Genomic DNA, 72,089 nt, shown 5'->3' on the forward strand with positions numbered 1-72,089 from the left:
TTCTCTGAGGCAATGGTGATATGCGTGGCCTGTTTGCTTCTTAAATACCATTACATTACAAAATTTTAAATGGGACTTGGTGTGGGGGGGATAAATTGGAAGACTGGGAATGACATATACACACTGCTGCTGCTGCTGCTGCTGCTGCTAAGTCACTCCAGTCGTGTCCGACTCTGTGCAACCCCAGAGACGGCACCCCACCAGGTCCCCCGTCCCTGGAATTCTCCAGGGACAAGAACACTGGAGTGGGCTACCATTTCCTTCTCCAGTGCATGACAGTGAAAAGTGAAAGTGAAGTCGCTCAGTCCTGTCCGACTCAGCAACCCCATGGACTGCAGCCTACCAGGCTCCTCCGTCCATAGGATTTTCCAGGCAAGAGTACTGGAGTGGGGTGCCATTGCCTTCTCCATATACATACTACTATATATAAAAAATATAACTATTAAAGACATACTGTATGGCAGAGGTAACTCTAGTCAATACTCTGTAACGGCCTATACAGGAAAAGAATCAAGAGTGGATATATGTATAACAGACTCACTTGGCTATACACCTAAAACTAACATAAAATTGAAAACCAAGTATACGCCAATAAAATTACAAAGAAAAATGGGAATCAATCCATCCTTCAAGGGAAAAAAAAAAAAGAATTCTGGGAGTCCCTGCTCCAGGGAAGTCTCAAGCTGTATCCAGCATCAGCCTCAGAGAAGACTGAGAAAAAAGCAGAAAGACTTGAGCTGAGAACCTGGCTACTGAGGTCACTCTTCTCAAAGGGGCAGCACATTCTATTGACAGCCAATCCACAGTCATACAGAGACAGAGGCGCTGTCTTCAGTATATTCCCCAAGCCGCAGCCGAGGCGTCCATCTCAACCAAGAGGTGGAGGGACCGCCCTGAGGGAGAGGAGCAGAGAGGGGCCGGCCAGCGCTGAGCTGCCCTGGAGAGCTCAAGCCGCAACCCGGGCCGCCTTCCGCGCTTGCCAACCCGACCCGAGCCCACCCCGCTCACCGGGGTCTCCCGCGGCGGCTCCGGCCTTGGGGACCACTACCTTGGCGCCGGGACGCCAGGAGATGACACGAAAACTGGACGCGACGGCACCTGAAGCCCAGAATAATGGCTGACCCGAGGGTATCGAGACATCCGGTGGCTCACCCCACCTCCCAGTTTCGGCTCTCTAGGAAACCACATCTCTATGGTTCCTAGCTTTCCCAGTGGAGGCAGAAAAGGCGGAGCTCCTGGGCTCACTCCTCTCAACCAAAGAACAGGTGTGGCTGTATTCCAGAACCCAAGGATGCAGAGGTGAATCACGTGGCCCAGACCCCCAGGACTCGTGTCGCCTCCTGAAAGAACTGGACCTTTCTGTTTTAATTTGAATTGCAGCTGAGCTTTATAGAGTAATTTCTCGAACGTTTGAATGTCTTCGTGAGTGAGATATCCAGTCTATTTGTGAACCAGAGCAGTTCTCACCATAAATAACATACATTACAAATGACTTCCTTGTGAATTGCCTTGATGTTGTTCAGTCGCTAAGTCGCGTCCAACTCTTTGTGACAGCATGAACGACCCTCTGTTAGGGGAAGCACACTGATTGAAACCGCCCACCCTGGCCAGGCACCATAGTAACCATTTGCATGAGTTGTTTTGTGGCAGGAGATCCTGATAAGGAATAGGGAACTAACAAGCCACCACCAACCAGAAGAGTTCAGGAAAGGTCGAAAGGAGACACCGCATGTCCGCCCACTTCCCAGAATCCCTCTCACTAGCATCCATCTTGGCTGAGCAATGCGTTTCGCCACCAGGAAAGACTCTTAATTAGAATGATTGGTCAAAGACCACCTGGAAACTAACTCCAACACCAGAAAACCTGACATTGCGAGCCACGTGGCAGAGAAGTTCTGGGTTTCCTTACCTAACTGCTCTCCACCCGGGTGCCCTTTCCCAATAAAATCTCTTTCTTTGTCAGCAGATGTGTCTCCTCGGACAATTCATTTCGGAGTGTTAACAAGAGCCCAGTTTCAGGCCCCGGAAGGGGTTCGCCTTCCTGCAACACCTGTCCCTCACTATCTCCAGGATTTATTGAGTCCGTGATGCCATCCAAGTATCTCATCCTTTGTTTTCCCATCTTCTCATGCAATCAATCTTTCCCAGCATTAGAGTCTTTTCCAATGAGTTGGCTCTTCACAACCAGTGGCCAAAATATTGGAGCTCTTGCCCAAATGATGAGATAATGGAGCTCTGGTGTTAAACATAAATCAAGCTGAAATGAGGAGGAAGGGACACTGCCTCCCTGGAATGAGAACGTCTTTGCAGTTGTCCACCATCCTGAGTAAATTCAGTTCAGTTCAGTAGCTCAGTCGGTGTTCGACTCTTTGCGACCCCATGAATCGCAGCACGCCAGGCCTCCCTGACCATCACCAACTCCCGCAGTTCACTCAGACTCACGTCCATCAAGTCAGCGATGCCATCCAGCCATCTCATCCTCTGTCGTCCCCTCCTCCTCCTGCCCCCAATCCCTCTCAGCATCAAAGTCTTTTCCAGTGAGTCAACTCTGCGCATGAGGTGGCCAAAGTACTGGACTTTCAGCTTTAGCATCATTCCCTCCAAAGAAATCCCAGGGCTGATCTCCTTCAGAATGGACTGGTTGGATCTCCTTTGGTATCTCTAATTTTCTTGAAGAGATTTCTAGTCTTTCCCATTCTGTTGTTTTCCATGAACAGTATGAGAAGGCAAAATGATAGGATACTGAAAGAGGAACTCCCCAGGTCAGTAGGTGCCCAATATGCTACTGGAGATCAGTTGACAAGGAACTCAAGAAAGAATGAAGGGATGGAGCCAAAGCAAAAACAATACCCAGCTGTGGATGTGACTGGTGATAGAAGCAAGGTCTAATGCTGTAAAGAGCAATATTGCATAGGAACCTGGAATGTCAGGTCCATGAATCAAGGCAAATTGGAAGTGGTCAAACAAGAGATGGCAAGAGTGAACATCAACATTCTAGGAATCAGCGAACTAAAATGGACTGGAATGGGTGAATTTAACTCAGATGACCATTATATCTACTACTGTGGGCAGGAATCCCTCAGAAGAAATGGAGTAGCCATCATGGTCAACAAAAGAATCCAAAATGCAATACTTGGATGCAGTCTCAAAAACGACAGAATGATCTCTGTTCGTCTCCAAGGCAAACCATTCAATATCATGGTAATCCAAGTCTATGCCCCAACCAGTAACGCTGAAGAAGCTGAAGTCGAACGGTTCTATGAAGACCAAGGGAACATTTCATGCAAAAATGGGCTCAATAAAGGACAGAAATCGTATGGACCTAACAGAAGCAGAAGATATTAAGAAGAGGTGGCAAGAATACACAGAAGAACTGTACAAAAAAGATCTTCACAACCCAAATAATCACGATGGTGTGATCGCTCGTCTAGAGCCAGACATCCTGGAATGTGAAGTCAAGTGGGCCTTAGAAAGCATCGCTACGAACAAAGCTAGTGGAGGTGATGGAAGTCTAGTTGAGCTGTTTCAAATCCTGAAAGATGATGCTGTGAAAGTGCTGCGTGCAATATGCCAGCAAATTTGGAACACTCAGCAGTGGCCACAGGACTGGAAAAGGTCAGTTTTCATTCCAATCCCAAAGAAAGGCAATGTCAAAGAATGCTCAAACTACCACACAATTGCACTCATCTCACATGCTAGTAAAGTAATGCTCAAAATTCTCCAAGCCAGGCTTCAGCAATATGTGAACTGTGAACTTCCTGATGTTCAAGCTGGTTTTAGAAAAGGCAGAGGAACCAGAGATCAAATTGCCAACATCCGCTGGATCATCAAAAAAGCAAGAGAGTTCCAGAAAAACATCTATTTCTGCTTTATTGACTATGCCAAAGCCCTTGACTGTGTGGATCACAATAAACTGTGGAAAATTCTTCCAGAGATGGGAATACCAGACCACCTGACCTGCCTCTTGAGAAATCTGTATGCAGCTCAGGAAGCAACAGTTAGAACTGGACATGGAACAACAGACTGGTTCCAAATAGGAAAAGGAGTACATCAAGGCTGTATGTTGTCAGCCTGCTTATTTAACTTATATGCAGAGTACATCATGAGAAACGCTAGGCTGGAAGAAACACAAGCTGGAATCAAGATTGCTGGGAGATATATCAATAATCTCAGATATGCCGATGACACCACCCTTACAGCAGAAAGTGAAGAGGAACTAAAAAGCCTCTTGATGAAAGTGAAAGTGGAGAGTGAAAAAGTTGGCTTAAAGCTCAACATTCAGAAAACGAAGATCATGGCATCCGGTCCCATCACTTCATGGGAAATAGATGGGGAAACAGTGGAAACAGTGTCAGACTTCATTTTGGGGGGCTCCAAAATCACTGCAGATGGTGATTGCAGCCATGAAATTAAGACGCTTACTCCTTCCAAGAAAAGTTATGACCAACCTAGATAGCATATTCAAAAGCTGAGACATTACTTTGCCAACTAAGGTCTGTCTAGTCAAGGCTATGGTTTTTCCTGTGGTCATGTATGGATGTGAGAGTTGCACTGGAAGAAGGCTGAGCGCCGAAGAATTGATGCTTTTGGACTGTGGTGTTGGAGAAGACTCTTGAGAGTCCTTTGGACTGCAAGGAGATCCAACCAGTCCATTCTGAAGGAGATCAGCCCTGGGATTTCTTTGGAGGGAATGATGCTAAAGCTGAAAGTCCAGTACTTTGGCCACCTCATGCGAAGAGCTGACTCATTGGAAAAGACTTTGATGCTGAGAGGGATTGGGGGCAGGAGGAGGAGGGGACGACAGAGGATGAGATGGCTGGATGGCATCGCTGACTTGATGGACGTGAGTCTGAGTGAACTGCGGGAGTTGGTGATGGTCAGGGAGGCCTGGCGTGCTGCGATTCATGGGGTTGCCAACAGTTGGACACGACTGAGTGACTGAACTGAACTGAACTGAACTGATGAAGACCTACAAGACCTTTTAGAACTAACACCCAAAAAAGATGTCTTTTTCATTATAGGGGACTGGAATGTAAAAGTAGGAAGTCAAGAAACACCTGGAGTAACAGGCAAATTTGGCCTTGGAATGTGGAATGAAGCGGGGCAAAGACTAATAGAGTTTTGCCAAGAAAATGCATTGGTCATAGCAAACACCCTCTTCCAACAACACAAGAGAAGACTCTACACATGGAGATCACCAGATGGTCAACACCGAAATCAGATTGATTATATTCTTTGCAGCCAAAGATGGAGAAGCTCTAAAGAGTCAGCAAAAACAAGACCAGGAGCTGACTGTGGCTCAGATCATGAATTCCTTATTAGCAAATTCAGACTTAAATTGAAGAAAGTAGGGAAAACCGGTAGACCATTCAGGTATAGCCTAAATCAAATCCCTTAAGACTATACAGTGGAAGTGAGAAATAGATTTAAGGGCCTAGATCTGATAGATAGAGTGCCTGATGAACTATGGAATGAGCTTTGTGACACTGTACAGGAGACAGGGATCAAGACCATCCCCATGGAAAAGAAATGCAAAAAAGCAAAATGGCTGTCTGGAGAGGCCTTACAAATAGCTGTGAAAAGAAGAGAAGCGAAATGAGTAAAGATAGGTCTGTGTAAATGGTACTGGAACTCTGCTTCTCTCTTGGATACCTAAATCTTTTTAAGTTTGGACTCCTGGAATTGTCACCCTCTATATAAGATGACAGAAAGAGGCTACAAAAGGGTATTGCAAAACAGGGAAATGTCACATCCTTGGACCCACAGGAGTGTTTGGCATTAATCACCAAGTGAGGGTCCTTACCTTTGTGTAGCAAAGAATTCAATAGCAAGTCAGAGAAAAGTGAAAGTGTTTTTAGAGGAATTCACACTCCACAGGCCCAATGTGAACTATCTCAGAAAGTGAGAGCAGAACCAGAGCATGAGGTTGTAGTTTCCATGGACTAAGTAATTTAATATGCTAACATATGGGAGGAATATTACTAGTTCCAGGAATATTGCTATTTCAGGACGAGGGGGTATTTCCCAGGAGTTGGACCACTGTCCACTTTCTGGCCTTTGATGGTCCGTCATGGCCAAGGAGTGATTTTTGGTATTACAAAGAAGATATAATGAACTATAGGTCCATGACCAGACTTCTCAAAACAACCTTGGTTTCAGCTGGTTCCAGTCAGTCTTTATCAAATTCCAGCAACTGCACCCCCATCTTCATTTATCCAGCATTTGTTTCCTGCCTCTTTGTCTCCTGTCTCAAGGGCAAAAGCCATGACTGTGTTGCAGGAAGGTGGACCCCTTCCAGGGCCTGAAACTAGGCTCGTCTAACACTCCGAAATGAATTGTCCGAGGAGACACATCTGCTGACAAAGCAAGAGATTTTATTGGGAAAGGGCACCCAGGTGGAGAGCAGTAGGGTAAGGGAACCCAGGAGAACTGCTCTGCCGTATGGCTCGCAGTCTTGGGTTTTCTGGTGATGGGATTAGTTTCAGGTGGTCTTTGGCCAATCATTCTAATTCAGAGTCTTTCCTGGTGGCGCACACATTGCTCAGCCAAGATGGATGCTAGTGAGAGGGATTCCGGGAAGTGGACGGACATGCAGTGTCTCCTTTTGACCTTTCCCAATCTCTTCTGGTTGGTGATGGCTTATTAGTTCCATATCCCTTATCAGGATCTCCTGTCATAAAACAACTCATGCAAATGGTTACTATGGTGCCTGGCCAGGGTGGGCGGTTTCAATCAGTGTGCTTCTCCTAACAACTATATGGATCCCACATACAATTAGCACCTAGCACAAAGCCACAGTAGGTGCTAGACGAGTGCTTGTTGAATGAGCAAGGTGTTATTCTATTGATATGTTTTCTTCTAGCTTTCACAGAACACTTGCTTAAACATCTCATTCTCTACTCCTTTGTTCATTCAACAATTCACTGAGTACTAATCATATGTTAGACACTGTTCTAGGCAGTAGGGACATAAATAAAGAGGTGAAGTCCCTAGGATAGACAGAAAACAAATACAAAATGTACCAGAGTGAGTGAAAAATACTAAGCAGAAAGAGGGTAAGGACCCAACACCCAACCAAGTAGGAAGAGAACCAGGAGATAGTACTTTATAGGTCTCAAAGCATGAGTGGGAGGACCTCCCTGGTGGCCCAGGGCTTAAGACTCCATGCTTCCATGGCAGGGGGCACATATTCAGCCCTGGTCAGGTAGCTAAGATCCCACAGGCTGTGAGGCGCAGAGACTCAAATCCCTGCCCTTGTGGTTGATAAAATCTATGTCCTTTGATGACCAGGATCAGCAAACTGCCACATGGCACACAAGCACTCACTTATCTGACTTCCACTTCTTTATCCTAGGCTCTGAGGATTATTTTACTCTCTGAAAACACCTTTAAAAGGATGTTTAAGTTTTATCCAACATTTCTATGCTGTCATAGCCAAGCCAAAGGACTTTATTTTTATCTTGTTCACCACTTTATTCTACTATTTTTTATTTTTAAAAAACTTAATTTTTGGCTGTGCTGGGTCTTCATTGCAGTGTGCAGACTTTTCTCTAGTTGCAGCGAGCTGGGGCTACTCTCTAGTTGTGGTACACAGGCTTCTCATTGTAGTGGCTTCCCCTTGTGAATCACAGGCTCTAGGGCCTAACGGGCTTCAAGAGTTGTGGCACAAGGGCTTAGCTGCTCCATGGCATGTTGGATCTTACTGGACAAGGGGATCAAATCCATGTTTCCTGCATTGGCAGGCAGATTCTTAACCACTGGGCCACCATGTAAGTCCTATAATTTTTTAAAACATGAATCTGCTCAACTCTGTGGTTAAACCAACATTGCAAATGTGACAGCATTTTCTTCCACTCAGTAAACTGGTTGCTAATTTGTTATGATTACACAAACTCTGGTATATGTCTCAGTAATTTTGTGATTTGTAGATTTTTCTGAGGTAAAATGGATGATTATGACAAAAATAGCCATGTAAAGAGTCAACGTTCCTCATGGAGATCTTCCTTAAACCCCTGCTTTAAAAGTTTTGTTTTACATAGATTTCCAGTGAATGTGTGCTTAGTCGCTCAGTTGGTCCAACTCCTGGGGACCCTCTGGACTGTAGCCTGCAAGCTCCTCTATCCATGGATTTTTCATGCAAGAATACTAGAGTAGGTTGCCATTTCCTTCTTCAATAGATTCCTATACCCTGACCCAAATATGCTAATTTTGTGGCCTTGGGAAATATACCTGTATATGTGAAATTACTTCTTGTGATTCCTCGATTTGGGAACCACTGAACTTAAAAGAATGGTTACAGCTTTGTCACGGCTACAGTCCTTATACATTAAATTGTGCTGTGTGGATTTAAAATGGTCAGTGGAAGGAGTGAGAACTAGTGAAGTCCTGTATCTATATTGCCCAGAAAGTAATTAGCCATGTCCTTTGGACTCCTCACAAATCTGCCTTCTGGAGTAGAAATGGACCTCAGGGAACATGCTGGTTTTATACACCCGAAGGATGTATATATAATAGTATAGGTTTGAATAGAGATCAGAGAGGGGATGGGACAATAACTTGCTATACAAGTTCTCCAGCGAAATAACAGAAGAGGACATTTTCTTTTTTTGGCCACACAGCATGTGGAATTTTAGTTCCCCCACTGGGGACTGAATCTGCATCCCTCGCATTGGAAGTGTGGAGTCTTAACCATTGGACTTCCAGGGAAATCCCAGAACAATTTCTAACGGCTAGAGTTCTACTTTTGTAGAGTTGGCCCTCTATATCTGTGGGTTCTGCATCATGTATTTAACCCAATACAGGTAAAAAATATTAAAAATGAAAACACTTCAGAAAGTTCCAAAAAGCAAATCCTGAATTTGCCATACTGGCAACTATTTATATGCATTATTTTCATTGCATTTACAACTATATACAAACCATTTACATTGTATTCAGTTTTATAAGTAATCTAAAGATGATTTAAAGTATACTGGAGGATGTGCATAGGTTATATGTAATAGTTGGCCATTTTATAGAAGGCACTTGAGCACCCTTTGATTTGGTATGGTGGAGGGGGTCCTGGACCCAATCCCCTGCAGTTACTGAGGAACAACTCTATTAAGAGTATGAAAATAATAGGCTTCATGTTGTGTTTGAATCTGAAACGAGCCAGAATCACATCTTCATTCCAAAAGCATCTGCTTAAAGAAAAGCAAATTGAACAGTTTTCTTCCCAATCTGAATAAAGGAAGGAAGCAAAAGAAAAAAAAAAATTAGTGATATTTATAATAGGGAAATAACAGATATTTATTGGAGGAATTATAACCATTTTTAGCAAAAGTTTTATGACTTGAGTTTTATAACATCAGAGGTGAAGACAGACAGTCTAGTTTCTAAAAACAACCTAACAATATGAACATACTATTTTGTTTAAATTGAATGGAAAAAAAATTTAAAAAGTAATTCTCTCACTCAGGACACAGAGCTGAAAATGAAATATAGTCTTATGGGATTCATGGTCATGAAAATGCTGTTACTATTTAAAGCTCTTTTTGGTTTAAATTTTCTTCCGAGTTCCTAATAACATCTAATATAGTACACACCATCAATGAAAAATATCTCTAAATCTAGGGAGACTTTCACCAATCTATGCAAGATTCTTTGTCTTTCAGATTTCCCTTTAATCAAGGCTACATAACATTTTAATTTCACACTTTTTCTCATAACTTAAAAGAGATGTATATATTTCTAGTCCACACCAAAGCAATTCTACATACAGGGTATCTGTGGTCAAAAAATACTGACTTTTCATATTCCTTGGGAATATTGAGAGCACTAAAAACAAGTGAGTAAATGTGAGTGCACAGGAAACCAGCAGATGACAGAAACAGAGATGGACAATACACAGAAGTTTAGTGACACATTTTGAGTTGGGGTTTTGACAGAATAGAGAAGAAATGGTGTACAGAGGTAAATGGGTTGGGGGAGACAAAAACTAGCAATTGAGGAACTGCAGAGGAAGCACTGCTGTTAGGGAACAACCAGGCTTCCATTAGAACAGGAAGTTGGAAAAAAACACATTCAAACAGACAGAACTTGAATTTCAGAGTGTATCACGAAAGGGCTTGAAAGAATGGTAAGAACTGCAAAATTAAATGCTGACTGAAACAGGCAGCTGGTAGTCTTAAAAAACTTCTGCAGAAAGGTGAGTGCTAAGTTCAAACTACATTGTACAATGGGTATATGAGCGTAGAGCGCACTTATTAACATTTACTCCTGCAGCTTAAGACAGGTATCAGCCTAGATTAGAAGCTACTGAGGGCCTCCTCCCGGATCCATTATCTTGGCTTGCCTGGGTAAGAAATGTCAATTTATTCAGACCTCTGGCTTCCTTCCTGCTGCTGCTGCTGCTGTCGCTTCAGTTGAGTCCAACTCTATGTGATCGCATAGATGGAAGCCAACCAGTCTCCCCCATCCCTGGGATTCTCCAAGCAAGAGTACTGGAGTGGGTTGCCATTTCCTTCTCCAATGCATGAAAGTGAAAAGTGAAAGTGAAGTTGCTCAGCCGTGTCCAACTCTTAGTGACCCCATGGACTGCAGCCTACCAGATTCAGCCACCCATGGGATTTTCCAGGCAAGAGTACTGGAGTGGGGTGCCATTGCCTTCTCCAGCTTCCTCCCTAGAAGATACTTACTCTTGGAGACCAGAGTTTTCTAAGATGAAAAAGAAAGGCTATTTAAAGAAAGAATTTCAGACACTATGACACAGTGGTGGAAAAATGTTTTGCTCAGCAGTATCAGAAGCATCAAAAACTCTGCTCAGCAATAATAAATGCTTAAAAAATACCAACAGGCACACAGGAAGTTAGTTGCCTGTTTTCTCATAAAGCAGTTTTAGCAGGGCTAGGAGACATTAGTCATGGGAGTTTCCATATAGGTAATCAGCAGCTGAGAATGAATGGCATGACAAAAGGCATAAAATATTAATTATAACCTCCCTGTAGAATTTTGAAAAGCACACATGACTAGGGAAAAATGATGCAAGTTCCTTCCTGCTACAGTTCTGTCTAGCCACAGTCACAAGTGAGTGACCTTCCCTTGTGTCCACCCAGACTCTTGGGGAAGTGCCTACCCAAGGGTGACCAATGATACAACAGTCCCACTCCCTGAACACAGCAACAGAGCCTAGAAACCATGCTTTGAATAACTATGCAAAGAGGGACTATTATACCACAAAATTATATATAAGCCATCATCCTATCAAACAAAATAGGACAAAAACTAAACAAAATAGGACAAAAACTAAACAATCTCTTTCCACCCAAATATATGCTTCATACCATCCACTTATTTTTAGCATCTTCCTTATGAAACCATGATCAACCTATAATTGTCCACATATCATCAACCACCTTTCACAGAAGTGGCTACTCAGGAGAATCCCAACTTCTCGGTCTCCCACTCACAGAACCGTCATGAAGGGCAGAGGCACTTTGGTAAAACACAGAAAGCATGGACTTGAAAGTCTGATCTGAGTTCAAATTCTGGCTTAAACCACTTATTAGCCAGTCACCTAACCTCACTTGAGACTCCATTTTCTTGAACAAATGGGCTATCAAATCCTCAGTAGTTCCTGAAACAATGTATCACTACATGCAGAAGACAAATGGTGTCAGGCTTAGGCATTCATTGTATACAAAGGAGGAGGAACCACTGAGTAAGAATGGGGCAATTCTAAGGTTTCCCAGATTCTGAGCTGTCTTAAAAGTTTAAAATATTTATTGAAAACAGATTAAGGCTTTCTCAGAGGGCTGGACATAAAGGCTGGTCACACATTTATAGACATTATCTCATTTAATCCTCACAACAATCCGGTGAGGTAGGTAGTTACTCCCATTTTACAGATGAACCTACAGCTCAGAGCAGTTAAGGGACTTGTCCAAAACTGGCAAGCTAGTGCATAGTAGATCTGGAATTAGAACTTATATATCTTTGACCCAAAAGTCTGCAATTTTAGCTAGTAAAGTCTATGAAACATGTGAAGGTAGTATTCCCCTTGTGTTAGATTATGCTCTCTTTAAAGTTTATGAAACTGCAATTGTTCCAATTTCACAAGGGGGTATTTTTTTCTGGTTCTGTAGACATATATTGAAAAGATGGAGCCTAGGTGGTTCTTTATCCTCTCTGGATCCTTCTACAGCAGTGGGAGAGAATATAGTATATTTTTACTGTTTTCTTTTAACCTAAAAGTGATTAAGAAAGTGGACTAGATATTTTGTTGACTGTAAAGTCAGTTTATCTTAAAACCGAAAAAGCCAACAACTGGTATTTATGATGTAATACACAGGAAACAGGCTCTAAAAGGAAGTGACGTGCTGAGGGTTCCCCTTCTACTAAGGTCAGTATTAGGGTGCAATCCTAGGACTTTAGTGTTTGTAACTTTCATAACACTGTTGAATGAAAATGAGTATGTGCTCATTGCATTTAAAAAATACTCTATACTTTTTTCCTGAATATAAAAGTGGTACATTCTCACTGCAGAAAATCTAAAAAGCATAGAAAAGTATAAAGAAGAAAATAGAAATTACCTATAATCCTATTACCCAAAGATAATCATTGTTAATATTTTGGTTTGGTATTATTTCATTTCCACTTTTTACTTTGCATAAAAATTTTTAAAATTTGGATATTTCATTGTTTTTCTCTTTATCTTTCATTTAATTCAAATCATTTCTTCCATGGCACTAAATATTTTTAAAAATGTTTACAATGGATGCAAAGCCATCATATGGATAGGCCATCATTCATTTAAACCCAATTCTGTCGAAAATCTAGTTTTCTTCCTTCAGTTTTACATGATGCTGGCATGAATACCCCCTTCTGCTAATCTTTGTCTACTTCTGATTATTTTCCCTGTGTGGATTCTTAAAGAATTAAGGTTGATGATACTGAAAAACTGCTTTTCCCAAAAGCAGCAATTAGCTCCACTTTGTAACAATATACGTTATTTATGACATTTCTTTCTCCTCATTATGCTTTCTCTGATGTTGAATAAGCTGTGAGCTGTAACGATAGGCCTTCCCACACTCACTGCACTTATAAGGTTTCTCTTTCGTGTGGGTTCTCAAATGTAGAATCACTTGAGAAGTCTGCCTGAAGGTTTTTCCACACTCATTACATTTATAGGGTTTCTCTCCAGTGTGAACTCTCTGATGATCAATAAGATTTCGATTAGAAGTAAAAGCTTTCCCACACTCATTACATTTGTAAGGTTTCTCTCTACGATGAAGTCGCTGATGTTCATTAAGGGTCTTCTTTAAGATGAAAGCTTTTCCACACTCATCACATTCATAAGGCTTCTCGCCAGTGTGAATTCTCTGATGGTCCATAATCTTTGTATTAGAAACACATGTTTTCCCGCACTCCTTACACTTGTAAACTTTTTTTCCTTTGTGCATTCTCTGATGTTGAGTAAGGTTTGAACTACGGCTAAAGGCTTTCCCACATTCAATACAGGTGTAGGGCTTCTCACCAGTGTGAACTCTGTGATGTGAAATCAGGCCAGAACTCCGACTAAAGGATTTCCCACACTCCTTACATTCATAGGTTTTCTCCCCACTGTGGATTCCCTGGTGCCGAATAAGGTGGGACTTACCACTAAAAGATTTCCCACATTCGCTGCATGTGTAAGGCTTCAATCCTGTGTGGATTCTCCGATGAACAACCAGGTTGGAGCTATGACTGAAGGCTTTTCCACACTCCTTACATTTATAGGGTTTCTCTCCTGTGTGGATTCGTTCATGTACTGTGAGGTTTGCACTCTGACTAAAGGCTTTCCCACACTCAGTACACACATACTGTCTCTTTACAGCCTGAATTCTGTCATTTATTGTAGGGCCATCTTTTTCAGATTCTAGGTCACTCACTTCTGTGAATGTTTTATTGTCTTGAACTGTTTTCTGTTTCAAGTTTCTTGTCTTTCTCCTCATTTCTTCTTGCTTGGAGCATACCAGTGGCCCCTCGAGTCTTTTCTTTCCCTTCAAAGGTGCTTTCAAAATTTTGACTTCCTTGGCAATACCTCTGTGGTATTCTCTTGAAAGTTGAGACTGATTTTTCAGGAATGATATTTTGGAATCAATACTTTCTCAGTCCTTGTTTCACCATCTGGAAGAAGAAACAGAATTTGCACATGTCACCTGCTCTCTATACTAAAGGAAGGAGAACGATCCAAGGATAACAAGATGTGGTAGACTACAGGATCTCACATGGAAAAGTAAGGCTGGGAAGACTGATCAAAAAAATGAGAAAAATGAGGTTAGACATACAGGCTAAGATAAAGGCAAGGAAACTTATGGAAAGAGGAAGCTTATGGAAAGCGAGGGACTGAAAGGAGCCCAACAGCTGCAGTTTCAGAATGAACAATAAGTAATATATAATCCACCCTGGCTTCTTCCTGTTTTATGCTCTGCTCCCAGAACTGGAGCCATCTAACTCAATACGATGTGATCATTCACCTAAAGCCTGACATCCTGGAATGTGAACTCAAGTGGGCCTTAGAAAGCATCACTATGAACAAAGCTAGTGGAGGTGATGGAATTCCAGTTGAGCTGTTTCGAATTCTGAAAGATGATGCTGTGAAAGTGCTGCACACAATATGCCAGCAAATGTGGAACACTCAGCAGTGGCCACAGGACTGGAAAAGGTCAGTTTTCATTCCAATCCCAAAGAAAGGAAATGTCAAAGAATGCTCAAACTACTGCACAATTGCACTCATCTCACATGCTAGTAAAGTAATGCTCAAAATTCTCCAAGCCAGGCTTCAGCAATATGTGAACTGAGAACTTCCAGATGTTTAAGCTGGTTTTAGAAAAGGCAGAGGAACCAGAGATCAAACTGCCAACATCCGCTGGATCATCAAAAAAGCAAGAGAGTTCCAGAAAAACATCTATTTCTGCTTTATTGACTATGCCAAAGCCCTTGACTGTGTGGATCACAATAAATTGTGGAAAATTCTGAAAGAGATGGGAATACCAGACCACCTGACCTGCCTCTTGAGAAACCTATATGCTGGTCAGGAAGCAACAGTTAGAAGTGGACATGGAACAACAGACTGGTTCCAAACAGGAAAAGGAGTACATCAAGGCCGTATATTGTCACCCTGCTTATTTAACTTCTATGCAGAGTACATCATGAGAAATGCTGGGCTGGAAGAAGCACAAGCTGAAATCAAGATTGCCAGGAGAAATATCAATAACCTCAGATATGCAGATGATACCACCCTTATGGCAGAAAGTGAAGAGGAACTAAAAAGCCTCTTGATCAAAGTGAAAGAGGAGAGTGAAAAAGTTGGCTTAAAGCTCAACGGTCAGAAAACTAAGACCATGGCATCTTGTCCCATCACTTCATGGGAAATAGATGGGGAAACAGTGGAAACAGTGTCAGACTTTATTTTTGGGGGTTCCAAAATCACTGCAGATGGTGATTGCAGCCATGAAATAAGAATTGAAGCTTTTGAACTGTGGTGTTAGAGAAGACTCTTGAGAGTCCCTTGGACTGCAAGGAGATCCAACCAGTCCATCCTAAAGGAGATCAGTCCTGGGTGTTCATTGGAAGGACTGATGTTGAAGCTGAAACTCCAATACTTTGCCCACCTCATGCAAAGAGTTGACTCACTGGAAAAGACCCTGATGCCGGGAGGGATTGGAGGCAGGAGGAGAAGGGGATGACAGAGGATGAGATGGCTGGATGGCATCACTGACTCGATGGACATGAGTTTGAGTGAACTCCGGGAGTTGGTGATGGACAGGGAGGCCTGGCGTGCTGTGATTCAGGAGGTCACAAAGAGTCAGACACGACTGAGCGCCTGAACTGAACTAAACTGAACTCATAATATGGTCCCTAGAGAAAAATGCACTGAAAGATATTTAGTTCAGTAGGTCAAATGTCTAATCTTCAGATCAGTTTGTCATTTAGTTCATGCTGACCTATTCCCCTAGCACCAGTGATATAGTGGCTGGAACAAAATAGGTGCTCAAAAATTGTTTCATAAAATAGTAATGAGGATTCCGTCTTAGAGTGTGACTAAGATTTCATTTTTTGCTCTAGTATAGGTACTAGGTCCCTGTCTATATTCCTCTTCTTAAGCTCTGTTGTGATAGGGGTAACACTTTTCTTCCAATATTGAAGTCTAGTCACATCATAGCCTACTGTGCAGGTGCTGGTCTGTAACTGGATCCAGGTACATTGTGCAAGTTCAGTCTGTCTGCTTTTTACCAGTCAGAGTCTATGTGGTGAACCTGAGAGGCTGAACTGAGGAACAGGGTTAATTAAAGCATAGTGGGGGAAACTCTGATAGGACCTTGCATGGCAGAATGGTAACCAATCTAAAGATGGCAAGAGAGGGACTTCTCTGGCAGTCCAGTGGTTAAAGATTCCACAGTTCCAACACAGGGGGCATGGGTTTGATCCCTAGTCAGGGAACTAAGATCCCACACACAAGCCTCCCCCAACAACCAGCAAAAAAAAAAAAAAGTAGCAAGGGGGTGAAAGCGGAGGGCAGCACAACTGAGAGGAGCAGGAATTTCCCAATTGGTTTGACCTCAAACTCTGAACATATAGGTAACTCTGTGTGTGTGTATGTATGTGTGTGTTAGTCTCTCAGTCGTGTCCAACTCTTTGCAACCCCACGGACTGTAACCCGTCAGGCTCCTCTATCCATGGAATCTCCCAACAAGAATACTGGAGTCGGTTGCCATTTCCTTCTCTGGGGAATCTTCCCAACACAGGGATCGAACCCAGGTCTCTGGCATTGCAGGCAGATGCTTTACTGTCTGAGTTACTAGGGAAACCAATGTATAGATAACTCTAGCAGACCTCAAATCTAGAGAAGGTTGAGTCGTAAGAGAAAATTGAAAGATGACTCCATGATACTAACACATCACTAATTCTCCTTTTACTATATTCCTTCTCAGACTTGTCCATGTTCATAATGATAGTTGTAAATAAACAGTAAGTACAATTTTGCATTCTACTTCTTCTACTTAGGTTTTTAAAAGTATTTTTCATATTGCTATTAACTGCCTGGTCGCTCAGATGATAAAGATCTGCCCGCAATGCAGGACCCAGGTTTGATCCCTGGGTTGGGAAGATCCCCTGGAGAAGTGAATGGCTACCCACTTAACCATTGTTGCCTGGAGAATTCCATGGACAGAGGAGTCTAGCAGGCTACAATCCATGGGGTCACAAAGAATTGGACACGACTGAGTGACTAACACTTTCACTTCCACTTCATTTTCATTTTTTGACTACATAATGCACCAGCAATTAAACTCATTACAATTTACCTATAATTTTGCTAGTATCAGACATTTCTGTTGTTCCCTGAGGTTTAAGTACTATCAATAATGCTATCATGATCACTCTAGACACATAAAGTCTTCTTCTCATTGAAATATATTCCTAGGATAAAAGTTTCTTAAGTGAGTTACTGGGATGGAACAATGACATTGTTTTGCAGTACTGCCTACTGATTAAAAAAAAATCTGACCAGGTCCTTCACTGGCAGGTCAGTGCTTAAAACTTTGCCTTCCACTGAAGGGGGTGCAGGTTCGATCCTCTGTCGGGCAGTTAAGATCCCACATGCCTTGCAGACAAAAAACCAAAACATAAACCAGAAGCAATATTGTAACAAATTCAATAAAGACTTAAAAGTATGACTAATTTTTATTATCTCATAGCTTTGTGATAAACAGAGCCAGGCTCTTTGCAGGAGGGACATATCCAATGGTGAGTGCTCAAGGCCAGCAAGAAAATAACTGTGAAGGTTGGAGTTCACATCTCAGAAGTGTATTGGTGCCACTGATATGATACACAGGCACATGTACACAGATTTGTGCCCAAGACAAGAAGGGCAGGCACAGAAAATGGTAGGAGATGAGGATACTTGGCAGGAGCCTGAGCACACTCACACCCAGCTGCTTACACCCTTCTAATCAAACAGGAGTCGGCAGGTGGAGGAAGCCAATAAGAAGTAATCAGGGGACTGCAGAGCCGAATAGGACAGCTAGTGAAGCTACCTCCAGAGTTCTGAGCAAGTTGATGGCTTTTTCTCAGCTTCTTTTCCATTTTTAATCTTCTACGAAACTTTCTCTTTTCTTCATACATTTCTTAAAGTAATTACTGAACACTCTACCATGTACATATCTCTGTTCTGGATCTCACACAGAGCAATTTTTGTAAAGCACCATTGAAAAGTGAAACTGTATGAATCAATGGATGGATGACTAGGTGGATACGTTTATGTATTTGCTCTTATGAAGGCCTCCCATTTTGCTGGCAAATTGTGCTCTGCTAAACTGTATTACTGTTTAATTATTTTCCTTTCTACAATATTATTTATGAAAAGTTAGGAAATGACTTTAAAGGAATGGAGCTTCCCTGATAGCTCAGTTGGTAAAGAACCCGCCTGCAATGCAGGAGATCCTGGTTCGACTCCTGGGTCAAGAAGATCCACTGGAGAAGGGATAGGCTACCCACTCCACTATTCTTGGGCTTCCCTTGTGGCTCAGCTGGTAAGGAACCCACCTGCAATGCGGGAGACCTGGATTCAGTCCCTGGGTTGTGAAGATCGCCTGGAGAAGGAAAAGGCTACCGACTCCAGTATTCTGGCCTGGAGAATTCCATAGACTGTATAGTAGATGGGGTTGCAAAGAGTTGGACACAACTAAGTGACTTTCACTTAAGAGGAACAGATTTTCATAATTACTAGAATAAAGTAATTTAGAAATTCAGAATAAGACAGTGCCTTGAAGCCAGCCCCTGGGCACCCCACTTCTAGGCACGGCTGATCTAATTAGCTAGTGCAGTATTTATTTTATCCTTAAAGGTTATTATGCAAATATGTCTTGCAGCCTTCAAGAAAGGTGTGGACAGGAAAAACATTAATAGCTAGGTATTTACACAACTCCATATTGAATGCAAAAAAAAAAAGGACTGGTACACACTGACTGTATCCCTCCAAAATTCATATGTATAATCCAAAGCCCTCAATGTGACTATATTTGGAGATGTGACTTCTAAGGGGGTAATTAAGACTAAAGCAGGTTATAAGGGTGGAGCCCTGATCCAATAGGATTAATGTGTCCATACAAGAAGACCTACCACTTGCACTTGCACCCCTGTCCACTCCCTACCACATGCATAAACTGAGGGAAGCCATGTGAGCACACAACAAGAAGGTACCATCTACAAGCCAGGAAAAGAGTCCTCGTCAGAAACCAAAAACAGTCAGTCACCTTGATCTTGGACTTCTATCCTCCAGAACTGTGAGAAGACAAATGTCTATTGCTTAAGCCACCGTCTGTGGAATTTTGTTATGGCTGTCCAAGAAGACTAATATAAGCACACAATATCATACCTACATTTAAGGAATTTACAATGGTATAATGATAATACACTAATAGAACAAGTTACAAATTTACAATGTACCCACTCAGGAGATGAAGGGGGCTAAGAGATGGACTCAATACTGGGGCTTGGGATGCTTGGGGAAGGGTGCTTTAAAAAGGCAGAAATGGCACGTCGCTGGTGGTACAGTGATTAAGAATCTGCACTTCCATTGCAGAGGGTATAGGTTTGATCCCTGGTCAGGGAACTAAGATCCCATATGCCACACAGCACAGCCTAAATAAATAAATAAATAATAAAGTTTAAAAAGAAAGGCAGAACTTTGGCTGAACCTGAGGATAAGCAAGAACTGTTTTCTCAAAAGGAATCTGGCACAGGGTTGATGTACTGAAAAATAATTGGGTAGTTACACTATCCCATAACTTCAGGAAGGCAGGGATTTTTGTCTACTTTGTTCTTTATCATATTCCAACCACAGTCCCAGGAGAAATTTGTTGTTCTTGAATGAACAAATGAAGGCATGAAACAATCAAGCTGCTTGAAGTGATACCAGCCAGAACATTGAAATTACAGGGCAAAATATATGGATACAATCTGACAATCAATGGGAAAAAAGTTCTAAACAGAAGAGTGAAATCTACCCTTAGCTTCCTCTGTATTTTCTACGTTCCTTTTTCTACCTTGCTATTCTCCTCTCTTGTTACTTTCCTTCTCATTCTCACTTATTAAGAATATAGTTTTTCAAGCAATGCCATTCATTTTCCCTAGTCCCAGACCTCCCTCCACCCCCAGCACATTCATGTTTCTCTGTTTCATGAAGTGAAAAACAGAAGAAAGAAGCAGTGGGGTATCCCATGAGAAGTAAATTGAGGAAATTAAAAAGACAGCCTCCAAAACTTGCCACCTAGAAGTAGGGTAATCATACACCCTAGTTTTCCCAGAACAGTCCTGGTTTATACCTTGTATTCCAGCATCATTATTATTTTTTATATTAAAAATTTTTACACCATCATTATTAATAGTTCCCCCATTCATTTACAAAAGTATCCCAATTTAGACAATAAATTTTATATCACCCTATCCAAAAGTGAAATTAGGAAAGAAATGCTTTAGAAAGATTAGCCCAGATGGATTAGAGTAGAAACAAATAATGGAGGAAGGGAAATGAGTTGGGAATTTAGGGATGCAGTATGGGTGACTATGACAGGACCTGCCACTTTCTCGGTGCTGAATGAATGTTTGCTAAATGGATACACAGATGTCTGAGATAGCAAGACCCTGGTCCAGAATAATGACAGGAGAGAAAATAAGTCCAGCTATTTCCAGAAAAGCATATGCATATATCAGACTGGATACACAGGATGACTAAAGGAAAGAATTCTAGATCATCAGATCCAGATCTGAATATTGAGAATGATAATATCACTAAGAAAGATGGGAAGGACTTTCCTGTCAGTCCACTGGTGAAGATTTCACCTTTCAATGTAGGAGGTGTGGATTATAATTCTGGTCCGGGAGCTAAGATCCCAAATGTTTTGGGGCTAAAAACCAGAACATAAACAACAGAAGCAAAATGTAACAAATTCAATAAAGACTTTAAAAATGGTCCAAGTCAAAAAAAAGAAAAAAAAAGAAAAATGAGAATGTGGGGAAACACTTTAGGCAACAGGAAGAATATGTTAGGAATACAAACTTAAGAATAAGATACAGAGGACAGAGGAAGTCGTGAGAATATATAAACTTGCTAAAATACAGGTTTTGGTTAAAGGGCAGGGAGAGAGAAAGAAATGTACAAGGACATGCAGTAAGGAAGCTCAGGGTGGTTCTGGAGAAGGCAAGACTTATCAGTAGAGCAGGGAGCACTAGTTCAAGGAGAGTTTGATCAAAAGAAAACCTATTTTTCCTCTGCCCAAATAGATGGGAAATTCGCTCAGAAATTCTGGAAGAATTCCCTGATAGTTATGGAGATGAGGTGTTGGCTAAAGGAGGACAAGGGACAGATAAGACGGTAAGGACAGTACATCACTAGGGGTATCCAGGCAACTGGGCACAAAACTACAACCTCAGGCAACCAGCAAGTGGAACAAGACCAAAGAGGCCCCATAGGTCTCTGACCCACAATGCCTGAGTCTGACGGATGAGTGTCTTAATCTCAGCAGTACCATTCATTTTCGGCTGTGAGGAACTCACAAAGACCAGAGTTCTATTCCGAGACAGAGATTTTACCTAGGGAGATTACATTCCTCTAATTCACCAGGATCATCAGCCTTTCAGGTCCTTTTGAGTCACATGGTCTTTGGTTACTGATTAGCTTCAGAGTGATGAATAAGAGGCAATATCTGAAAATAAATAAATTCAAGAGAAACAGATAAGTGAAATGTAAAAATTTCAAGGAAAAAAAAAGAACTAGAAGGAAATACCTTGATCTCAGGGAGAGAAAGGCCTAGGCCTTATGCATAAAACAAAGGCTGAAAAAAAGCTAATAGATTTGACCATATAAAAATTTCTGCACTTAAAAAAATGCCATAATAAATCTGTAATATCAAGTTGCCTTGTACTGTAATTCCTTGTGTGTATGTCTGCATCCCTCCTCTTCACATGTACACTTTAAGCTCTAAGCCTCCAGAGAACAGGGCCCATGATATTCGTATGTGTATCCCACACAGTGCCTGGCACAGAGGGCTCAATAAATGTTTGATTCAAAATATTCAATAAGTTCAGGATGCTAGCCAATTTAAACTGAGTATACAATGGTGAGAAGTGCACCCTCTACACATGACCACCTCCATCCCTCCTCCACCAGTTCATCCCTTTGGTACTTTATACTGTCTAAATACCATGACAATATTGACATTCTTGGCAGTTCTGACTCAACAGGGCCATCCACGGGCTTAAATTCCCTAACTTAGTCTAAAATTCCCTGACTGAGTCTAACTGTTCAGAGATTCTCAGAATGTCAGAGTTGGGGGGAACCTTGCAGACCACCTAGTCTCATAAAAATTTTGAGATGGGGAAATTGGAACTTAGAGGAGAGCTAAGGCTCGAGTTAGTCTCCTGACACCCAAACTGGAATTCCACTACATCACTACATTTGGGATGGGAGTTCCTCCCATCCCCAAATTCTACTCCTCAGGATCTAGAGGGCCTCCTCTCACTTCTGTTTTTCTTCAGAAATGCTCGCTTTCAGCCCTGGTCCCCACATTCTCTGGCAGGTAGGATTCCCACCCCCAAACTAATTAATATCACAATAAAGATCTCACCTGCCAAAGAGAAGAAAATGGCTCACTTTCACGCCTGTGTACAGTAGCCTCATTCCAAAGGATTTCTGCCCAGCACAGATCTTGCCTCATCTCCTTTGGGTTTGGTGAAAAAGTTCCTAGTGGGGTCTTGGATCACTGTAAACACATAGAAATGACTGAGTATTCTAAGATCTCAATTGCAAGCAGACACTCAGGGCAATGTCCCATCCCTGGGTCACTTTCCTTCCTACTGAACTGTGAGCAGTAAGGATGATCATTCCCATTTTAAAGATGAGGAAATGAAGTTCCCAGAGATTGAATGACTTGCTGAAGGCTATAAGTATAGTAAGAGATAAGCTTCCTGTGTCCGAAGGAAATCCTCATTCCATCATACCACAGTTGCTCCTTTTCAACTGTTCTGTGGATATCATAAGTCTCCATATTCTCCTCTGAAAAATGCATTCGAACAGAGAAATTCTCTGAAATCCAACTTTCAACAAAAGTTTGCAGTAAAGAGATGAGGGAAACTTTGCTCAGTCAAGTGTCTTTAAAGACTGGAAGAAATAAGGCTAAAGCTAGATGGGATGCTAGAAGAATTTTTTATGATTACCTATCTCTCAGGATTGATAGGACTCAAAGATGGTTTTGTCTTTCCCCCTTCAGATTCCCAGACCGTGCGTCTAACCCTTAAAGCTTGTTCCATTTCTTCCATACCACAATATAGTTCTGCCTTGTACACAACTGTAATCCCCGGATCTAATACACTACTAGCTGGTGCTAAGTATTTGTTGAATGAATAAATGAATAAGTAACCTTGGGCAAGACTCTGCCCTCCTCTCTGGGTCCGTTTTCTCCCAAGGAACACATCAGGGATTATACTGGTGATCTGAATCAAATACGTAGTGTTGGGGAGGCCTTTGGAGCCTGGGCGGGACTCAGACCGCTTTTACCAGGTTGGTCCCATGGCTAGCAGCGGGGATGATACAGTTCAGTCACTACTGTCAGCCCAGTCCGAAGTGAGCACAGTGGGAGAAGACTCAAGACAAAGGGCCAGCGCCGAACAAGGGGAGGGGGCCCCACAACGACCCCTTGAACTGCCGCGCCTCCGTCTCCGCCGCTGGCAGCGGTGAAGGAGGCCTGGCCCCGGGTCTGTGTGCTTCTCCCGCTCCCAGAACCGGCCCAAACCCCACACCGGGCTGCCACATACCCCTCACCAAGAGCGCCCGACCCACGTCTCGGAACAAAGCGGAGAAGGAACTACGTCACTGACTCCCCATTAACTCCCACCCTAAACCTCCGGTCTTTCTAGGCATCGGGAGGTTTCTGTACCTCTGTGCCCCGGAGGCTGGAGTCCTCCAGACCCCTGGCCAGCCCGCTGATCTGTGGGAGCTCTGGCCCCGCCTCTCGCCCAGTTTTGTCCTATCATTGGCTGGCAGGGCGAAAGGGCGGAGAGATCAGCCAATATGCGGAGAGCACTAGAAGAGATGGAGCCTGAGGAAGGGACTTGGTTAGGGCGGGAAGAGGGACCAATCAACTGGGCGGTCAGGCTGCCTTTCTCGAAATGAGTCTCTCTTAAGTCACAGCCCGAGCTCCGGCTGCTGAACAGAAGTCATCTTTTCCACACATCCCTCTCCTTTCAGCCTCAAAGCTACCGTGTACCCGCAGCATGTAATAGTGTTGAGTGCCTATTATGTCTTTGTTCTAGTCTCCGCAGATACTGTAGTGAAGAAAATGAACTTGCTGCCCCATGAAGCTTAACTTCAAGTCAGAGGAGACAATAAATACATAGAACATAGTAGTGAGTCAGGAGAAAGAAAAGGAGAGAGAGAAGGGCATAGGTGGCAGTGGGACTATGAAAGGGAAGGCAGAGACAGGAAGTGATCAGTTAAGGCATGTGGCTACCCTGATAGATGAAACATCAGGAAACAAAGGCCTTACAAAAGGAGGGGGTGCACATTTTGGGCCATAAGGGCTTTGGATATCATAAATAACACAGGAGGGTTTAGGGACTGAAAAGTGACATGATCTTACCTTTTCTTCCCTCTTGCCACATGTTCAAAGGTTTATTAGCTATTAGTTATGAAAGCAACCAAGAAACCTGTTTCTGTAAGTTCTATGTTTCACTCCATAACACGCTGCTTTAAAAGTTTGCTCTGGCTGCTCTGTTGAGAACAGTCGAAGAGTGGACAAGAGTAGAAGTAGAGAGATGAAGAAGCTACTGAAGTATTCCAGATAAGAAATGATGGTGGCTTAGACTAGTTTAGAAGTGATGGAGGTGATGAGAAGATATATATATTTTGAAGACATGGCCAACATGATTTGCTAATGAATTGGATGTTGGTTAAGGATGACTCCATGGTCATTGATCTAAGCAACTAAAATAAGATTGTTTTCTAGGAATAGACTGTAAGAGGAACAGGTTTAGGGAGAGGGATAAAATTATAGTATGGCCTAAATTGTGTTCCCTGCAAATCTCTGTGTTGAAGTTCTCCTAAATCCCAGGACTTCACAATGAGATTTTATTTAGAGACAGAGCCTTTAAACTGGTAATAAGGGTTAAAATAGGTCATTGGGGGCACATCCTACTTCAATGCCACTCTGTAAGAAGAGGAAATTAGGACATGAACTAAATGTAAAGATAGGAGGAGATGCCTATCTATAAGGCCAGGAGAGAGGCTTGAGAAGAAATCAACTCTGCTGACACCTTGATCTCAAACTTTCTACTCCTTAACTGAAAAATCACTTTTCTGTTGGTTAAGCTACCCAGTCTGTGGTACTTTGCTATGGCAGTCCAAGCAGACTAATACACCTGACTTCCTTGAGAAGCAACATACTTAGTGATGACCCACTCATGATTCAAGAGGGAAAAGGGTATTCCAGAATCTGGAGATTAAGACCAGGTGGCTTGTCGAAGATGGTTCTGCCATCTTTAATTATGGGCCAGGGCATGATAACTTCTTGTATGGGGTAAGGAAGTGGAACATATCTTTAGCTCTGCCCCAGTATAAGATATTTCTAACTCTTATTTTATACAGAGTATTGCTCAGAGGCCCCCAACAAGATGTGCAACTTCTCTTATTCTTGTAGATTTTGTGGAAATTGTCCAGCTGTTGCTGATTCTACAGTTCAGATATCCCATATACACACTCTCAATGGAAACTTCAGGGAACCCCAAGAAGAGGTGAATTTAGAGTTCCTCTAATGGTTTTCTTTTGGCCTTCTAAATGATTCCATCTCATTATTTCCGTGCTCCTTGCTAGGATAAATGTTGACAATGGCTAGCATACACAGCTTAGAGAATACATGTCAGTGGCTTTAATTTTAGCACTACAGCAGCTGCCATAATCATCTTCTTTATAAATGGCCCCTGTACTAGGGTGCACCTCCCTTGAATCCTAGGGGCAGCAGCAATGTGGCTCCCCACTGAGAGCTTGGATGTCATCAATTTTTGCTCATTGCAAAGGCAGCCTGAATACTAACTAGAGGTTTCACTAGTATCTTTTTTGAAATTATACTGACTTGCCAGGGTCACTACAGGTATAGTGTAATTGCATTGTTCTGTCTCCTCCTTCCCTGGGCAGCCACACAGTCTAAGATGGGATATAGCATTTTTCAACCTTACCTAACTGGGAATCAAAGTATAATGCACACATCCTGGTGGATGAGTATTTACCTATGCAACCTGTAGCCCTGAACATGCAGCCACTCCTTATTTAGTCTTAGGAGAATGCATGTTGTTCTGTGGTTACTCTATCCATTCATCTCATTGTACTGAACCTTGTGTGACTGTTGGCTCTGTGCCTCTCCACCCACAATCCATATGCCACAAAGCTGGAAAACTGAATATCTTGTAAATACATCATCTATTTACAAGACAATGCAACTGGGACTTGGGGGAGAAGCCTGATTATCATAAAATGCCAACTGTACGTAAATCTTGAGAAATAATTAAGTCACTGAACTCAGTGACCTGAAAAACATTACATTTTCAGCTAGAAATTTCTAACCAAGAGTCACTGATCCGAAAAGCATTAAGGACGCCAAATATTTCTTATTGTTTTCATGTAAGATGTTCATATGTCTTAAAAGGGAAAGTGAACCCATCCTACAGGGCATCCAGCTGGGCAAAGTACAGCCCATTAGGCTTATGCATATATTAGTGGGAAGACTGTTCTGGTGCAGCAAGGAGTAAATCAGTCTACACTATCTGGGTCAGATACTTGTACCATTAGGTACTTGGAAAAAGCTGATGTCATAACACTTTCCCATTATCCCCTTTGGACAAGTGTTATATAAGGGCACATCAGGATAGAACACATCCTAATGTTAGGGGTAGTGGGGTTGGTTTTAATTTTCTATAAAGAGCTGCCCTGCGGTGTTCACAACTTGTCCTTAACACCTAGAGTATCCTTTGTAGCACTTGAAGAGGTCGACTTAAGAGAAATGTCTTCCAACATGCGACAATACTCAACAACTTGTCAGCACCCAACATCTCTTGACCTTTCCTACTCGTCTTAGAAGCAAAATTACCAGTGTTTGAGATGCAGAATATACCTGTAGAATAATTTTTGTGTAAGAGATAAGAGGGTAAATGTCCAGCTCTAGTATGTTCACCACCACATCTGATCATCTGAACTATCTCCTGGGCATAAATTTTGTCTGATTTTTAAAAATAAATTATAAGCTTTATCACACTGCTGTTATTCTTTACCTGCACTGTGGACTCATGAATGAAGCAAAACCCATGTGCAATAACTAAAAGCTTTCAACACTTATTCCAGGAATACTATCTCCAAAAATGTGTAGCAAATAATAGAAGCTCTGGATGAATGGTTTCTTGCTTTTAAAATCCAACACAGGTGGACTTTGTGATGTCAAACAAGAAATAAACTATAGCCAACGTTTTCACACACACAAATAAGTAGGTTTCTTGGAAGCATAAAAAGTCTCTGGTGGATGTTTCATAAAACTGAATGTTTTCTCAAACATCTCAGGCTACGTACTTTTCTCAATTTGGAATTGCCAAGGTAAAATAAAGTCTTAGGGACTGAAGAGTTTTCCACACTCAGTTCTTTTGCAACAAAGCTAATTGCAATAGGTAGTGCATGTGGAAGGAGCCTTCACTGGACTCATATAAAAGCTAGTTTTCAACCAGATTAGTAAAACATTGAGCTGCTCCTTTATTTCTTTATTCCTGCATAGCATACTAGTAATGAGAAAATTTAGAATTCATCTTCTAGTTCCAGATCTAAACAGATAATTTAATAGCATGCAAATAGCCTATAAAACAATTCAAGGAAAAGTTGCTTTTCCTATCATGGGACAAATATCAGGACTCAAAATCACTGAGTAATTAAAAAAAAGAGAGAGAGGAGTCTAATGAAAAGTCTCTGCAACTTGAGGCAGTGAAAGGACATAGGAAAAAATATATTCAAGAAAAAGTGGAGTACCAAAGAAAAACAAAATAAACATGGCAATCATGAAAGAAAAACTGAAAGGAAACCAAAATGTAAAACACTATGGATGAAACAGAGCTTAACTACAAAAGAGTAGAACTTTATAGAATATGAAGTGCAGCTTTATGCCACTGTCAGTCCAGTAAAAGGATGACTTCCAGATATGTATCACCAAAATTTACACAGAGATGGAAACTTAAAGAGGGCAACAACTGAAAAAATAAAAATACTGCTAAAGATTTATGTCTCTCAGGGTAGGAACAAAAAAAACTTGTCCCTCTCAATTCCTTCATCCCCCAAAACAGATTGGGCAGAGTTATGTTTATTGTTCAAAGAATCATTCCCATATTATTCAAGTTCTTCCAGAGTAATTAAAGAAAAACATTTTGCAAAGCACGCAAAAACTTAATAGTAAACTCAATTTAGTTCTGTACTTGAAAAAATTATCAGGAACAAATGGATTTTATCCCAGGACTATAAGGAAACTGCAATTATTTAGAAACTTACCCTCCCCAAAATTACAAAAATAAAGGACATTATCTATAAAATTATACAAGTGGATTAAAAAAAATCATGTAGAACTTAAAAGCCATCATAATAAAAATTCAAAATATAAAATAATAATATAATGTTCTAGGTAGTACAGTATGTGCCAAGCACTGTTTTAAGTGCCAACACTGTTTTAAGTGCCTTACCCTTATGAACTGATTTTACCCTCACAGTCCGGCTGTAGCTCCATTTTATACAAGGGAGAGCTAAACACAAGGAAACTAAAAGACTTACTGAGGATCACTTACCTAAGAAAGTGGGAAAAGTCAGGATTTGAACCTAGAATACCAAGCACAAAAATCTATGCTCATGGTACTTACCTGGTGGTCCACTGGTGCAGGGGACACATGTTTGATCCCTGGCTGCGGAACTAAGGTCCCACATCTTGTGCTGTGGCCAAAAAAAAAAAAATCTATGCACTTAACTACTACATTATATCACTGCTTCTAAAAATAAGAATAGAAGGAAACTTCCTAAACCCAATAGAAAATTTATCAGAAACCAACGAGATAGCAGTAATGAGACTCATGCAGAAATTGATGAGGGCTTTGTATGTGATATTCTATGAAGATATAAGATCTATATTTAGAAGCTTCTAGTCTGGTGGGAGGCCAGGGGGAGTGGAGATTGTGCCCAATTTAAGAATGGTTCAGTTAGAAAGCTGAGTTTTAAAAAGGTATTTATTAAACTACCACCATATGAAAATCATTATCAATGTACTTAAAGAAATACTATATCCAACCTCAAAGAGTCTATAATATGTTGGCATGAACGTACACACATATATAGTAGGTTGAGAATAATTTACAAGGTCATTTAACAACAGTTGTACATACACCAGCTAACTCAAAGTACTGAAGTCCAATGAAAAGAAGTTTAACATGAATGGAGAAGTATTTGAAGACAGTCTTTCAAGATGAGTTGGATCTGGCAGGTTCTGTAGGACACAGATTAGCAAAGGAAATGAAAAAAAAAAAAGACTTTCTAGACAGGGAACTTAAGTGGTGAGGGACCATATTAGAGTAGGAGTTTAAAAAGTAGATAAAGAAGTAATAAATAGCACATAAAGAGGGCCATAACCAAGAAATGAATCAGTATCTTAGAGAATGACTTTATATAAATGGTAAAAGGGAGGAAATGAAACAGAAAAAGGAAATATCTCTGTCCTAGAGAAACACACATTCTGATTTGGGGATGAATGAATAAGAAATGAGATAGATTTTTAAACAGTAGTTGGGAAGGACGGCATTGTTATTCCCTCTCCCACCACTGTGACTGGCAGAGAACCTTTAGGGATGGATGGTCCACTTTGATCAGTGGTTGAAAGCAGAGAACAGAATGAACATGCTCCTTATATAGAAACCTGAACCAAAGTTCCTTGCTGTCTTAGAGAATTATGTCTTAAGAAACAGATCGAGCCAGACCTGAGGGCTTCTCTCCAGTATGAGTTCGCTGGTGGTGATTGAAAGTAGAACGCTGACTGAAGGCTTTCCCACACTCGATACATTCATAGGGTTTCTCTCCAGTATGAACTCTCTGGTGTACAACGAGCTGTGAACTGTCACTAAAAGCTTTCTCACAATCTTTGCATTTATAGGGTTTTTCCCCAGTATGGGTTCTCTGATGTACCATAAGACTGGAGCTGTAACTGAAGACCTTTCCACATTCATTACATTCATAAGGTTTTTCACCAGTGTGTATTCTCTGATGAATAATAAGATGTGAATTTTGATTAAAGGATTTTCCACACTCTTTGCATTTATATGGCTTTTCACCAGTATGAAGTCGCTGATGTCGAATGAGACATTTACTCAGACTGAATGCCTTACCACACTCATTACATTCAAAAGGTTTTTCTCCAGTATGAATTCGTTCGTGGTCAGCAAGTTGAGAGTTCTGATTGAAGGCTTTCCCACACTCACTGCATTTGTATGGTTTTTCCCCAGTGTGGAGGCTCTGATGTCGAATAAGACATTTACTCTGACTGAAGGCCTTGCCACATTCATTACACTCATAAGGCTTCTCCCCAGTGTGGATTCTCTGATGGTCAATAAGATTTCTGTTAGAACAGAAAGCTTTCCCACAATCATCACACTCGTAAGGCTTCTTACCAGTGTGAAGTACCTGATGGCGGATAAGGCTTTTATTTCGAATGAAGGCCTCCCCACACTTGTTGCATTCATATGGCTTCTCCCCACTATGAGTTCTCTGGTGGTCAATGAGTTGGGAACTCTGGGTGAAAGCTTTTGCACATTCATTACATTTATATGGTTTCTCCCCATAATGGAGTCTCTGGTGTTGAATGAGATGGGAGCTGTGGCGATAGGTCTTTCCACAATCACTGCATTCATAAGGTTTTTCCCCTGTATGGATTCTGAGGTGGACAACGAGCTGAGAGGTCTGCCTGAAGGTCTTGCCACATTCAGAACACTCATATGGTTTCTCTCCAGTGTGGATTCTCTGATGCCCAATGAGGTGTGAACTCCGATTAAAAGCTTTACCACATTCATCACAGTGATACAATTTCTGTCCCTTCAGAACTTCCTGATGTTCTGAGAGACCAGAGGACAGATCTAGATGTCCCCCAAGTTCCTTATACTCATCATATTGATCCTCTGTGGATTTCTTTTTATCCTCCTCTGTTATTTCTAAGAAATCACTTTCCAGTCTGGTTCCTTCTTCATCTGAGGGTTGATATTCTAGATTCTCTAAAGCCTCTTTACTGGCAGTCCCAGCTTCTTGTCCTGCAGGAATCACTCCACAGAACACCCCTAAGATCCTGTCAGATGACTTCAGTTCTTCAAAGATCCTGTCAGATGACTTCAGTTCTTCAGAAATCTCCTGCTTTGGAGGCAACTGTGAAAGCACCATCCTGTTCTCATCTGCTGCCAAGTCAGAAGAAAACAACTGTCATTCACTTCTTGTCCTATTGGGGAAATCGAACTATCAGGAGCCTATCTAGCTAACTAAAAATTCACACTGAGGGTAAGGAATGAGGAGACACATTGAGAACAGGAGAAAAATGGGAAATGGCTCAAATTTTTCTTCATGGACAGAAAAACGAAGAGGGGAAGCTAGTCCATAGAGGAGGGATGAAGCAGAGCTATCAGAACAGAGGCGTGTGGACCCAGCACAGCCGGGGGGGGGCAGGCCAATTGAAAGGCAAGAGATCAGACTGTAAAGCACAGTGTGATCTCCCAGAAGTCACTTAGATGTGGTGTCTCCTTAGTAAAACGATGAACTCTTGGGTCCACTCCAACCATGACACTATATGGCTCCACAGTTCACAGTAAAGATGTTGAGGAGTGGTGGTAAATACTCTAAACCAAATATGAGAAATGATGTGGGCAAACATGAGAGTTGAAGGGAAATGTATATTACAAGGGTATAATCAGGAAAAACTGTACAAAAAGGAGTGCTTCTGGAGTAATAGGACAGGGACAGGGTGTGGAGAAGCCACAAGTAGAGAAACACTGAGGAAAAGTGTTAAGGGGAGAGCAGAGCTCTAAAACTGGGGACCTCCTAGTCCCTGGAACACTGGACTGGTAGTTACAGTACTATACAGAAAATGAAGACTGGCATCAATAACTTGAAATATAAATCAAACATGTCTTTGGTATCTTGATAATCAGGAATCATGGGAAAATAAGCAATAAATATTTGCTTTTAAATTCTATAATAGTTGGGAGAAGGCAGAGCAATCATGGTTATAGTTTAATACAAAAAATGTTGGTTCCTTTCACTCACATCGACATCAGGGCTATAAATCTTCAAGTACTTTAGTGTGTACAAGTTACAGATGTCTGAATCCTTGACTTTTAAGTCCATTCTCTTCAGAGTAGGCTACTGTCTCAGACCTGTCAACCCCAGAACCTCCCCTGACAACAGCCACTTCCTGGAAGCAGCTGTGCCCCATTATTTCTGAAGGGGAACCCAAGGCAAACATGCTTTGCGCCAAGCAACTCAGCTCATTCCAGGATGGACAACAGGTGACTGGACCAGGACCAAACACCAGACCCAAGTATAGTTTATCTGTAGAATAGTCACCAGTTCCAGGTAGCCTGGAACAAAGTTCTGCTCAAAGATGATATTTAATTATGAACTGAAAGTAGGAGACAAAGGAAATTAGAAGTAGAAGCTCAAGTTGAAATGATCTATGGAGAAAAAAATCCATCAGGAGCCACAGCAACCAGAACAGATGAGGAAACAGGCTAATTAAGGAGCTCAGAGAAACAAAAAACATTCAGAGTGAAGAGAATGGTTATCAGTGACAAATGGAAACATATATGTAGGGTGCTGCTATCTGAAGACAATGGCATGAAAACCCTTTCACTTCTGCTGCAAGGCTTCTAGGCTTCTACAAGGCTTTCTTTCCCAAAGTCTGGTTGGTCAGTCTGCTCAGGGTTTCCATTCCTTCAGCTTTATTGTAAGTAACTTAGCTCATGACTGACAGTAATTGAGTGGCTCTCTATTCTGTCCAACTACAAATTCTAATTAAACTAGCCCAGCTTAAGTCATAAGGAAGTAAAGAGAATGTTAACAAAAATTATAGTGGGTGTTGATGTAGAGAAATTCACTTTATTATTCTCCCCACTTAGTGTCTTTATATTTTCATAATTTAAAAGAATAAGAACACAGCAAAGAGCGCCGACTCTAAATTATTGGGGAGCAGAGTCATTACCCAATGGGGCCAGGCTGTGGCAGTTTTCCAGCATGATGTTCTGGTACAGGGCTCTCTGGCTGAGTGCTGCACCTTTCCAATTCTAAGAATAGTTCACAGATAGGAACTCCAACTCTGCAGCCTCCTGGAATGACAAGCTTTTACTGCTTAGCGACATTCCCAGGCTAAGGGGCCAAATCATAAGCGTTACCAAGAGCACAGAATTGGGTACCTGGTGGCCAAAGGGATGGAGAGACAGAAGGAAGCTAGGAGGACACATGAATAAAAGGACAAGTTAGATACAGTCCATGAACTCAGGGGACAAGACGAGCTCCAGGGGAAGCAGTTAGGCAGGGAGGCCACAGGTGCAGCCTCAGAATGGGCCAGAGCCCCGGAGATGAGGCCTTGCTACTCCTGGGTCACAGACTTGGAACTCAGGAAGCTCACCTGGGGCCTGACCATTAGAAGCACAGTTGCTACTGCTTGGTCTCCTACATTCCCCACTTGGGGAAGGGCGGGTACCAGGGAAGCACCCTGAGCTGAGGGAAGAAAGAAATCTCTTAGTGGGACCAGCCCTGCTCTTGTTTCCAATGAGGAGGTCTGTATCCCAGTAAATGGATTCAAGAGAATCCAAGCAGCTCCACATACATTGACCCTCACATCTATTCCATAAAGGTGTTATCCATGTCAACTGTGAACTTTCTCTGGAGATGCAGAAGGTCCTTGGACAAATAGAACTGCCAGCTCCTTCCAGCCCTCTCTCTGCCACGCTAGGTAGGAAGCTACACTTCTGACCACCTTCTCTCCTCCGTGGCTTCCCCAGCAGCAGCCTGCTTGCCCTCTCCCTACCTCTCTGCCCCTTAGGCTGTGGGGCCTCTTTCTTCATTTGCCCATTCATCAAGGATGCTGCAGGCACTTAGGCCTCAGAGTGATCCTCTTTCCTCTTTCAGAGATCTCATGGCTCCCATTCTCTAATGCTGCTCTGAAGTTCTCCGTTCTCTGAGACCCCTACCACAAGCCTCCAGCTGCCTATCTGGACATTTCATTTGGGTGTCCCACAAGACCTTAAGTTCACTGTTTAAAATGCATGTTTCCATCTTCTTTTCCTGACTTCCCAAGTTTCCTCAGTGATTCCAAACATCATCTAAAACCTACTAATCCCCCCTCCTCTCCATTGTCTCATGGATTTTTCCTTCAAATGTCTGTCACATCTATCACTTTTCATTCCACCCAAATCCACTCAGGCAATCACTTCTGTTCTGTGACACTAGCCTCCTCCTAAGGCTCCCAGCCACTGGGCTCCTCACTCTATCCAGTGCTCATGTGCTACGTAATACTTCTGGAATAGTTTTCTAACACTGCACCCACCCCACAAATCTTCCCGGGCTCCACCCAAAGGCCCTACACAAGCAGAACCCAGGCTCCCAGATAAGTCCCTCCTGATCGTACCTCAGTGTGGTCCAAGACTCCCAACTTAGCAAGCCTTTGCTTTACATTCTGTTCTGGCACCAACCACCTCTCTCCCCGCTTCTAATCCCTTCCCCATTTTTCACTGTTCAATCCCTCTGCCACGAAACATTCTCCAGCCACTCCAACCCACAGTGATTTTGCTCACTGTTTACAATGCCCACATGGCTGGTCTGTGACGGCCCCAAATGCTTGGGGACTGATATCACTCAGATGTATCTTATTAGGTTGCCCTTTCTTCCACTTAGGACTGACCCTCTGGCAACTAGACAACAAGCTCTTTGTAAGTATCAATGATGTAGTACATCTCTTTGGTCCTCAACAGTGTTTTTGCATGAGATGTGCTTGATAAAAATGCACTAAATACATAAATGATTGGAGAATAAGCAAAAGGAATGAAGTCACCAGGGAAGAAAGACACAGGGCAGGGTGATAAGGGGCCAATGGGGTGGAAGATGGGAGATGAAGGAAAGGAAGACTCCAAAGGAGAGCAAGGAAGAATGACTGAAGGCCAGAGACAGGGAGGTGAGTACCAGAGTGCCCACTGGAGAGGTGGTGGTGTGCCCCGGGATCACGAGGAGGCTCCAGGTGGGCTCTAGGGGCTGAACCCTCACGGTGGGGTGAGGTAGAAGGAGATTCCTGTGTTGCACCCAATGCTGTCTTCTCTTCAGAATGCATCTCCTTTTCCCGCCCTGGAGCTGAAACCTAGAGACAAGGAAATAAAATTGGGTCCAAAACAGCATTCATGAAGGTACAGAACCCAAGACCTCTAGGAAGCACTCCCAAGAGAGGAAGCCAGGAAAAGAAGAGCCAGAGGGTCCTTCTAGCCCTACCAGGTTAGCCAAGTGGGAGAATACTGTCCAAGCAGGATCTACAGCTTGTAGTCCTACTTGCCATCCCTCTGTTGCCCCTCTTGGCAGGAGCTTCAAGACCAGATTATAGAACTATTTCCACTCTGGGCTAGTGCTTCAGACACACATGTTCTCATGAAGAACCACCTAGAAAAAGGAGTCAGGACAGTAACTCTGTATGCTCCCAAGGGCCTTAACCTACAGAATAGGTCAATCACAAGTACAAAGGAAGTAAAAAGTGATAGGTGTGTGTACCCATATGTGCATGAATTATGCTACCAAGGCTGACACCTGGAGCAATATCCCAATACAGCTGCTGACAAACCTTAGCTTTTCCAACTTCTCTCAGCAAAAGTATCTCGTCTTCAGAGAGACCATCCTGGACCATGCTGACAAAGCAAGGATAGTAATTCTCTCTCTCAAATTACCTGATAATATTTTCTATGGCACATATTAATTTTTAATTGCCTTATTACTTTATTGTCTATTTCTCTGCCAGTGAAATATAAGCTTTCTGGGGGTGAGAACTCTGTCTTGATCACACATTCCTAGAACAATGCTTAGCTCAGTGGTGGCATTATGCTGAATGCCTTCCTCTCAATATTTTGCTGTTGTCCCCTTCTCCTCCTGCCTTCAATCTTTCTCAGCATCAGGGTCTTTTCCAGTGAGTCAGTTTTTCACATCAAGTGGCCAAAGTATTGGGAGTTTCAGCTTCAGCATCAGTCCTTCCAATGAATATTTAGGACTGATTTCCCTTAGGATGGACTGATTGGATGTCCTTGCAGTCCAAGGAACTCTCAAGAGTCTTCTTCAACACCACAATTCAAAAGCATCAATTCTCTGGTGCTCAGTTTTCTTTATAGTCCAACTCTCACATCCATACATGCTTACTGGAAAAACCTTAGCTTTGACTAGCTGGACCTTTGTTGGCAAAGTAATGTCTCTGCTTTTTAATATGCTGTCTAGGGAAAATTCAACATTCAGAAAACTAAGATCATAGTATCCGGGACCATCACTTCATCGCCAAATAGATGGGGAAACAATGTAAACAGTGAAAGACTTTATTTTGGGGGGCTCCAAAATCACTGCAGATGGTGATTGCAGCCATGAAATTAAAAGATGCTTGCTCCTTGGAAGGGAAGTTATTACCAACCTAGATAGCATATTAAAAAGCAGAGACATTACTTTGCCAACAAAGGTCTGTCTAGTCAAAGCTTTGGTTTTTCCAGTAGTCATGTATGGATGTGAGAGTTGGGACTATAAAGAAAGCTGAGCACCAAAGAATTGATACTTCTGAACTGTGGTGTTGGAGAAGACCCTTGACGGTCCCTTGGACTGCAAGGAGATCCAACCAGTCCATCCTAAAGGAAATCAGTCCTGAATATTCATTGGAAGGACTGATGCTGAAGCTGAAACTCCAATACTTTGGCCACCTCATGCGAAGAGTTGACTCATTGCAAGAGACTCTGATGCTGGGAGGGATGGGGGGCAGGAGGAGAAGGGGACAACAGAGGATGAGATGGCTGGATGGCATCACCGACTCGATGGATGTGAGTGTGCGTGAACTCCGGGAGATGGTGATGGACAGGAAGAACTGACTCACTAGAAAAAACCCTGATGCTGGGAAAGAATGAAGGCAGGAAGAGAAGGGGATGACAGAGGATGAGATGAGATGGTTGGAAGGCATCACTGACTCAATGGACATGAGTTTGAGCAAGCTCCGAGAGTTGGTATTGGACAGGGAAGACTGGCATGCTGCAGTCCACAGGGTCGCAAAGAGTTGGACATGACTGAGCGACTGAACTGACCTGCAAACTTGGTTTTCAGGAACTTCTGTGGTGGTCTAGTGGTAAAGAATCTGCTTTGCAATGCAGGGGACACAGGTTTGATCCCTGCTCTGAGAAGATTCCACATGCCTTGAAGCAAGTAAGCCTGTGGGCCACAACTATTGAGCCTGCATGCCTAGAGCCCATGCTCTGCAACAAAATAAGTCACCACAATGAAAATCCCATGCACTGCAAGTAGAGAGTGGCCTCTGCTCACTGCAACTAGAGAAAGCCTGCAAGCAGCAACAAAGATCCAGTGCAGTCAAAATAAATTAAAAAAAAAAATTTGGTTTTCAGTATATACTACCTCTCTCCAAAAATTTATTTAAGAAGTCAAATAGGAAAAAAAAAGAATTAAAAAAAAAAGTGAAATGGGATCAGTTAACACCAATCTTTAGAGACCCTGAGACTATCTCAGTACAGACCTTTTATTTGTAACCCTTGCTTGTTGTCATCAAATCAGTTCCTCGTAATCTCACGGTTACTACTTTTACCAGCATTTAGAGCAGAAAACCTAAAATATCTAAATAAATCACATTTTTAAAAACCTGAAATATAGTTGATTTGCAATGCCATGTTAGTTTCAGGTGTACAGCAAAGTAATTCAGTGATACATATTATACACATTCACTCTCAAATTCTTTTCTCATTTAGGTTGTTACAGAATATTGGGTACAGTTCCTTGTGTTATATAGCAGGTCCTTGTTGGTTATCTTAAATAAATCATACTTATAAGCTCACTCATTCTGGCAGGTACATAGTATAGCATAAGCTGAGAATAACTTCTTCAACAAAGTACACTGGATTTGCCCTCTTGGGTTACATCTGCTGAGAAGTGAGGGGGCTCTCTCCTTTAGTGTGTATCTCTCCAATGAAATGGTAGGTCCAAGAGGCTCCTTGGGGCCTGTGCTTCCCCATCTCTCCACTGGATGGTTCTTATCAATGGGACTTAGCACTCTTAAACACAGCAGCTGTGGGTACTGGCAGAAAACAGAACTTAACTGCACTGTGATAACACAACCTTGTAACTCACTGATAATTAAATCCTGATAAAGTTCCTATTCATTCCCTAGGACTCATAGGGGTCCTTTTTTTGCAGGCCATGGAAACCCCATTCCAATTTTCATCCCGATAGCATTCCACAGCAACATATTAGGGGAAAGGTAGTGGCTTAGAATATAGGAACTGGAAAATCCTGGTCTCATACACATGGACAAAGGGAATGTTTAAAGAGTCAGACACGACTGAGCAATTAACACAAACACACACACTAGCTCTATCATCTTAGATAAGCCAATTAACCTCTCTGTACTTGCATCGCTTGTCAAATGGAGATGATCACTATTTGAGCTACTATTTGGAAGCTTGCTAGGAACACAAATTAAAACAGATATAAAGCATTTTGTAAACTGCGTGATTCTCAACCCAGCAGGGATGTCCCTACAATACTCTCTGGCCCCAGTGTACACGCATGCACATGCTCACTCACTCCTGCTGATCAAAATGACACCCTGTCATCTTCTCCTGGCAAACTTTCATGAAAAAGCCTCTGTGATTTTTTTTTTTTTCCATTTAGTCAAAAAAAAAAACCAACACTTTCTGAGTTCAGACTAGGTGAGACAGCCCTGTTCTCATGTTTCCATGTTGAAAAACTTAAACTGACAACAGCGGCAGAGTAAGAAATGGAGTCCAAATATCTCACTTCTAGGTTAGAGCCCCATGAGTGTTCAGCGGCCCTGTCAACTGTTAGTCATTCTCTTGGGTTTGTGACTCAGTCGCCTTTTTTCTGAGGTTCCCTGGATAAAAGACAGTATTTTTTTTTTAATTAAAAAATTATTATTTATTTATCTGGCTGCATGAGGCATCTTTTAGTTGTGACATGCAAATTCTTAGTTACGGCGTGTGGGACCCATTTCCCTGTCCAGGGGTTGAACCTGGGCCCCATGCATTGAAAGCAGGGCATCTATAGATGACCAGGGAAGTCCCAAGTGACAGTTTTAATGGAGGGGACATTCTCTTATGCTTAAGTAAAAGGCAGAAGATAGGGAAATCTTTCTACACTCCTCACTAAATGCCACTCTAAACATTTCCACAATCACTTGTCCTTGACTATGGTTGGGCCAAGTTCTCCTCTAGACTCTGCTGATAATTAACTTATTCCTGTGTTTACTTGTTTATGGGCTTCCCTGGTGGCTCAGTAGGTAAAGAATCCACCTGCAATGCAGGAGACCTGAGTTCAATCCCTGGGTCAGGAAGATCCTCTGGAGAAGAGAATGGAACCCACTTCAGTATTCTTGCCTGGATAATTCCAAGAACAGAGAAGCCTGGGGGGCTACAGTACATGGGGACACAAAGAGATGAACACAACTGAGTAATTTTCACTTACTTGTATACCCAAGGAAATAATGATCCAACAATGGATTTGAAACTGTCAAAGCGTTTAGACTTTCAGGAAAAGGTCTAATCCTAGGACTCCAATCAACTGGAATTGATTTCCTAGGCTCAGATATATAATCATTTTCAAAAAAGCACTGAATAGAATGCTGTACTGGGTACCTGGGAAATTTCACATACTGGTTTTCCCTGGTAAAGCACAAAGGAGGAAATGTAGAGGGGATCCTAATCCATCATGCTCAGTTACAAGAGAAGCAATTGAAGACTCATCAGGAAGAACTGATTATCCAGTGTGATCGTCTTTTGATGTCAATTTAGCTCTAATCTAGGTGTTACTGTGAAGATACTTTATACAAGTGTATAAAGTATGAGTTTTCACTCATAATCAGTTTAAGTAAAGGAGGTTATCTTAGATAAGTCTGGATGGGCTTGATTTAAACAGTAGCAAGGTCTTAAAATCAGAACTGAAAGTTCCATGAAGAAGGAATTCTTTCTGTGGAAGCTGCTTCAACCTGTGAGTCACAGTTCTAGCCTAACTTTCTGACAACCTGTCTTGCAAATTCTTGACTAGACTCACAAGGTCCCATAGTGATATAAGTCACTTTCTAGCAACAGACATACACTGGGTTGACTAAAAAGTTCATTTGGGTTTTTCCATAACATCTTATGGTAAAACCCAAACAAACTTTTTTGGCCAACCCAATATATAATTTCCTACTGGTTTTGTTTCTCTGGCTGAACTGTGACCGATACACATGGTCACTGAGCTAGTTAGCTCTATGATCCTAGCAGTCAGCCTTCACACTGTTATGACACTGGTGACTTCTCCAAGCTTTCCTTTCACTTGCATTACCTTGGCTTAAAACTTGAAAGAATTCTAGAAAATAGGTAAAATCAAAATTAGAATTCAAGAAGCAGAAAGATGCCAGTTGGGTTTGGAAAGCTATAAAGGAAAAAAATGATGCTGAAGCCCAGACCTGTCACATCTCATAAGGAACCTGAAAAGCAGGAAAAGAGCCCATTAACTCTTAGAAGTCCAAGGAAGTAATGAGAAACTTCTCAAATGAGGGATCATATTATCAGCACATCTTCAGGGCTACTTCTCGCTGACATGCTTCCCTATTCTAACCAGTGTGCAGATCCTCTCTGTGTCAGGAGCAGTGTGTGGTGCTCGAGGCTTAAGCTAGGTTTACAACATGGTATTTCACAAAGTAATTCACAGAACTTGGCTGGGCCCTGTACTTTTAAGGCTGGGAGCACAAAACCCTTTGTAAAAACAGGTTGGGGGGGTGGCGGGCACTGGCTTAGGAATCCTAAAGGGAAACCAGTTTAGAGACTATGGAATGGAGAACGCCTATTCCTAGGCTACCCCAAGTAGTAGAGAACAGTTCCAGATGCCAACCTAGATTCAGTTGCTCACCTCTCCTGGTCCACTGATGTGTCTCTGGAAGTCCTCCACCACAGCCACAGCCTCCTCACCACTCTCAGGGTGATGCATCTGCACCCAGGTCCGGAGTTCCCCAGGCAGGATGCTCAGGAATTGCTCCAGCACCAGCAGCTCCAGGATCTGCTCCTTGGTATGCACCTCTGGCATCAACCACCAGCGGCACAGCTCCCGGAGCCGGCTCAGTGCCTCCTGTGGCCCAGACATCTCATGATAACATAACTGCCTAAAGTGCAGCCTGAAAATTTCACAGACAGGAGGGTGATTCTTTTGGAGACTGCAGCCGTGGCCCCAGGTCAGGCTCCCCGGCTCCTGTTTCACAGTCAGGCAGCCTTCCTGTCTCTGGAGAACAGCACCCCTGGGGAAGAGGCCTGAAGTTCCCCTGCCTTGGGTAGCCATTGAGACACCAAAGAGAGGCTTGCTGCACTTGCAGTTTATGTCCAATTAAAATGATGGTCTGTAATTCAGGTCTCAGAAGCTGTTGTCAGAATTGAGGATGTAGGATGATGGGAGTGTCACCTACAGAAACATCAAGAGAGAAATCACATTCCCCAGAGTGTTCAGCCTCAGGCTGATGACAGACCCTCCAGTTAAAAGGCAAACCTTCATGAGGATAAAAAAAGAACACAACCAAGGCAGATTCTCTAAGCATCTCTCCAAGTGACTTCCTTTTTTAAAGTTTCAGTGGTTTCCATCACCTAACTACAAGATAAAACTTAAATTCTATGCCCAGCATTCACAACCTAGTCTGAGGCCTCTATTCTGGCCACCCACCCTACCACTTTCCCCAGGTACCCAAACTGAAATACTGCAATGATCTCCAAATATGGGATGTGCAGGATAATCCAAAAGATGTGTTTAAAAAATAGTAAGTTGTTATTTAACTATTTAGTAGCTGTGTTACAATGTGCATTGTAGAACAGTAAATTTTTAAATTTACAAATAAACCTATGTTGGAAATGCTTGCTCAAAAGTCTTCTACTCTTCTGTGACAGAGATAACCATAACGAAAGGTAGGGACTAAAGCTCCAGAAACAGCTATAAGCCACACATACCGTCTCTTTGGATTTTTCTTCTTCTGAAACTTTTGACAAACACCTATTCATCTAGCATGATCCATATCAAATGCCATTTTCTCCTAAAGGCATTCCTGATTGCCTCATCCAGGAAGGGGAGCTGGGAGCCTACCTCTCTGTACTTCAAACACACTGTATTTTAACTATTTTATCCATAACTCACCACTCACACCCCCCAAACTGGATGGCCACAAAAGGAAAGGAACACAATGGAGTCAGAAATATCAGACCCTTTTCCACTCATCCCACCTCCCATTGCAAGCTTTGCTTATCTCTCCAGGAGTTAAGTGTGATGACTGCCTCAGTGAACCCACAGCACCTTTTTCATTCACACCTCTGCTAGAACACTTTTTACACTGTGTTTATGACTTACACTGCTGCCACCTCCACTTTCTGAGGATTCAAAGGGCAGAGCTGGTTCCCTGTCACCTTTGTACATGTGCGTGTATTTGGGATACTGAGGCACATACCTGGGAAACGAATGAATGATACTGAAATTGGGGCTGGGGCAACTTTTATCAGTTTACATATTATAAAATTCTGAAAATCAGCACCGTGGTGTTAATTAGGGCATCTGTGCTACACTTCCAAAGTCACCAGGCATCTTGGTAACCTGAGTAAACTAACTCTCTCCAGGCCTCGACTTCTTTAAAAAGAAAAGACAGACGTAAAAATTTGTGACTCTGCTCTAAGATCCCACACACAAAGAAAGTTAAGGCCACTTTCCTACTTCCCTTACAGCTCCGAACGTTCAACCTCTTATCTGGACTTTTATGTCTCCTTCATAAAAGTCATACTTCACGTTTAAACTCCGACTAGGTCTGACCCACTTCTGAGCTTCGTACTGTCGTTTCCCGGCGCAAGGCCGGGGAAACGTCTAACTACAAGCGCGTTCAACCAGGCTTATGCTGCGCCGCTCACCTGGCCACGTCTGCTCATCGCTGTGCCCGCAGGTGCCGGGCTCTGTGCCAGGCACAGCTGGTCAAGGCACTGGGACAAAGAGGCTGCTCTACATCTGGCGCCTTCTGAGCGTCACCGGGACCGCGCTGCCGCCCACGGCGGAGAAGAGTGGCTCGGGCCGCCGTCGCCAACCTGGGCAGTGGGCGGCCGCAGTTCCGGCCGAGCAGCCCCAGCCCAGTGGCCCTGGCCCTGGTAACACTTCCCTCCCAGTCCAAGGCCCGCTCACCGGGGCACCACGGCGGCGACCCCCGAGCGCCAGACACCGTAGTGGCCAGCAGAAGCGAAAACAATGGCCGAGCCGGAAGCAAGAGAAGCCCCACTTCCGCCCCCCCCACCCGTGGGATCCCGGAAGTCTCGATCGAGAAGCTGGGCACGCGCGCCCCCGCAGCCAGAGAGCTGGTTGCACTTTGGTGGAAGAACCACGCACAGCGACGGGGTCGGGGGTGGGGCCGGGGTTTCAACTGAGGCGTTAGTAGGCTCACGTGTTCTGAGTCTGGGGGACCCTGACGCACACCGGATTTGCCCCTTTGTCCAGCACAGAACCTGGGCTAACCTCTAAGAAATGTGTCCTTCATCCAGACTGCTGCGGAAAGGTTTTTAAGCAGGGAAGGAGTCTACTTAGTCTGGACTTTGTCATTTATACTCAGGGATTTGGAGGGAAGGAAATTTGGGCATCAATTACATCTTCATATCTGCTTGTAGGAAAGAATCAGTTTGCAGATCAGGATTCTGAGCCTCGGCAAATGTCCTGCTACCTGGGTTACAGTTTACTGGCTGGAAAGGGCACGGAAGACTTTGAATTCAGGTCGATAGACCCCCCCTTTTCTCCTCTTTATTCTGTTTTAAGATCCTGTCTCTCTCTCTCTCACCCTCATTCATTCCTCATTCTTTAATTTCTCTCAGATTTCTTCCTGCTAGTGGCATCAGGCCCTGTTCTGAAGAGGGTCACTGATGGTCACAAAACGGCCTCAGGGTGGATTCTGGGAAGACAGGGGTTCTCCTGGACTTCTGGACTCAGGGATACAGTGATATATTAAAGCTTTTGGAGGTGGTGTTTCTTCTAAAGAAGAATTGTAGCACTTATCATATCAGACGTGAATGCTCATTGTAAGGACTGATCCTGAAGCTGAAGCTCGAATCCTTTGGCCACCTGATGTGAAGAGCCCACTCAATGGAAAAGACCCTGATGCTGGGAAAGCTTGAAGGCAGGAGCGGGAGGACACAACAGAGGACGAGATGGTTGCCTGGCATCACCGACTCAATGGACATGAGTTTGAGCAAGTTCTGGGAGTTGGTAATGGACAGGGAAACCTAGCATGCTGTAGTCCGGGGAGTTGCAAAGAGTTGGACATGATAGAGCAACTGAACTGAACTGATCATAGTCCAAGAAGCAAAGTGCAAACACAAGGTATTACAGTACACAACTGATGTTTTCACAGAGACATTTTCACTATAGCTTTACTCTCCAAACTTTATTGTGCATTCCTATCAGTAAATTTAATGCCAATGACTGAAAAACAAGCCCTTTGTAACTTGTAACTCTAAAAGGTACTTAGAGAAGTATCAGACTTTTCTTCTTGTTATCACTGGTGGCTCAGATGGTAAAGCATCTGCCTGCAATGTGGGAGACCTGAGTTCAATCCCTGGGTCAGGAAGATCCCCTGGAAAAGGAAATGGCAAACCACTCCAGTATACTTGCTGTAAACTTCCATGGACGGAGGAGACTGGTAAGCTACAGTGCATGGGGTCGCAAAAAGTCGGACACGACTGAGCGACTTCACTTTCACTTATACTCTTCCCAGACTCCATCAGTTTCTGGGTAATAGAGGGAAGCCAGAAATGACAGGGAATTAGGACGACAGGGGAACAGGCTCAACACATTTCAGGTGAGCAGCCGTTGGGGACAACCTTGGTCCAGACACTAATAGAAAAGATAGAGAAAACAATGCTTCTCCCACCTCCCGGGAGAGCCAGCCTGGCCCTCCAGAAAGCCTCTTCTGAGAAATTAGGAAACATCCACTCAGTAATGAAGTTCTACATGCTCACTCTGTAGATGCATCAGTGTATGGAACACTGGTGTTTTTGGAGCACAGAGTAATCTGCTAGATCGTCTCAGGAAAGACTAGGCTTAACCGTGGCAAACCTCCAATAACAGATGGAGACATCATGGAGGCCTCATATATAGATAATTTACAAGCTCCTTGGAGTATCAGGGCTCGGCTCCTTTTTGGGTCTCTCCCTATTGTCCAACTAGCCGTAAGGAATTTTAGTATCCCCGTCCTCAAAAGTAGGCGACGTTATGGGTCTTCGTTGATGCACGAGGGCTTTCTCTAGTTGTGGTGGGAAGGCGTTTCACTGTGGGAGGAACAGAAGGCAGGCGTCCAGTGGGTTAGGTGGGGGGTTGTGGCGACAAGCCTCTGGGCTGAGCTCAAGAGGCCTTCCAAGCAGGGCACTGGGGCCCGGGAGAAACCGAGAAGTTGGCCCTCCCAACTTCCTAGAGAGGCCTGCAGGGGCGATGCGCATGCGCGCTACGGAGCGGCGAAGAGCCGGGCTGGAAGAGTGTGGAGTGTGGTGGGTCGAGCAGTCAGGGCACTGAGAGTTTTGCGGCCTCTGGAGCTGGTGAGCGGGGCGACAGTGGAGGCAGTGGGGGCTACTGTGCGGGTGCGGAGTTCCCCGGGGAGTGGCGGGTGAGGATCGGCCTGGAGGCTGCGCCCTGGCAAGGATCTGGCTTTGGAGATCAACCAGCCCAGGTTCTTCGCTGCTCCTGGCGTCCGGGGCGCGAATTTGAAGTAATTGTTTCTGAATTTTATCTCCTCTGCCAGTTATGCAAACAAAACGTATTCATCACAGATAACTAGGTGAGTCGGGTGACCCTAAGAAAAGGAAGAGTAATCACAATCCGTTAATTGAAGTCTTCCTGCCTCTTTAAAATTTGTGCATGATTTCGCAAACTCTTACACGAGTATATATTTTTTATTAAAAAACAGGCACTATTAATTTTTTGGTATTATAGCAAAACAGTTGTAATAAATTTTCATGTATCATGGTAAATGTTGCCATTTTAACCATTTGAAGTGTATAATTCAGTGATATTAAGTACCTTCATACTGTTGCTTTCTGAAAATGATGTCTTCAGTTTCTGGAATGCATTTAATATATTGGTTAAAATTGTTGCCAGCATTACGACGCCACTGAGTCACATATGTGCAGCTGTAATTAAACATTTTGTTTGCAGTTTCCTATAGTAGATATTGCATGAAGCTGTAAATTAAGCAAGTGACACTTGTGCAGAAAAATACCAAAAGCTTCATTAGGGTGATTATGTCTGTTTTCAAAATAAAGAGAGGGTAGTATGTGTAAAATGCAGTTTTTAAACACAAGTAACAGCACTAACCTAAAACCACTCTAATGTCTTCTGACTTACATAGACCTAAGAAATAAGAAAATGTTCTCCTTACTAAGTTAAGAGTAATGGCAAGGAAAAGAACACTGCTCTTTTTCAAATTGTTTGGACTTTTGTTACCAACTGGAGTTCTTGGTCTCCTTAATAAAAGTTGAAATTCAGTCAAGGCTTTACTGGAATTTATGTGGCAGCAGGAGGGAGTGAAAACAAGTTAACAGGTTCCTTTGTTTGTTTCCTATCGGGTGAGGGTGGTTCCTTACAGAGAATGAGGGTAGAAGTGCTTCCAGGGATCTGGCTGGAGGGGTGACTTAGGTGGTCTATCTACCTTCTTGGTGATGCTGTGTGCAGGGGTGCTTGGGCAATACTTTGCTTTTGCTTCCAGCTCCTCAGAAGTGGCAGTTGGGTTTTTGGTCTTTTTGTAGCTTATCGTTCATAATAAGCCCCACATGCAAATATGCGCAGTTATTTTTAGACCCTTATAGGTTCTTTGTATTTCCTTGCTGGAGGAAACGTTTGTTCAGGTGCAAGCACTGCAACAAAGGGTCCCAAGTCCCAGCCTGCCTCAGTTCTAAACTAAAAACTCCTTAATGTTAGGTCTCTTATTTTGCAAGTAAGTAATTTGCTCAAGGATTTCAGGGAATTTCCCCTTGTTACACACATAAATATCTGTGCACATTCAGGAACTGACAAATGAGACTTCTTTGACATCTGTTTCTTAATGCTGAAGAAAGGCAGACAGCTTTTGGTTCAAAAAGTTAGCCAAAAAGACTGTGGGACTGTTTTGAAGATAAATCTCTATGTGTACTTACAAGTAAGGGAAACTGATAAAAACTGAAAAATGGTAACTGCCACAGTTCTGTGACTCCTGGTATCCAGGAATGTTAGTATGTGAGCATTCTGTGATGTCATGCTCCAGAGCAAAAATACAGGAGATGTAATAGAATATAATTCATTACTTTATAATCTTCAGTGTTTTTAATATTGGAAACAGTCTGAAAAAGGTCCCTCAAATGAGTCATTATGTGCTCTAGACTGATTTTTTTTTCTTTTTGGTCCCTGTGTGCAGCTAGCAAGATCGTAGTTCCTCAACCAGGGATCAAAACTGTGCCCTCAGGAGTAAAAGTGCCAAATCCTAACCACTGAACCACCAAGGAGTTCCCTAGATAGAATTTTGAGCTTATACTTTCCCTTGCCTGATTTTAGGCCTTTTAGCCTTCTTCCTTGTTTTATTTTGCTACATAGCACCTGACACTGTCTTTATCTTATTGTCTGTCTTCTTATAAGCTACTTAAGTTAGTGCATTTTGTCTGCTTTATTCACTGCGGAGACCATAGTGTCTAAGAAGGTAGTAGGTGCTCAGTAATTATTTGTGTGGTGTGTGTGTGTGTGTGTGTGTGTGCGCGCGCGCGTGCCTGCAGCTCAGTCGTGTCCTACTCTAGCCTGCCAGGCTCCCCTGTCCATGGAATTTTCCAGGCAACAGTAATGGAGTAGGTTGCCATTTCCTCCTCCAGGGGATCTTCCCAACCCAGGGATCACCCACATCTACTGCACTGGTAGGTGGCTCTTTACCACTGTGCCACCTGGGTAGCCTCTATTCAGTACCCTTATTGCCAAGTTAATTCTTAGTATATAGACATTACTATTTCTAAATAGAAGTAAACACAGTAACAACTCAAACCTCAGTTTGAAAACCTTTTTATTTTGAATAATTGTAGACTCACAGAGACTGTCAGAATTTTGTAGAGTTCCCTTGTATCTTTACCTGGTATACCTAAAGGCAATGTCATGCATAACCATAGGACAGTCATCAAACTTGAGACATTTCCAGTGGTCCAGTACTAGTAATTAAACTACTGATTTATCTAGAGCTCCTGATTGGCTAGCTAATGTTCTTTTCCTGTTTCAGAACCCAGTCTAGAATCCCTCATTCCATCTAATTGTCATGTCTCCTAGCTCCCTTTCAGTCTGTGACAGCTCCTCAGTTTTACTTGATTTTTACAATCTCGACACTTTTGAAGTATTTTATATTTGTAATTTTAGACTGACCCTCTCGATTTGGTTTTGTTAGATGTTCTCCTGCTTAGATTGAGGTTGACATCCATATGGCTTCTTACTGGTGATATTACTCTTGATCCAGTATTTCTGCCAAGGATTAATGATTGTAAAGTTACTGTCTTTCCTTTGTAATTAGCAATTATTTTGAGGTAGACACTTTGAGACTTTGCATAGAAATATGCTTTTCCTACTAATTACCATTTCTTGGTGGACTCTTGCCTACAGCAGTTGTTATTGTGATGTTCTCCTAGGAGCTTTTCATTTCGTGTGTTTTTCTTCTACATTTATTAACTGGAATCCTTTGTGAGGAAGAGTTGTGCCTCCTCTCCCGCTTGTTTATTTACTTAGTTATATCAGTTACATCAGTGTGTGATGTTGGGTGTTTATTTGGGGAGTATATTGAGCTGTGCTGTTATTTATTTTGTGGCATTAATTATTCTACCTTTAGCCATTGGGCATCTTTCGAGTTGGCTCCTATTTCCTCTTACACGTTCCCATCCTTTTTTGTGTCTTTCCCTGATTTTTAGGCACCACAAGATACTCGTCTTATATTTTCACCTCTCCAGCCCTGGAGTCAATAATTTCTGCAAGGATTCTTGGTTTCATTTTTTGTAGAAGTGGTATTGAGAAATCAAATTTTGGGCACTAGATTGAGTTCATTTCTAAATCGGTATAAATAAAATTTTAACATTTAAATGTGTACTAGAAGCAGTCTTGCTTTAGTTTCTAATTGTCTTAGAAACTAGTTTGCATATTATCAGTGTATAAAATAAACCTTATGTACCCTCTCACTGGGGGCTTCCCTGCTGGCTCAGTTGGTAAAGAATCTGCCTGTACTGCAGGAGACCTGAGTTTGATCCTTGGGTTGGGAAGAGCCCCTGGAGAAGGGAATGGCAGTCCATTCCAGTCTTCTTGCCTGGGGAATGCCCATGGACAGAGGAACTTGGCAGGCTGCAGTCCATGGGATCGCAAAGAGTTGGACACGACTGAGCGACTAAATACAGCACACACCCTCTCACCAGCAGGAGAAACACAAGAATAAGAGACTACTTATTTAAGAGGGTTTTAAAAGGAAGTCAGAATTACTTTGTATTAAAGCCAAATGACAGAAAGAAGAAAATATTCCTGAAAACTGCCCAGGGATTTCCCTGGTTCTTTTCCAGGCCATTTTCATTTAGGAATGAAACTGAGTGAAGGGATGAAGCTGGGGAGAAGAGGCCTGATCCATCTCAGGTTGCCCTCCAGTCTGGGGGCTCACATTTATGGTGTCATCTTAACAAGTTGATGTTTTCTTCTGTCCTCAAAAGCTGAATGGGATCTGGGAGGAACCCAGAGGCATTAGAATACCTGAATTTAATTGGGCAGTTTCAGCTCACTGGCCTCCATCTTTATTTACTGTGCTGTGAGGCTTTCATTCAGACTTTGAAAGGCCCAGGAGGTCATTAGCTTTTTTTTTTTTTTTTAATGCTGCTTTAGTACATTGGCTTTACTGCATCAGAGCAAGTGGACCCAAGTTGGTTTGGTAGCAATGTCTGTTTTCTTTCTGTCTGGTACATAGGCCCCTTTCTTTTGATTATAATACCTCAGCTTGGGGAGAACTACTGTCTCTACTCTCAGTCCATGTGCTCCTGAGGTTTTGATGCATTCAGTTCCCCTTCCAGGATATTCTAGTGGCAGATACTGACTCAGATGTGACCCATCAGAGCGTTTTATCACCTCGTCACAGTGATTGGTTCACAAAGAGATGTGTTAGCCAGGCCAGGCTTAACTCTGGGACTTTGATAAATAGAAATTTAAAGAAAGCTCTTTCTCAAAGTCTTAATCTGGTTGGGCTGCTGTAACAGAATGCCATAGACTGGATGCCTTATGAACAACAGAAATTTATTTCTCATAGTTCTAGAGACTGGAAAGTCCACTGTCAAGGTGCTGGCAGATTAGGTGTCTGGTGAGAACCTGCTTCCTGGTTCATAGATGGCCTTCTTGCTTTGTCCTCTCGTGGCAGAAGCAGTCATTAGCTTTTATCCATGTTCGTGGTTTCAGAGGCTGGGCTCAAAGGACTGTGTCCTTTTGCCATATTCGCAGGCAGTTGCCGTCATTTTTCTGCTGGTCTTTGGCATTATCTCTTTCAAATACTTCACTGACCTCCTTGGACATTTCTGTAGCAGCTGCTTCACAACAGGTCAGCTTGGAGGCTTACGTTTGGTGCTTATTTCACTAAGATATGTCAGTGCTTTATATTTCCTGCTGGTATGTTTCTTCACAATACTTCTCTCTGGTCTCCAGTTCATTGTCTTGAGTCTTACTCCTGGATTTCTCTTCACCTGAACATCTTTCTCTTCCCCAGTCTGTTGTGCAAATTTATCTGGCGAAGGCCCTGCCTTTTTCTTTCACAGCAAAGCTTCATTTCTCTGCCAGAACTTCAACTTCCTCATCATGCGCGATCCTAAAGTAGTTCTTCACTTGACTCTCCATGACCCTGTAACAGCACTGCAGTTTCTTTTATCTGGGTGGTGACAAGCATTCCCATGTGAGCCTTCTTGCCATTTCAGCTGACAGTCCTCCCAGCACTCACTGAGTCCCGGAGACATTGACTAGGTATTGGTTTGTAGCAAATGTAGGAGATGATGGTCTCTGTTTTAATCATGGATGAGGATAGTGATTTTTTAAAAATGTGCTTAAAAGTGGTGGAAGTTGGAGGGTTCCATGCTCTCAGGGGAAGCTAGCTGTCATGTATGATTTGATACACAGAGCAGTGGGGCTAATTTGCAACAGGTGCCAAAGCCTACTGTCCATATAATTTTTATATATGGACAGAGGTAAAGGTGTAACCTCATTTTTCGAATGTGTATATCCAGTTGTTCCAGCACCATTTGTTGAAAAGTATCTTCTTTCCCTTTTGAGTGGTCTTGGGACTTCAATAAAAAATAAGTTGACGGGGATTTTGCTGGTGGTCCAGTGTCTGGGCGGAGAAGGCAGTGGCAACCCACTCCAGTACTCTTGCCTGGAAAATCCCAAGGACGGAGGAGCCTGGTGGGCTGCAGTCCATGGGGTCGCTGAGTTGGACACGACTCAGCGACTTCACTTTCACTTTTCACTTTCCTGCATTGGAGAAGGAAATGGCAGCCCACTCCACTGTTCTTGCCTGGAGAATCCCAGGGACGGGGGAGCCTGGCGGGCTGCTGTCTATGGGGTTGCACAGAGTCGGACACGACTGGAGCGACTTAGCATCAGCAGCCAGTGTCTGGGACTCGATGCCCCCAATACAGGGGGCCCGGGTTTGATCCCTAGTCAGGGAACTGGATCCTACATGCTGCAACTAGGACCCAGTGCAGCCAAATAAAATACATACATAAATTTAAAATATATTTTAAAAGTAAGTTGACCTTAGGAGACTCCCCTAGTGGTCTAGTGGTTAAGACTCTGTCCTTCCAATGCAGAGGACACAGGTTCAATCCCTGTTGGGGAACTAAGATCCTACATGCTATGCAGTACAGCCGGAAAAAAAAAAAAGTTAACTGTAGATGTTTACTTCTGGACTCTTACCTATTTCACTGATCCATGTGTGTATCACACAGTCCTGATCAGTACTGTTTTGTCAAGTAAGTTTTGAAATTGTGAAGTATGAGTTCTTCAACTTAATTTTATTTTTCAAGGTTTTTTTTTTTCCATTGTGCTGGAATCCTTGAATTTCCAGTGAATTTTCCATATGGTCAGACCCCAGGTGAGCTTCCTGGGTTCCAAGTCTGTGGCCCAGGAATAGCACGACCTCACCTCCAGGGCTCTGGCCCATTCAGAGTCTGCTCCTGTGACTTCTCTTCCTAACTGCTTCCCCTGGACTTGGTCCCATCCACTGAGTTCATGGACTGTTATCTTACCCTGAACATGTCCTTTTATTAATGTGTCCTCCCAGCTTCTTTCTGTCCCGCCACCCCTTTGGCCCCAGGGTCTCAACCCTGTCTTGGTACCCTTGTTGACTCTGCCCCTCAGGCTGCGAATGTCCCTGAGCAGTAGAAGCTTGTCATTCCAGGAGGCTGCAGAGTTGGAGTTTCTGTCTGTGAACTATGCTCTGAAGAAGTGGAAAGGTACAGCGCTCAGCCAGAGAGCCCTGTACTGGAACATCATGCTGGAAAATTGCTGCAGCCTGGCCCCATTGGGTAATGACTCTGCTCCCTAATAACTTAGAGTCTACCTTCTTTACATTTTCTTTGCTATGTTCTTATTCTTTTAATTATGAAAATATAAAGAGAATGGAGAAAATAGTATAATGAATCTCTCTACATCATCACTCACTTTGATAGCTATTAACATTCTCTGTGACTTCCCTGGTGGCTCAGACGGTTCTCTGTACTTCCTTATTAATTGAAGTGAGCTGGTTTAGTTGAGTTTGTAGTTGGAAGGAATAGAGAGCCATTCAATTACCAGAAGTCATGAGCTAAGTTACTTAGAATAAGACTGAAGGGTTAGAAACCCTGAACAGACTCACCAGCTAGGCCAGGCTTTGGGAAACAAAGCTTTGTGAGGACTTGGGAGCCTCAGCAGCAGAAAAGTGACAGTGAAAGTTGCTCAGTCATGTCCAACTCTTTGTGACCCCATGGACTATACAGTCCATGGAATTCTCTAGGCCAGAATGCTGGAGTGGGTAGCCTTTCCCTGCGCCAAGGAATCTTTCCAACCCAGCAGCAGAAGTAAAAGGATTTTTACGGCAGTGTTGTAAGACAGCTGTGTCCTGTGTATCTGTTTTTCTATTCTCATTGATGGCCATTCTCTTTACTCTGAATCTTTTGTCCCCTTCCAAGCTCTTTCTTCATTAGACTTCCTATTTCCTCATATGTTCTATTTCCTGGGGTTCCTGATGGATTTCTTCTCTCCATGCATCATTTCAACTTGAGCTACTACTTGTAATTTCCTTCATTTTGTCCTACTTTCAGTTCAGAATTTATGTAGAAAGGGACTCCATTGGTGGTTCAGCCATTAAATATCATATTTCTTTGGGCAGAACTTTGTTCCAGGTCACCCAGAGCTGATGACTACTCTATAAGCTGCACTTGGGTCTGGTGCTTGGCCCTGGTCCAGTCACCTAGTCTTGGTCCTTGTCCATCCTGGGATGATCTGGGTTGCTTTGCACAAAACATGGTTTTCTCAGCTTCCCCTTCAGAAAGACTAGGGCAGGGCTGCTTCCTGAAAGGGGCTGTTGTCAGAGGAGGTTCTGGGGTTGACTGGTCTAGGACAGTAACCTACTCTGGAGAGGGTGGGCTTAGAATTAAAGGACCAGATACCTTTCATTTTCCATATGCTGAGATGATATGATAGCTTGTAGCCTGGTTAAGATGTGATTGAAAGGAATCAATATTTTTGTGTTTACCTATGACCATGAATGCTCTGCCTTTCCCAGCTTTTATATTAAATTCCAGAATTCAAAAGCAAATACTCAGCTGTTCAGTCTCATTATGATTCCAGGTTATCAAGCTACAAAACATGTACTTTGATTTGTATTTCAAATTATTGCCTTTGTTAAGTTTCATAGGAGTACCTACTGACACCTCCTAGCCCAGTGCTCCAGAGACTAGGACGTCGCCAATTTTAGAGCTCTTCTCTCTCCTTGTGGCTCAGAGGTTAAAGTGTCTACCTGGAATGTGGGAGACCCTGGTTCGATCCCTGGGTCAGGAAAATCCCCTGGAGAAGGAAATGGCAACCCATTCCAGTACTCTTGCCAGGAGAATCCCTTGGAGGGAGGAGCCTGGTAGGCTACAGTCCATGGGATCCCAAAGAGTCGGACACGACTGAGCCACTTCACTTTCACTTTCACTCTCTCCTTCAGTACATTTTCCCAGCCTTTTTGAACCCATAGCTTCTCCAAATATTGTTACTATTCTTTCATACCAGAATCACTCCTTTTTGTGCACTTTTTCCTGATCATGCCCTCGTAACACACATTCCCTTCAACTCTCATGTTTGCCTACATGTTTTTCATATTTAGTTTAAAGTATTTACCACCACTCTCCTCGACATCTTTGCTGTGAACTGTGGAGCCTTACAGTGTCATGGTTGGAGTGGACCCGAGAGATCATAATTTTACTAAGGAGACCCACATCTAAGTGACTTCCGGGAGATCACACTGTTCTTTACAGTCTGGTCTCTTGCCTTTCAATTGGTCTGCTCACCTGGCTGTGCTGGCTCCACATCCCTCTGTCCTGATAGCTTTGCTTTTTCCCTCCTGTTCTCAATGTGTCTCCTTATTCTGTACCCTCAATGTGAATTTTTTTTTAAGCTACATAGACTCCTGACAGTTCATTTCCTCAACAGGACAAGAAGTGAGTGACAATTGTTTTCTTCTGTCTTTTGGCAGCAGGTGAAAACAGGATGGCAAGTTCACAGTTGTCTCCGAAGCAGGACATTTCTGAAGAGTCAAAGTCAGCTGACAGGACCTCAGGCATACTTTGTAGACTGATTCTTGGAGGACCAGAAGCTGGGACTGCCTGTGAGGAAGCTTTAGAAAAACTAAAAGTTCAACCCTCAGATGAAGAAGGAACCAGACTAGAAAGTGATTTCTTAGAGATAACACAGGAGGATAAAAAGAAATCCACAAAGGATCGATGTGATGAGTATAAGAAACTTGGGGGACATCCAGATCTGTCCTCCGGTCTCTCAAAACATCAGGGAGTTCTGAAGGGACAGAAATTATATCAGTGTGATGAATGTGGCAAAGTTTTTAATTGGAGTTCACACCTCATTGGGCATCAGAGAATCCACACTGGAGAAAAACCATATGAGTGTACTGAGTGTGGCAAGACCTTTAGGCAGACCTCTCAGCTCATTGTCCACCTCAGAATCCATACAGGGGAAAAACCTTATGAATGCAGTGATTGCGGAAAGACCTATCGCCACAGCTCCCATCTCATTCAACACCAGAGACTTCATACTGGGGAGAAACCATATAAATGTAATGAATGTGCAAAAGCTTTCAATGAAAGTTCCAAACTCTTTGACCACCAGAGAACTCATACTGGGGAAAAACCATATGGATGCAAAGAGTGTGGAGCACTGTTTAGTCGGAGTAAAAGCCTTATCCGCCATCAGGTACTTCACACTGGTAAGAAACCTTACAAGTGTGAGGAGTGTGGGAAAGCTTTCTGTTCTAACAGAAATCTTATTGACCATCAGAGAATCCACACTGGGGAGAAGCCTTATGAGTGTAATGAATGTGGCAAGGCCTTCAGTCAGAGTAAATGTCTTACTCGACATCAGAGTCTCCATACCGGGAAAAAACCATACAAATGTAGCAAATGTGTGAAAGCCTTCAGTCAGATTTCTCAACTTGCTGACCATGAGCGAATTCATACTGGAGAAAAACCTTTTGAATGTAATGTGTGTGGTAAGGCATTCAGTCTGAGTAAATGTCTCACTCGACATCAGCGACTTCACACCGGTGAAAAGCCCTATACATGCAATGATTGTGGAAAATCCTTCAATCAAAACTCTTACCTCATTATTCATCAGCGAATTCACACTGGTGAGAAACCTTATGAATGTAATGAGTGTGGAAAGGTCTTCACTCATAATTCTAGCCTTAGGGTACATCAGAGAACCCATACTGGGGAGAAGCCCTATAAATGCAAAGATTGTGAGAAAGCCTTTCGTGATAGCTCACAACTCACCGTGCACCAAAGAGTTCATACTGGAGAGAAGCCCTATGAATGTATTGAGTGTGGGAAAGCCTTTAGTCAGCGTTCTACTTTCAATCACCACCAGCGAACTCACGCTGGAGAGAAGCACTCAGGTCTGGCTCGGTCTGTTTCTTAAGACATGATTCTCTAAGATAGCAAGAAACTTTAGGTTAAGGTTTCTATATAATTATGTTCATCCGGATCTCTACTTGGAACCACCTGTTCCATGTATACCATCCCAGGACTTCCCTGGTGGTCCAGTGGTTAAGGCTCTGAGCTCCCAAAATGGGGGGCATGAGTTTTGATTCCTGGTTTGGGAATGAAGATTCCACATGCCACACAGTGTGGCTACCATAAAGAAAAAAATTAGAAAAAAAAAATATAGACCATCTCCAAATGCTCGCTGCTGGTCACAAAGGTGGAAGAGTTAGAGTAACAGTGGAATCTTCCTCCTTCTCTTGGGGAAATAAGGACTACATGTTTCACGTGCTTGTAGGTTTCCTTTTTCTTTTTCTTTTTTTGGCTGCATCAGGCAGCTTGCAGGATCTTGGTTCCCCAACCAGGGATAGAACCTGTGCCCTCAGAAATGAAGGCACAAAGTCCTGGACTGTTTGAACCACTGGATCTCCTCCATTTTACCGTTTATATAAAGTCATCCTCTAAGACTGAGTCATTCTTCCTACCTCTTGAGTATGGCCCTTTTAAAGCTTGGTTTAATCTAGACCCTCACCACTTGTGGTCTCTAGGAAGAAAAGCTTTTCTTCCTGTTTGCCAGTCTGTGTCCCTTGAACCTTTAAGATCCCGGACTTTATTTTTTTAAAGTGTTTTACTTTGGAAACTCCCAGGTTCCAGGGGAGACCCCATATGAACACACGGGTCCAGCCCTCGACTCTGATTTGAATGTGGCTGGTCATATCTTAAGAAACTCTTGTCTGTTGAATGTTTTAATTTGTCATCTTCTGGTTCTGCTCATACCCTACCACACTGAGTCTCTGAGGGGACAGGTCCAGCACTGCTCATAACTGTGAGCTGACCACCAGCAGCCCCAGTAAGTTCTCAATAGAAATGAATGTCCTCACTTCCTAGGAAAGCACTCAGGCTCTTGGTTGGAGGAAAAGGAGCTACATTTGAACACTACACCTCAATTTCTATTGGCTATTGCTAGTATTTTAAAAGTGAACTGATTTAAAAACATTTTTACCTGGATCCAGTTACCTCGTTTAATTAATTTGGGTTTGAAGAATTATTTAGTTTCATTTCCTAGCTTTTCTAGGTATACAATAAAACAGTAACGGTTAGTGTTCTCTTAATTTCCAATCTGTATGCCACTTACGTTGAATAGCATGAATATTTAAAAAAAAATAAGTTGAATGCTGAATAACAGGCATATTCCATGTCTTGTTCCTAATTTCCAGAAAGGTTTTTCAGCATGTCACAGTTGTATATGTGGTTCACCCTCATTGTTTCTGATAAATACTGTGTTAAGGAAGTTTTCTTCTATTCCTGTTTTTAGGAGGAGCAATATGTTACAGTGGTAAAGAGCACAGATTTTGTGCCTGGAAACCTAGGTTCAAATCCTGCCTCCATCACTTTCCTTAGATGTGTAATCTTGCATAAGCCACTGGACCACCAGGGAAGTCCCTTTTAATAAGAACATAAACTCTATCATGAGTGCCCTTCCTTTTGTCTTCCATGTGTAAAATGGAGCTACCTCATAGGGCCTTGAGGATAAAATTCATTTATAAGTGTAAGGCACTCGAAACAGTACTTGACATGTAGTGTACACATACTGTAGGAAGTTATCATACTTAAGTTTTCATTAGGAATGGATGCTAAGTTCTATCAAAAACTTTAAAAATCTCTTGGTAAAATTTCATGGGTCTTATCCTTTACTCTTTTTGTATCGATTTTGTTGGCAGGTTTCCAAATAATTGAAGTTTTCTTGTGTTCCTGGAATAAAATCTGTTTTCTCATGGTGATTGTATCTTATTTTTGAAGTACAGAACTAAATTCAATTTGCTAAGCAAAATTAATTTGGGAGTTTGTTTCTCTTTTGTTACCTGAAAGAGTGTGCATAATAAGGGAGATATTTTTTGAAGAGTAAAGATAACTGGGCCTGATCCCTTTTGGGGAAGAAGGGGATTGGGAGGGACATATCTTTAGCAGCTGTCTTAGTTGGAATTGCTGTAACAAAATGCCATAGAGTGGTGGCTTAACAAACGTTTATTCCTCAGAGGCTGGGAAATCCAAGATCAAGTTGCCAGCATGGTCAGGTTCTGGTACGAATCCTTTGAATCCTGGCTGCAGCCAGCTGCTTCCTTGCTATATCCTTGTATTGCAGAGAAAGAGAGCAGCTGTCTCTTCCTCCTTTTTCTTTTCCAGTATTTGTTTTTATTTATTTGGCTTTACCGGATCTTAGTTGCGGCATTTGGGATCTTTGATCTTTGTTGTAGTGTGCAGGACCTTTAGTTGCAGCGTGTGGGATATAGTTCCCTAACCCAGTACGGAACCCAGACCTGCTGCATTGGGATCATAGAGTCTTAGCCACTGGACCATCAGCGAAGTCCCTTCCTCTTCTAATAAGAACATTAAGTCCATCATTAGTGCCCTACCCACATAAACTAATCTATTTTGAGTTACTTTCCCAAAGCCCAACTCTACATAGGATCACCCTTAGGTGGATTATGGTGATTAGGGCTTTAACACATGAATTTCAAAAACACAGACATTCAGTCCATACATTCTGCCTCTGGCTTCCTGAAATTCAGGTCCTTTTCATTTACAAAATAATTCCATCCTAGCAGCCCCAAAGTCGTAATTCTGCTTTAGATTTAAAGTCTGAAGTCCACAGTCTCATCTAAACATTATCTAAGTCAGATATAGGTCAAATTCAAGCTGAGGCGATTCTTCTTCAGCTATGAACCTGTAAAGCCAGACAGGTTATATGCTTCCCAAATACAGTTTTGAGTGTTGATAGGGTATAGACATTGGATGTCGATAAAAACCCACAGTTCCTCCTGTGTTTCTCTCCTGTGTCTTTTTTTTTTTTTTAAACCCCCAAGAAGGGGTCTTTTTTTTTTCTATTAAACTTTTTTTATTAATGGGGATCATTTTTTTAAAGTCTTTATTGAATTTGTTAAAATACTGCTTCAGTTGTATGTCTGGTTTTTTGGTCATGAGGCATGTGGGATCTTAGTTCCCCTACCAGGGGTCGAACCTGTACCCGCTGCATTGAAAAGCAAAGTCTTAACCACTGGGCCACTGGGGAAGTCCCTCTCCTGTGTCTTCTTTACTATTCACACAGAACATTTCCCTTCTGACATTTGGGGTCACCAAATGTGGGTAATGTTATGCACCGAGCCCGTATCTCCAAACCAACCGAGAGAGCGAACAAGTCCACCGTGGTAATGCAAAGGCAAGAAGGGAATTTTTTATTTCTAGCGCGCTAGGGCTCAAGCCTCATCCGATGCAGCGGAATCAGACGAGAGCCCCGAACAAAGCAGTATGGCGTTTTATATACAGTCAGCTCTTTGTCTCAGTTACAGGGTACTTGGCAATACCTGATTGGACAGGCAGAATGAGCTCATGCAATGCCTTCCTTATGCTATCGCGTATAGAAATCTTTCCTTATTTGGTTAAGGAATGTTCTTCAAGAAAACAGGAAACATGACTCAGGTCCCCGGCGCTGTTATGCACCTCATTGAGCCGACCACCCTGCCTAACAGGTAATTTCCCCCACACTAATTCTCTGCAACACCAGCTGAGTGTCCCACAATTTAGCTCAGTTCTGACACTGTGGAGACAGTGTCAAACTGCACATGTTAAGTGATTGGTCTCACAAGATACACACACACCAACTTTAGATACTAGTTCCAAGCCCAGGTTATCACCTGCCCTATTGACTAACCAGCTGTAGATCAGAGGTTCCAACAACCCCCTTTTGGGTTTAATTTGCTAGAGTGGTTCACAGAACTCAGGAAAACAGTTTACTTACATTTTCTGTTTTTTTTTTTAAATTTTATAAAAGGTTATGAGGATGGATACATAGAGTAAGATCTCAGAGGGTCCCGAGCACAAGAACTGCTGTCTCTGTGGAGTTAGGATGTGTCACGCTCTGAGGAGCTCTCTGAACCTGATATTACTGTTTTTTTATGGAGGCTTCATCATGCAGGCATCTCTATTATCAAGAGAATGGGGTGGGGGTAGGGGAGCTGAAAATCTCAAGCTTTAACCATGGTTTTGTCTTTCCCGTGACCAGCCCTCATCCAGGAGCCTACGCAGAGTTGCTTTATTAGAAGGAAAGATGAGACTTCCTTGGTGGTCCAATGGTTAAGACTCTGCTCCCAGTGGAGGAGGCATGGGTCAGATTCCGCCCCCCCCCACCCCCAAAATAAAGCAATATTCCTATCACTTAGTAAATTACAAAGATTTCAGGAACCCTGTGTCAGGAACCAGGGTCAAAGACCAAATATTAGAACCAAAGGTGCTTCTGGTGCTCTTACCACTTCGAAAATTACAAGGACTTAAGGGGCTCTGTGCTAGGAACTAGGGGCAGACACCAATGTGTATTATCTCACATTTCAATTCCCAAAAGGAGAAATCCAAAGGGAAAGAAAATGTGCTCGGTCCTGAGCAAGTTCAAAACTTATTAAGTGAGATCTTAAGGCTCGAGAATAATTCTGGCTCAGTTCTCTGCTCTCCAGGATTAGGGGTGATAGTCCCACCTTCTGGATACACCAGCTTATCAGAGCTCTAGGGGAGTCTTGCTCCCAAACCTCTAAGTGGCTCTACCCCCATGGATTCTGTGGGAGTTGTCTGGTCTGTCTGAAACTGAAGTGGTAACCCTGATCTCAATCATTTTAAGGGTTATTCTTCCTTTGTCTTGAAGAAGGAGCACACTTTCACACTCTGTCTTCATTTCTGATTTTACAACTTCAGATGCAGTCATACCGGAGGTTAGGACTTCAACCTGTTAATTTAGGGGGGACACAATTCAGTCCTAGCAATACCTCATTCCTCTGCCACCAGTGCAACAACCAAGTTATCCTCAATCTGCAACAACCCAGTTATCCTCAGAATTACTTGTTCAAAAAATATTTCGAGAGCTCAATAGTTCTGTCGTGCAGGCTTAGTAGATGCAGTGTGTGAGCTTAGTTGCCCCTCAGCATGTGGGATCCTAGTTCTCTGACCAGAACTTTTGTCCCCTGCACACAAGGGGACAGGACGACTCCCAACCACTGGACCAGCAGGGAAGTCCCTCTCAAGAATTACTTTTCATCCACTGTGTTGACATCCTCATTACTGATCTGACCAACAAGCTGGCCTTAACCAGTCTCTACATGAGGTCATAGATCTTATGACACGCAAGAAGGGTTGACAACACTGATGAGATGAAAAGACCTGCTCAAAAGTGCCATTTCTATGAGCCACCTGCACAAGTCATTGGAGGAGTATCCCTGATAAAGTCAACCAAAAGCTGCTGTCCTTGGCAGCTGCCACCAACAAGAAAGAAGCTAACTGTTAGGCCTGTTTGGCTATCAGAACCAACAGATACCAAATGTCCTTTATGTCAAGGTTACCTGCAAGACAGCCATCTATGAATGGGGCTCCTAAAAGCAGCAGACTCTAGAGGTTGTGCTAGATACATTGGGATGGGCCCTGTCTTTGGGACCAATGATGCTTGCCAGCTCTGGAGCTACGTATCATAGAGACTTACCGTGATAATTGGAGCCTACAGCAACAAGAGACTGCTATTTGGATACATAGGCCCCTTGAGTTTGGGACATGTGAATACCAAAGGCAGCTGCCAGAAACACCCTCTTCAAATGGCAACTCCTAGTTGGCTTTTGGCCCAAATGAAAACAGAACTCCTGACTACCAAAGCCCTGTATGTGACCTTAAGACCCGAGTTGCCCATCCTCATATGAGTACTCACTTATCTTACTAATAAAATAGGACAGGCTTAACAAAGTGCTATTGTTAATATTACATCCAATATCAAGCCTCAGTGGGATTCCAGGGGTTGGCCAACTCCGTGAAGCGGCTGCCTTGCCAGAAAGGGCTGAGCAGCCTGCAGAGAGTGTTCTCACCACTCCCTTAGTGAAGTGCAACGCACGGCTCAGAGATGTTCCAGTTGATGGTATGGTTTGTGTTTGCACCTTTTCTTTAGTGTTTACACCTTTTGAGACAAAGCATCCTGGCTTCAATCAACCAATTCAGTGTGAATCCTTACCTCTTTCAGCAACATTGAGTATAGCTCCTAATGCCTCTGGGTGGTCGCCTGCCTGATCCTTTCTGTAGGCAAATTACCCACAACATATTTCATAATTGCTCTCTGCAGAGTTGCTTGCTTCGTTTTTTGGGTCTCAAACTTCCTTCTCAGTCCAGAGGTTATTGTGGAACTTAACAATAGAACAGTCATCTTAGGCTTGAGAAGTCATTTCAAGATAAGACAGTCATACCCTCCCCCAAGGAAAAATCACTAGCAGTCACAAGCAATTAGCGGTCCAGAAAGATCGAGCAATGATACGGGTGGAACATCAACCCAAGGGTGACCAGAATGGACCATAAAAGAAGCCCAATTTCTCTCCCCTACCAGAGGCAGACACTTCTGGGTCTCTCTTGCTGCACCCTTGCAGTGTACTCAATAAATCTCACTTGGTACCTTCACTTCTGACTCAATAAATCCTTTTACCACTGAGTTGCTGGCCCATCACCACACCCCTCGACAGTTATCATTCAGTATCCCTGCCATCCAACACCACTTGGGATGCAGCAATAAATAAAAACAGATTTCATAATCTCTTTTTCCCATTCCTATGACCTGACCCAAAGATGGATCCCCTACCCATTACCAATAAAGATTCAGCGCTCCAGGAGAGCCTTCCTGATCCTGTCTTTATCCCTGGATCCAAAGGCATGCCATCATCTTTTTGGAGGAAGACAGAGGAGGGCTTTTAGAGTGTTAGGGATGGAGGAAGGATGTGTATGAATTCCTGGCAAGGGAGGAGAGGCTGAATTCCACTTTAAAATCTTTTTTAGTACTAATTAAAGTATCAGTATTTCTTTGCTATGTTAGAAAGTACTTTTAAAATTCAAACACCATCTTTGTAAAAGAGAACACATTTTTTTATTCTGAAGAACCTAAGCTACTCCATTTTGTTAAGAGAAAAACTCCATTTTGTAAGGTTCCAGGAAAAGAGCCTTTGGAAATCCCCTGACCTCACCCCACCACCCACAAGCCAATCGGACCCCAGACGAGAATCTCCTGACTTAACGTTCAGGAACTTGTGGTCTACCTAGGTAACAGGGACCAATCAGAAACCAACACACAACCCTTCGAAAGAAAGTGACCAATCAGACTTCCCGCTACCTAGAAATTCTTTTTTTCATGAACGCTCCCTATATAAGCAATGTAATCCAAAACCTGGTTCCAAATAGGAAAAGGAGTACGTCAAGGCTGTATATTGTCACCCTGCTTATTTAACTTCTATGCAGAGTACATCATGAGAAATGCTGGGCTGGAAGAAACACAAGCTGGAATCAAGATTGCCGGGAGAAATACCAATAACCTCAGATATGCAGATGACACCACCCTTATGGAAGAAAGTGAAGAGGAGCTAAAAAGCCTCTTGATGAAAGTGAAAGAGGAGAGTGAAAAAGTTGGCTTAAAGCTCAACATTCAGAAAACGAAGATCATGGCATCCAATCCCATCACTTCATGGGAAATAGATGGGGAAACAGTGGAAACAGTGTCAGACTTTATTTTGAGGGGCTCCAAAATCACCGCAGATGGTGACTGCAGCCATGAAATTAAAAGATGCTTACTCCTTGGAAGAAAAGTCATGACCAACCTAGATAGCATATTCAAAAGCAGGGACATTACTTTGCCGACTAAGGTCCATCTAGTCAAGGCTATGGTTTTTCCAGTGGTCATGTATGGATGTGAGAGTTGGACTGTGAAGAAGGCTGAGCGCCGAAGAATTGATGCTTTTGAACTGTGGTGTTGGAGAAGATTCTTGAGAGTCCTTTGGACTGCAAGGAGATCCAACCAGTCCATTCTGAAGGAGATCAACCCTGGGATTTCTTTGGAAGGGATGATGCTGAAGCTGAAACTACAGTACTTTGGCCACTTCATGCGAAGAGTTGACTCATTGGAAAAGACTCTGATGCTGGGAGGGATTGGGGGCAGTAGGAGAAGGGGACGACCGAGGATGGGATGGCTGGATGGCATCACGGACTCGATGGACATGAGTGTGAGTGAACTCCGGGAGATGGTGATGGTCAGGGAGGCCTGGCGTGCTGCGATTCATGGGGTCGCAAAGAGTCGGACACGACTGAGCGACTGAACTGAATCCAAAACCTGGGGCTCCTCCCTATAGCTGCTGCATCGGTAACGGTAGGAGCCCCAGCTCAAGCTTGGTAATAAAAACTCTCTTGCTTTTGCATCGGATATCGGCTCCCTGGTGGTCATTGGGAGATTTAGTGACTTGGACATAACAATTCCTTGTTTTCCCCCATGAACCAGGGCTGAGTTTGTGACTAGGAGTGGACAGTCCCATTGTAGGGTAAGGGAGTTAGTCAAGGTGAGGTTTGAAAAAAGAATGAGACCAGCACTTTACAGGAACAGATCACCTTTCATGAGGCGAGAAGGGGCAGCAGTCAGATTAGTGAGCTGCTGCACTAACCCAAGAAAAGAGTAAGTATATATAGGCATATATGTGGAAAGCGGGCCTATTCTACAAGGTTGTTCAGAGTAGTTATCTCTTAAACGGCTGGGGCAAGGAATTTTGGAGATCGGCCAGAGGCTGGACCGGCTGGGAGCCAGGCGTAATCAGCCTTAATGTCCTCTTTTTTTTTTTTCCGGGTAAGACAGTTCTTTGTTTTGCATAGAATGGTGAGGAGAACCTGGAGGGGAGTTTTAACTCCATGCTATTTTAAGTCCTGTAACTTTCCTTCACCCATCAGGACAGTTTTCTTTCTGTCACTTGGCCACAGCTGATTCTCAGTTGTACACTCTGATCTTTCTTTGGCCACAGTCCAGAGCCCCGCCGCAACTCCCACCCCCGCCTCGATATACCAAAACTTATCTCTTCACATTTCAAAATAGTAGGTAAAGGAAATTCCCTGGTGGTCCAGTGGTTAGGACTCTACACTTTCACTGCTGGGGCCTGGGTTCTGTCCCTGGTTCAAGAACTAAGAGCTCCAAAAATCCTGTGGCAAGGCCAAAATCAAACAAACAAAATAGGTAAAAAACGGGAGGTAAAATTTTCCTCCTTTTTCAAAGTCAAAAGCTGCTGCTGCTAAGTCGCTTCAGTCCTGTCTGACTCTGTGCGACCCCATAGACGGCAGCCCACCAGGCTTCCCCGTCCCTGGGATTCTCCAGGCAAGAACAGTGGAGTGGGCTGCCATTTCCTTCTCCAATGCATGAAAGTGAAAAGTGAAAGTGAAGTTGCTCAGTCGTGTCCGAAGCTAATGCATTTTAAATTTGAGAACAAGCAAATGAATAAAACCCTTCAGCAACGCTGCAGGGAATCTGTGTAAAAGGAAGGATCCTTCATCCTCAGGTTGTCAACCCTGGTTATACTTTGTGACCAGCTGGGTAGTTAAAGAAGTAGGAACACCTAGGTCCCACCCACAGTTTTGCACTTAATTGAGAAACTCCCCAGGGGATTATGCATGCATGCGCAATCACTCAGCCATGTCCAACTCTTGCCGACCCCATTGACTGCAGCCTGCCAGGATCACCTGTCCATGGGATTTTCCAGGCAAGAATACTGGTTGTTGTTGTTCAGTTGGTCAGTCATGTCTGACTCTTTGCGACCCCATGGACTGCAGCATGCCAGGCTTCCCTGTCCTTCACAGAACACTGGAGTGGGTTGCCATTTTCTCCTCCAGGGAATCTTCCTGATCCAGGGATCAAACCTGTGTCTCCTGAGTCTCCTGCATTAGCAGACGGATTCTTTACCACCTGGGAAGCCACCACAGGGGATTGTCAGTTCAATTCAGCAGCTTAGTCATGTCCGACTCTTTGCGACCGCATGGACTGCAGCACACCAGGCTTCCCTATCCATCACCAACTCCCAGAGCTTGATCAAACCCACGTCCATCGAGTTGGTGATGCCATCCAGCCATCTCATCCTTTGTTGTCCCGTTCTCCTCCTGCCCTCAATCTTTCCCAGCATCAGGGTCTTTTCAAATGAGTCAGCTCTTCGCATCAGTTTCAGCTTCAACCTCAGTCCTTCCAGTGAATATTCAGGACTGATTTCGTTTAGGATTGGTTGGATCTCCTTGCAGTCCAAGGGACTCTCAAGAGTCTTCAACAGCACAGTTCAAAAGCATCAGTTCTTCAGTGCTCAGCTTTCTTTATAGTCCAACTCTCACATCCATATACGACTACTGGAAAAGCCATAGCTTTTACTAGATGGACCTTTGTGGGCAAAGTAATGTCTCTGTTTTTTAATATGTTGTCTAGGTTTGTCATAGCTTTTCTTCCAAGGAGCAAGCATCTTTTAATTTCATGGCTACAGTCACCATATGCAGTGATTCTGGAGCCCATTATTTCCCCATCTATTTGCCATGAAGTGATGGGACTGAATTCCATGACCTTTGTTTTTGAATGTTGAGTTTTAAGCCAGTTTTTTCACTCTCCTCCTTCACTTTCATCAAGAGGCACTTTAGTTCTTCTCACTTTCTGCCCTAAGGCTGGTGTCATCTGCGTATCTGAGGTTATTGATATTTCTCCTGGCAGTCTTGATTTCAGCTTGTTCTTCATCTGGCCTAGCATTTTACATGATGTACTCTGCATAGAAGTTAAATAAGCAGGGTGACAATATACAGCCTTGACGTACTCCTTTCCCAATTTAGAACCAGTTCATTGTTCCATGTCCAGTTCTAATTTTGCTTCTTAACCTGCACACAGATTTCTCAGGAGGCAGATAAGGTGGTCTGGTATTACTGTCTCTTCAAGAATTTGCCACAGTTTGTTGTGATCCACACAGTCAAAGGCTTTGGCATAGTCAATGAAGCAGAAGAAGAATGTTTTTCTGAAACTGTCTTGCTTTTTCCATGATCCAGGGGATGTTGGCAATTTGATCTCTAGTTCCTCTGCCTTTTCTAAATCCAGCTTGAACATCTGGAAGTTCATGGTTCATGTATTGCTGAAGCCTGGCTTGGAAAATTTTGAGCATTACTTTGCTAGTGTGTGAGATGAGTGCAATTGTATGGTAGTTTAAACATTCTTTGGCATTGCCTTTCTTTGGGATTGGAATGCAAATTGATCTTTTCCAAGCCAGGAGATTATACTGAGCAGCAAAAATTAAAAGTCAATGATTTACAGTAACAGTTTTTTCCTACTCAAAGCCTGGTATAGGAACACAACGTGGGCACACTTGCGAGTTTCTCAAGAAATAGGCTTGTTGCAGAAGTCGAACCGTTGAGAAACTAAGCACCACACAAGGAGGGTTGGAGAACTCAGGTTTATTAAGCCAGCAGTTCCAGACGAGCTAACGCCCTCTAGTTCTGGGGCTTTCCGAGTTCAGGGTGAGCTTTATTCTTATGGGGTCAGTACACACAATTACAGTTGGCACTGGTTGATTGGTTACCTGGTTGCTATGGGCTACAGGCAGTTACAGAGTGTGGGAGTTGTTATGGGTTATGTGCAGGGAATTTCCAAACAGAAACCTGTAGAAGCAGAAACAGAACATTCCATACTTATCAGAGCATCTTATAACTATAAGATGCTAGGTCATCTTGTTCCTATCTCGGTGCAGCAAGCATCTTACAGAAGCAGAATGAGCATGAAGTTATTTCTAGCTGAGTCTAAGTTTTAAGTTTTCCTCTTTAGTCTTTACCAGCTTCCAGAGAGCTCCCAAAGTGGAATCTGCCGTTTAACAACCGGTTAAACCAGAGTAACCACAGGTGATTTGTATTCATATGCACATTCAAGTTGGAGAAGCTCGGCCCTGGCTCCTGCCAAGTCAAGCGGCCCAACGTGAAGGGAAGTAAAGCTCTCAGGAACCAGAGATCCAAGGACAGGTTCCCAGCAGAGGAGGGGAGAGATCGCCTTGCTGTAGGCTCTGTGCGGTGACTCTCAGAGAAATCGGGTAGCAGCAGAGGTGGGCTGAGCTTCAAGAAGCTGGGCAGGACTTCAGAACAGAGCTGCTGTGTGGACAGAGCAGAAGGAGGAGTCTGCTCCTGAGCTCTGCAAATGCTCGAGTGCTGACCTGCCGGACCTGTTGGACCATAGCAGTCCAGGCGCTGTCCGTGTTAGCTGCTGTCCTGCTGAGTAGTGCTAAGTCACTTCAGTCGTATCCAACTCTTTGCAACCCTATAGACTGTAGCCCACCAGGCTCCTCCATCCATGGGATTTCTCCAGGCAAGAATACTGGAGTGGGTTGCTGTTTCCTGCTCCAGGGGATCTTCCCAACCCAGGAATTGAACCTGCATTTCCTGCATTGGTTCTTTACCACAAGTACCACCTGGGAAGTCCACTCCAAACACAGGACCTGCTCAAGCTCCTCTTTGATGGGAACATTTTTTTCTCAGACAAAACAAAAATCTCTTTTCGGTGGATGGTTATGAATGTTCAGCACCTCCAGCCCCACTCCTGCTGTCCCAGCCACCTTGAGTTCCATCCCTGTGGAGACTAGTTATCAGGAACATTATTTGTCCCACAGTAATCAGTACCAATGTTGCAAAGAACTGTTGACTTATAGAAAGACACACGATGAAAGAGTTGTGAGTTGGAGTTTTATTTGGGGGTCTTTTTGAAGACTGAAGTCCAGGATAGAGCCCCTCAGTTGGCTCTGAGGAACTGCTCTGAAGAAAGAGGGGAGAAACCAGTTTATATGTGATTTTGGCAAGGAAATACATGTAGTCAAGCATATGTCTTGGCGGGTATGTGTTAGTCTCTCAAATTTTGCAACCCTGTGACTCTTTGCACCCCTGTGAACTGTAGCCCACTTCTGTCCATGGAATTCTCCAGGTAAGAATACTGGAGTGGGTAGCAGCCATTCCCTTCTCCAGCAGATCTTCCTGACCTAGGGATTGAATCTGGGTCTCCTGCATTGTAGAGGATTCTTTATTGTCTGAGCCACCTGGGAAACCCATATGTCTTGGTACAAAACTTCAAATGCATACATCAGAAGAAGAAAATATTGCAGATCATACAGAACAGATGTCTCAAGTTAATGGTTTTAGTGCATTTCTATGTATGGGAAGATAAAAAAAAAATTCCAGGGCCATTAAAATTCTTCCTGAAATATACATCTGACTGTCTATGGGCTTGGGCTTCCCTTGTGGCTCAGCTGGTAAAGAATCTGCCTACAATGTGGAAGAACTGGGTTCAATCCCTGGGTTGGGAAGATCCCCTGTAGAAGGGAAAGAATATACCAGTATTCTGGCCTAGAGAATTCCATGGACTGCATAGTCCATGGAGTCGCAGATTTGGACATGACTGAGTGACTTTCGCTATCTATGGGGTCTGTTTTTAACTGTCAGGTCAGCAACTGCAGTGGGTTACAACTTAACCCTTGCAGAATTGGATGGTGAGCAATGCTCTTTGGCTTAGCAATCCTCATTTTTCTGTGTCCACAGAACAAAGAGCTTTATTTGGGATCTGGGGAATTGCAATTTGGGAGACACAGTCTTGGGTAAAACCAAAAGAATGTTCCAAGGAAGAGAAAGAATCAGGGGCTTATAAAGGCAGAAACCACGAGATTGTTAAAGTTGTCTTGTAAGAATTATGAGTGGGTCTAATGTAAAAAGGGAATATTTGCCCTTAAGGGATAGACTGTCATAAGTTATTTAGGGAAAGGTTCTGATAAGTGTCTTGGGTTTCTGGAATATTGTGTAGATGTTCTGTGTGCCTGCTTTAAGTCAATAAGCGGTCAAAAGTTCAGATTCCATCCTGGCTGAGATGGATATAAGTCCTACTTCCTCAATGCCCTCTTGTCTCCATGTGAGTGAGCCCTCTTAGCAATACTGACTTCATTTTTATTTTCTTTTCACATATTTCAAAAGGAAATTAATGGACATATTAGGCGTAGACGAACAGTTCCTATCTTCCTTTTGGGTGTGTTGGATATTTTCCAGTTGCATTCTGTCCCCCAGTGCTGTCCCGCAACCACCATATTCACTCTTGGTTCTTCTGAACCCTGCCTTAAGACTTGGGAAGCTGATCTTCTTGGACTGCCCTCCAGCTTCCAGTTGGGTTATGCCAGTGGCAGGCTCCCCCAGATCACTGTATGCTGGACTATGGACTGAGTATGTCCCTAAGCTGAAGGCTACCGCTTCTGTCAGGTAATCTGCTTCTAGAAGTGGTAATAGCTTCCTGTTAAAAAACAAAATTCAATGGAGTAAATTTTAAAGAGCTTGTTGGCTTTCTTCAACAATTCATAAATCAGCCAGCCTAGCAGATAGAAAGGAGCTCTGAGGAGCTTTACAAAACAAAAGACTTTTATAGGCAGAAGGGAGCAGGAATGGGGAAGTTATATAGGGCAAAAAAAGTGGGTTGATTATAAGGTTACTTTCCTTTATAAGGGAATGGCAGGGGTCTATCAGGCAGATTACCTAACTAATGCTGGTCAGGAAATTCCTGATGGACTGGGACTTGTTTTAACATTTCAATTCTGGCAGAGTCAAAGCTTTTAGTTAAGTTTTAATTTGGTGGCTTGGCACTTAGCATGAGCTACTCCATTTGGGGCCTGTTGCTTTGTTTTTACCATTTCAAATATCTCTAGCCTTGAGGTTTTGTACCATGTCCTTAACAATTATACTTTTTATATATCACCCCTTGGACCCTCCTTAGTTATACTGTGCCTTTGGTTTCTCTTCCATCTCATCAATAGCTCTCTGATGCCAGAATCCACTCTCTGTTTCCATCCTTGGTGGCTGGGACATTGAAAAAGAACCTAGGGTGGTTCAAACAAGTGGAGCAGAGCCTCTGGTCAAAAATGGAACATCCCTCCTACTGAAAAATCAGTTTGGGAACATGCTGAGGCCTGGCACTAGGATGCATCTACCAGAAGACAGCCAGGACAGCTCCCTGGCCCCTTGGCACAGCAGCTTGCATGTGTGCTCCAATGGGAGCAGGTGGTCTTTGTAGCATTGGCTCCACCCCCTCCCGGTTCTCTGGTGTTGTTGATAGAGGACATTTGCTCCTACAGGTGCTGGGCAGTCTCCTGATGTGGCTTCAGTCTTTCTTCAAGCAGTCTCTGTACCCACAAACCTACTCCTCCAGGATTCCACAAATTGGCAAATAACACCACTTGCTCAACCACTAGGTGGGCCTTGTTAAAGCTCACCGATGGGGCTTTTAAAGACCAGACAGCAGCCCCAAAATGGAGTAACTGATGCTAAGCTCCAAAATAAAACTTAAAGTTTTGGATTTGCCAGAAATGGAATTTTTAACAATCCCAGTCTATCAGGAATTTCCTGATCAGCACTACTTAGGTAATCTACCTGATAACCCCCTGTCATCCTTTATAAGGAAACCAACCTTGCAACAACCCATATCTTTTTGCCTAGTATAATTTCCTTGTTCCTGCTCCTTTCTGTCTATAAACTCTCTTGCCTTGCATAACTCTTTGGAGCTCATTCAGGTCTCATAGGTTGTATGCTGTCTGACTTATGAGTTTAAGGCCAATAAGATCTTTAAA

At 43.1% G+C, this 72,089-nt stretch overlaps 3 protein-coding genes and 1 non-coding gene across 4 annotated transcripts; 2 read left to right on the top strand and 2 right to left on the bottom strand.

The window, feature by feature from the left end:
• Positions 1–12,989: 12,989 nt before the first annotated feature.
• ZNF660 (zinc finger protein 660) lies at positions 12,990–13,970 on the bottom strand. Its single transcript, XM_052661388.1, has one exon. It carries the CDS (start codon positions 13,968–13,970, stop codon positions 12,990–12,992), a length of 981 nt encoding a protein of 326 aa, XP_052517348.1.
• Positions 13,971–29,415: 15,445 nt separating this feature from the next.
• ZKSCAN7 (zinc finger with KRAB and SCAN domains 7) lies at positions 29,416–43,368 on the bottom strand. The gene is given in 6 exon segments (XM_052661219.1): positions 29,416–31,515; positions 33,312–33,435; positions 33,738–33,829; positions 35,291–35,462; positions 41,249–41,791; positions 43,270–43,368. Coding segments are annotated over 5 exon segments (2,295 nt in total). The 5' UTR covers positions 41,672–41,791; positions 43,270–43,368; the 3' UTR covers positions 29,416–30,031.
• Positions 43,254–56,566, top strand: LOC128051789 (zinc finger protein 852-like). Its single transcript, XM_052644440.1, has 4 exons — positions 43,254–43,751; positions 45,807–46,097; positions 52,677–52,920; positions 55,113–56,566. Exons 1-4 carry the CDS (start codon positions 43,254–43,256, stop codon positions 56,564–56,566), a joined length of 2,487 nt encoding a protein of 828 aa, XP_052500400.1.
• TRNAG-UCC (transfer RNA glycine (anticodon UCC)) lies at positions 52,160–52,232 on the top strand. Its single transcript has one exon. It is a non-coding gene; the product is annotated as a tRNA-Gly (tRNA).
• Positions 56,567–72,089: the final 15,523 nt, after the last annotated feature.

The sequence above is a fragment of the Budorcas taxicolor genome, chromosome 1 (assembly GCF_023091745.1).
Source record: "Budorcas taxicolor isolate Tak-1 chromosome 1, Takin1.1, whole genome shotgun sequence".
Classification (NCBI taxonomy): Eukaryota; Metazoa; Chordata; class Mammalia; order Artiodactyla; family Bovidae; genus Budorcas; species Budorcas taxicolor.

Excerpts from the sequence above, each read along its gene's own strand:
- LOC128051789 (XM_052644440.1), top strand. The coding sequence starts at position 43,254 with ATGCTGCGCCGCTCACCTGGCCACGTCTGCTCATCGCTGTGCCCGCAG. Across the intron at positions 43,752-45,806 it reads GCACAGCGACGGGGTCGGGG|AGAGGCCTGCAGGGGCGATG; the intron begins GTGGGGCCGGGG and ends CCAACTTCCTAG. Across the intron at positions 46,098-52,676 it reads GTCCGGGGCGCGAATTTGAA|CTTCTTTCTGTCCCGCCACC; the intron begins GTAATTGTTTCT and ends GTGTCCTCCCAG.
- ZNF660 (XM_052661388.1), bottom strand. The coding sequence starts at position 13,970 with ATGAGGAGAAAGACAAGAAACTTGAAACAGAAAACAGTTCAAGACAAT.